Source organism: Pseudochaenichthys georgianus, chromosome 14, assembly GCF_902827115.2.
Source record: "Pseudochaenichthys georgianus chromosome 14, fPseGeo1.2, whole genome shotgun sequence".
Classification (NCBI taxonomy): Eukaryota; Metazoa; Chordata; class Actinopteri; order Perciformes; family Channichthyidae; genus Pseudochaenichthys; species Pseudochaenichthys georgianus.
The window spans coordinates 34,030,086-34,102,174 of NC_047516.1; the positions used below are offsets into that span (position 1 = coordinate 34,030,086).

General features: G+C 41.3%; 3 protein-coding genes across 7 annotated transcripts in view; 2 read left to right on the forward strand and 1 right to left on the reverse strand.

The window, feature by feature from the left end:
• Positions 1-1,135: 1,135 nt before the first annotated feature.
• Positions 1,136-23,040, forward strand: samsn1b (SAM domain, SH3 domain and nuclear localisation signals 1b). Its single transcript, XM_034098303.2, has 15 exons — positions 1,136-1,192; positions 4,381-4,509; positions 5,277-5,317; positions 6,230-6,270; positions 6,377-6,439; positions 6,686-6,759; positions 7,537-7,675; positions 8,487-8,887; positions 10,298-10,375; positions 10,460-10,525; positions 13,164-13,296; positions 13,552-13,703; positions 21,290-21,490; positions 21,588-21,738; positions 22,610-23,040. The coding sequence occupies exons 1-15, from the start codon at positions 1,169-1,171 to the stop codon at positions 22,804-22,806; spliced, it is 1,890 nt and encodes a 629-aa protein (XP_033954194.2). The 5' UTR covers positions 1,136-1,168; the 3' UTR covers positions 22,807-23,040.
• Positions 23,041-23,140: 100 nt separating this feature from the next.
• On the reverse strand, positions 23,141-56,951 carry gdpd5a (glycerophosphodiester phosphodiesterase domain containing 5a). 5 transcript variants are annotated; one of them, XM_034099335.2, is made up of 17 exons: positions 56,675-56,951; positions 49,057-49,218; positions 35,146-35,249; positions 34,935-35,028; positions 34,786-34,845; positions 34,610-34,708; positions 33,537-33,630; positions 31,363-31,508; positions 30,237-30,319; positions 29,822-29,972; positions 29,183-29,404; positions 28,399-28,544; positions 27,167-27,314; positions 26,736-26,818; positions 26,438-26,452; positions 25,425-25,537; positions 23,141-24,477 (listed from the first exon to the last, which is right to left on the reverse strand). In XM_034099335.2, exons 2-17 carry the CDS (start codon positions 49,171-49,173, stop codon positions 24,386-24,388), a joined length of 1,767 nt encoding a protein of 588 aa, XP_033955226.1. In that variant the 5' UTR covers positions 49,174-49,218; positions 56,675-56,951; the 3' UTR covers positions 23,141-24,385. The 5 variants fall into 5 exon arrangements, with proteins under 5 accessions (XP_033955226.1, XP_033955230.1, XP_033955225.1 ...); XM_034099339.2 differs by having other exon boundaries at positions 27,191-27,314; positions 29,174-29,404; XM_034099334.2 differs by having other exon boundaries at positions 29,174-29,404.
• A 12,439-nt stretch (positions 56,952-69,390) lies between these two features.
• The window catches only part of serpinh1a (serpin peptidase inhibitor, clade H (heat shock protein 47), member 1a), a 6,519-nt gene continuing 3,820 nt past the window's right edge, over positions 69,391-72,089 (forward strand). The window contains exons 1-3 of the mRNA XM_034099398.1: positions 69,391-69,568; positions 70,882-71,488; positions 71,567-71,665. Of these exons, the coding sequence (XP_033955289.1) occupies positions 70,891-71,488; positions 71,567-71,665 (697 nt within the window). The 5' untranslated portion in view covers positions 69,391-69,568; positions 70,882-70,890. The remainder of the gene's footprint in view (positions 69,569-70,881; positions 71,489-71,566; positions 71,666-72,089) is intronic.

Sequence of the window (72,089 nt, forward strand, 5' to 3'; positions counted from 1 at the left end):
TTTGTCTGAATGTCTTTCATTTTTGTAAAGCACCTTGAATTGCCTTGTGTTGAAAGCTCTATGGTTGAAAGGTGCTATATAAATAAACTTGCCTTGCCTTGTTCTACAATAGGAATAAATGATCAAGCCAATCTAATTTCAAGGGAAAGATTAACATTCACCCTCACATCTGTAATAATCATAATAATGTTAGTTTAAGTTAGGGAAAGAGTATGTGTGATGTATCACTGAGAGACAGGTACATGTTTCTGTGGAAACACACACTGGTTCAAAAGAATCAGAAACAGATAGTTACTGAGGTTTACTTTATTTTGTATTCATGTATTCATTTAATTAGGGACAGTGCACGTTAATCAACATTTCTGTAAAGTTAACCAAGAAGTAATTTTTCATCTGCAGTCCCTGGACAGATTTTCTAAGTCACCCTAAAGACAAATATCATTTTAAACATGTAAATACAACCAATAAAAACATGCAACATACAGTACTGGAAATGTGATAGTTGCTCATTTTAGAATGTAATAAATAAAACATAAATAAGAAATACAAATATAATACAATTGATATAAGAAGTGTAAGAAGGGAATACAACAATTAAATAACAAAAAATAAAATAGAACAAATATGTATATACACATGAAGAGTAAAATCTCGAAACAGATACAAATGATATACTCACCATAGAAATGATGTAATGCAATGCAATTGGCTCTAACTGTCAAATCCATATGTTTAGAGAACAATGGACAACCCAGGATTAAAATGGTTCCTGGAAAGATGACAAACTGTATTATGTAAACCTTAGCTTTAACACATCAAACACATGTGACAACACGTGACTGACCTGTTCTTCATGATTGATCAGTCAACAGAAGTCTAAAGCTCAGTGATGACTTAATCTCCGTCAGGTCATTATCATAATCATTTCAGACACACGGCAAACAAAGGTGGCCTGTTATTGTTGTTTGGCTCTCTCTGAGGCTGGAGAGAGGGCTCTCTGCTTCTATTGGATTATGGGAGGGATTTGAAAAAAGGATTAGGCCATTGGACTGTGGACAGCATCAGGGCTGCATCACAGGGGTGTGTTAGGGAGTGTGGGTGACCGCCAGTGTGTGAACGTGTGTTTCCAGAGGCCACAGACCATTGTCTTTGGCGCAGACCTTCAAACATGAACCTGTTCTGCTTCTCTCTGGTAAGATTCAGCTTCTTCACAACTAGTGTCAACTCTGGGTGTGTCCGGAGTGTTAGTTTAGTCCCTGCTGCCTTAAGGGAGCAGCAGGGAGGTCAGCGTCCCGCTGTGTGTTTTCTTGTTGACGGGGATCTGGAATGGTCTCTCTTTGCACAGTAGGATTTATTAAGCTCTTCCTCTGCTTTCATACTTGTTGTTGTATGGAGCTACTTACAACACTGTAATATATATGTATTAGTGTCCTTATATAATGCTATAATACTCCTGTCAACATTACATGCAGTATTTTCTGGCCAGTTTCTAACTGCCTAATCCAATCAAAGTCATGCATAAGTCATTATTGAGTTCCTTACGAGTAAAGGTATTAAAGAAAGGAAGAAAATACATCTGCTTTGTTTTAACGTACCAACACTCATTAACATTGTGATAACATAATAAAAATATATGAAACGTGAATTCATGTTCATGGTGGAATGAAGATTTCTTTATTGGATTATTACAGAAGTAATGAGTGTTATTGGAAATGTGTTGGCCATTGGTCACTGTGACTCTGAGGTGTGGTCGTAAGGTTGTGGGTTTGATCCCAGCCTCTCCAGTGCATGTTGATGTATCCTTGGTCAAAATACTTAACTCCAAATTGATGGCATGGCCAACAGTGTGTGTGTGTGTGTGTGTGTGTGTGTGTGTGTGTGTGTGTGTGTGTGTGTGTGTGTGTGTGTGTGTGTGTGTGTGTGTGTGTGTGTGTGTGTGTGTGTGTGTGTGTGTGTGTGTGTGTGTGTGTGTGTGTGTGTGTGTGTGTGTGTGTGTGTGTGTGTGTGTGTGTGTCTGTCTGTCTGTCTGTCTGTCTGTCTGTCTGTCTGTCTGTCTGTCTGTCTGTCTGTCTGTCTGTCTGTCTGTCTGTCTGTCTGTCTGTCTGTCTGTCTGTCTGTCTGTCTGTCTGTCTGTCTGTCTGTCTGTCTGTCTCAGGCTCTTTCCCAGGGTCCTGTTGTTCTCCAACGCCACGCTGAGCCCTCATATCTCTGCGTCCTCGCCCCGGGGCTCGCTGGGCCCTCGTCAGTCTCTGTCCTCTCGTCTCGCTGTGTGGCCGTGTGTGTGCTTGTGTGTTTGTCTCCCTGAGCAGGTGGAAGCTTGCATGGCAACCTGAATGGGTGAAGGTTGACTTGTAAAGAGTTGTTAGTGGTCGTTCATTTTTGTGATCTTGATAGATCAGGTAAGATGAGGCCCCACGCAGTCTGCGTGATCTGCGTGTAAGGAGGGGCGGGCCTGCGCGGACTCCTCTTCTGCTCAAAGCACGACTCAGGGCTTTACTGTCAGGTAAAATCCTGAATTTGGCAACACACACAGCACGGAATATAATCAGCCTCTTGGACTGAAATCTCTGATAACACAACAGCTTTACATAAACACACCATCACAGATTGGGTCTATAGATCACATTGGTGACAACTAAACAACTCTATAAGTTAAAGGTGGGGTAGATAATTTTGGAGAAACCGGCTCGAGTGCGCTAGAATTTGAAAATACACAGCCGGAAGAAATCTGCCACTTCATTACAGAGCCCCTCCTCCATAATTCCATTTGTATGTAAAAATCGGAGAGTAAAAGTTAGCTGCTAATGGTAGCCACCAGAGTTATCGCAGCTTCCGGTTTTGGCTATGTGTCAGTCTCACATGAGTCTCACATGAGTATGAGTATGAGTATGTGGGAGTATGTGGGAGTTCCCCTCGATTCCATTGGCTCTGACGGTTAGAAAGAGATGTCAATCAGCAACATCTAGCAAGGGGGGCCAGAGATAGGTCAAATCCACCCAAATGACCCCAGAAATGTTTTTCTTTTGCTAAATCTCTCTAAAAAGGTCAAATGTCACTTGTTTTGCATCAATCTTGATACAGGGTACTTATTATATGTTGTAGTTTGGATTCCTAAAGCTTTTAGTCTACCATCCCATCATTCAAGGGTGCTTTTCACTATTAGTCATCTTTGTTTTGGACGGACACAATAATTTACATTTTTTTACTGTGTTCAATCTGAATTTATTTTAAAATAAAAAAAAACGATATTGATTCTGACACTTCTACATCCAACTCACAGGTGTAACCTTGCTTTGAGAAAAAAGATTATTAATTTAACCCTTTTAGAAGGGAAGATATGGTCATTTGTTCTGGGAATGTCATTTTCGAGCCTGAGACCTGAAAAACAGGCTCGGGGCCTAACAGGGAAGATCACAAAGTCAAGCATTGCAGTAAACCTTCTAGTGATGAAGATGATAAGATGATTGGCTGACTGAGCTCCTTACCCATAAATCCCACCCTGCTTTGAAAATAATATAGTGGCTGTTGAGACGTCACTGATCCCACAGCTATAAGTCAAATGACAACAACAACCTTTACATCAGGATGTCTTCTATCAATTTAAACGATCAGTATGCATCTATCACAAAGGGTCATGAAATGATGACTTTCTAAGACTTGCCCCATCTCAAGGGGTAAGTTGATCCATCTTGGGGGGTTCAATTTACCCCACAGTCTACGGCCTAGCCTAGCTTAGCCATTCATGCTAATCTTTAGCTGAATGATTCACATCGTTTTACAGCTTGTTCAAATTATACCTGACATATTGAAAATGTGATTGTGAAAGAAAACACATTTACCACTTCACCATGTGCTTCTCTCCTTCACAGCCAAGTAGAAATGATGGGTGCTTCCTTTATTTAGGGTCACCTGACAACACATATGTAGGCTACAGTTCAATAGATAAAAGGTGTTGGTCAACTTACTACCCACCGGCTCATCTTACCCCTCTCCCCTACACGTGAACACATTTAACACTCCACGCCAAATGGTGCTTCGTTCTTTGTTTGATTTGAACCCTTATGAGCATATTTAGGTTTTAAACCTGCACGACCATAAGGCTGAGGAAAGCAAACGTGTGTGTGATGAGTTTTGATTGTATGTGTTTTATTGAGAAGCTAACGATGATTACTCCAGTGTAAATGCCAGACCATTATTTGACAGGACACATCTCTCCCTGATGTAAAGCTTTTCATTGATTTTGTATTATTCAGTCAGACTGATGATTGGTTCCTGACCATGCCTCAACATCTGGATTATCCTTAGTCTCTCTTCAAACGTAACCGTTCAGTGTGCTTCAATCTGGCTGCTGTCACCATGCCGACTGTTTTTATTTCCCAGGAGGGCTCGTCAGATAGCATATACGAAGCACCCTACAGGCAGACACGTAAGGAGGTGCTCCCAAAGCACCAGTGCAGCCCCTCTCTCCAGAGGCCTGAGTGGGGGGGCTCAGATCCATCCATCAGTTCTGTGAGTTATCATCTTTATGTTTTATTCACACCATGACCTGATCAAACAAATGGGTCACAGAGTGGACATTTTCTGAACATTCAAACCAATTAAAAACCACAAAGGAGACTCACTGACTACACACACAAAGAGCGACAGTGATACAGCCCGGTAATCGTCTGGAACCCCAAAGAGCCGCTGGTGATTGGCTCACTGTTGCACAGCTGATGCAGGGTATTGCAAAGGAAAGACTATTAAGAGTCTTAAGGCACTTCCTTATTAGCACTAAATACACAAATCAGTTGACAGCGATGAAAATACCATGAGTATTGTACTATTTGGTCATAATCAAAGTACCAAGCGTATCTAATACATCTAGGTTTTACCCTGATGATGTTACTGGATGAAAAGGGTTTAACCCTAAATCATCTTAACTGAGACTTTGCGATGTAATGGTTATCGATCCAAGTCCCAAATGTGAACCTTGGGGTGTCCCTTAAGGACAGAGAATTACTAAAGTCTTTAGGATTCATTGTCTTGTATTAGTTGAGATATGTCGCAGCATAATTGAAAGTGTTTACCTGCTGGTGATGTCAGGTGATCACCAAATGCTTCCTGTCCATTTCTGTACTAAATGTCATGCCTATAGTTATCCAATAGTTTGAGACAGTTCAGGGTGGACCAAAGTGTTGCAGTTGGCTGAATACCAGTACATTATATGTTATTTCTACATATGTATTGTCTTTCTGATTTACCTAATGTTGTGTCTGTCTGTATTCCACCCCAAGGACCGACCACAGAGTGCAGTCAAAGTAAAGAGGACTAATAGGTACGTGAGTTTTGTAAGCTCTTTTTGCATTTGTATTGTCATTATTTACACACATGCATTTCCAAACATCTGGACTACCTATGTTACAAATGTATTATCTTTTCAATTTACACACGGCATCTATTGCACGTCTGTCCGTCCTGGGAGAGGGATCCCTCCTCTGTTGCTCTCCCCGAGGTTTCTCCCATGTTCCCTTTAAACTGTGGGTTTTCTTTGGAAGTGTTTCCTTGTACGATGTGAGGGACAAAGGGTCTAAGGACAAAGGGTCTAAGGACAGAGGGTCTGAGTACAGAGGGTCTAAGGACAGAGGGTCTAAGGACAGAGGGTCTAAGGACAAAGGGTCTAAGGACAAAGGGTCTAAGGACAGAGGGTCTGAGTACAGAGGGTCTAAGGACAGAGGGTCTAAGGACAGAGGGTCTGAGTACAGAGGGTCTAAGGACAGAGGGTCTAAGGACAGAGGGTCTAAGGACAGAGAGTCTAAGGACAGAGGGTCTAAGGACAAAGGGTCTAAGGACAGAGGGTCTGAGTACAGAGGGTCTAAGGACAGAGGGTCTAAGGACAGAGGGTCTAAGGACAGAGAGTCTAAGGACAGAGGGTCTAAGGACAAAGGGTCTAAGGACAGAGGGTCTGAGTACAGAGGGTCTAAGGACAGAGGGTCTAAGGACAGAGGGACTAAGGACAGAGGGTGTCGTATTGTCATACTGATATTCTGAACACACTGTGAAGTCCACGGAGACAAATGTAACATGTGATATTGGGCTATAAATAAACATTGATTGATTGATTGATATTTTTAAAGGGCATTGCTTGAAAACTAATCCATGATTCCATTGCATTTTCTATAGTTTCATTTTCTATTGAACTCATTTAAATAATTGAGGAAAATAAAATCATTATCATTTGTCATTTCAGGTCACATGTGCCAACATCACACGTGGACAATGAAACATTAGGTTGGTACACATTAACCACTGATGTGCTTGGTTGTCTTTTTCTTAATAGAAATGAAGTTACATTTTATATTTACAATGTCCTCTTTTCCCTGCACCTCGTCTACAGGCATTGACCGTGCCTGCTGGATGTCATCAGGCCACAGACAGGACTTATGTCATCAAAGCAAAGGTGAAGACAGGCTTTACCTGGGCAACTTAAAAGTACTCATACTATTAGAGGAAAGACAAATGAGAGAACTTATCAGTGCATGTCAGCTCAAGGACACCAGATGCAAAACATATAATGTTTACAGTAAGACTAGCCGGCGTTATATACCTCATATCATAGATTCATGCTAATGACATATGTGACAGTACAGTGTGTGAATAAGTGAGATGTTAATCAGTGTGTGGCCTGTGTGCATTGATCCTGCAGAGATGTGTAAAGCTCCGTGTCAGAGCAGCAGGCTGACGAGAGATGACAGGACACGGACAGGTCTACCAGCTCAGGTGAAACCACATGGCTTCCTCCTAAGAGCGGCGTTAACCCTCCAGTAGAGCCCATTATGGGGACTACAGTAGACCACAGGCTCCATGTTGGAGGTAGACCTCCGAGAGCTTCACTTTGTGTTGGAAAGTGTCGGGGATGTCGGGGGTTCAGACATTTGTGTTATGGTTTTCAACATATACACGTTTAGACAATTGAAAGATGATAATTACAGAGATTGGGGGGGAAATAAACTATTTAAAGAAATGCTAAATGTTACTGTTCAGTAAATGCATGATGTTTCGGTCTTTAAGTAATGAGTAACCTCAGGGGGATTTTTCTTTGATGACAATGCACAGTCGTATATTCTATATTTACATTGCATTTTATGTTTTTTCACTTTGCAAATACACCTAATTAACATTTCTTGGTGCAAGCTTTTATTTAGGCAAATTATTATTAATTGTATTGTAAAAAAGTAATATCTTAAAAATCTGCATCTTTCATAAAGTGGTATGGATATGTCCGCAGCGTAATGTAACCCTCTATATATTGCTTTTAATAATAATCACTTTAAGATTGGTGTCACTGCATAAAGAATATATTATATATAAGTACAAAATGATCACCAGCCAAACAAACTTCAAACTCACTCAGCATTAAAATATCCTTTGTGGATTATGTAATAGTATATAATACTATTAGATTGTTATACAGGCTGTTGTTAAGGTGGAGCGAGTTTGAACTCGTATAGGCCCTGAGGATCTTTATCTCTAATATATTCCTGCACTTTATTACAGGGCGCTGAAGGTGCTGACACAGCAGAATCAATATGCTCCACAGGGAGCCTAAAGAGGCTGAAGAAGCTCCACCTGCTGCACACAAAGAAGGGGCGTCAGAGGGGAGCTGCCGCAGAGAAGAGGACCTCAGAGAACAATGGTGAGTGTTTGTGGATGACAACTTGTTCAAGAAGCTGTTATCGTTAACTATCATTTCTGTTCATCTGCAGAGGTGGGAAGTAACTAAGTGTGAGCATTGAGAAAGCATGTACTCAAGTGCTGTACTTAAGTAACATTTTGAGGTACTTGTACTTTACTTGAGACTTCCATTTAACCCGACGTGTTGCTTCTACTCCAATACATTTAAAAGGGAACTAATGTAATTGTACTCCATTACAGCTACAGCTACTTCTAACCAAATGCATCTCGAAACACTTAACTATTGTCCTGACTCAAGTCACAAGAGTCCCATTATTTGCATATTTTACAAAAAGTTAGTAAAATCAGTCAAATGCTACTTGATGCAACAATATTATCTGTCACACATAAATATAATTATACACTGAAAGAACTCAAATGTTGACTTTAATAAATGTATTATGTCAACACATTTCACATAACTGTATTGGTTGGTTGAAAGCAATAATATTAAGTTGCACCTAATGTTTTTTATTTAAACTTAATATTATTGCTTTCAACTACCTAATGTGAAATGTGTTGACATAATACATTTAATTAAAGCCAACGTTTCAGCTTTTTCAGTTTGTATGCACATAAAGGCAAATGTTCTGCACTGTGATTACTTTGACTTTTTATACTTTAAGTACATTTTGCTGATGACACTTTTGTACTCTCTGACTTAAGTAAGATTTTTGAATGCAGGACTTGTACTTTTAATGAAGTATTTTGACATAATGTATTGGTACTTGTACTCAAGTAAAGCATCTGAATACTTGTTCCACCACTGTCAGTTCAATTAGCAGCTGAGCTTGGTAACAACAATCCAGTGCTGAGCTGCATCGGCCTGGGGAGGAGACCAGAGAAGAAGCCTCCTCCGGCTCCGTCGCCACAGCACAACCACACGGCCAAAGACAACCACGTCCATTCAGAGGAGCAAGGAGGTTGGAGCCCACACACTGGGAATGATCTGTGGAACCCCTTTGAGTGCTCTCAGCCCTGGACCCCCCTCCACCACACATGCCACCACCCGGGACACGAGCTGCCGGTCTGCGGGGGCACCCTGACGCCACACGGCTCCACACAATGGGATCGTTTTGAGAGTTTGATACAGGAACTGGACAGCAAACAGTCTGTTCTGTGTCCTCCAGAGATGACCCTCTCCATCACAGACCTGCAGCTCTCACGGGACACAGTAAGAGAAACCATGGTGCTGTCTTCGTCAGACAATAAGATGGGCTTAATGTAACTTTATGTCTAGTGGCAGAGAGAAAACATTGACTTTCATATATGTCTCTCAAAAATGTAGGTTTCTGCAAACCAATACGGATACACTAAAGTACATATAGATATATAAGTGACTTAGTATATTGAAGGAGAGATGTGGGAGTCATTAGTTAGCTATTTAGCACTTCCTGTTCCCTTGTCTTAAAGTTGTGCTTTATGTGTGTGTTTTGGGTATATGCCTGAAATAAGGTCTGTGGTTAACACAAGTGTATGGGAAGTTATAGAGAACAGCAGACTGGACCGAAACATTGAGGGGAAAAGAAACACTAGGATAAGGGCTGAAATGTTAGAAACCAGGAACGAAAGAGCGTCCGCTTTGGTTTCTGACCTGACGCTAACCATGTTATGCCTTCTTGTCTACTCGCTAGTCTGGCTTGTGACAAGGATAGCGAGTGCTCAATCTAGTTATTTGTCCAACATTCTAAAATGCCTTTCAAGGAGCGTAGAGAGAAGAGATTTGCTGCTGAAGCTAAAAGGAACTGTTTCAAAGTGTTTTTTGGCACCCAATATTTGAAAGACGTGTAAAAAGAGCTGGATTCATCTTAAACCACAAGTTATGGACCCTTTTAAAATGATAAAGCCCTCTGCCTTAGTTTCATTATTAAAAAGAGCTGGTTCCAAGCTTTCTTAACCAGGGTGGAGATGTATGATGTCATCACATGAGCATCTCGGCTTGCAAGAGTGTGACATTTTGTTTCTATTTCTCTCGTACTTGTAGTGAAAATATCAAAAATACAAAAGTGAATTGCTGAAGCACAATATTGCATGTTTCACTGAGATACCCATCATTTGTATAAATATGAGTTTTTCACAATTGTCAATAGGAGAAAATACACTTCATAACATGTTTGTAAATTGTATCAAAGGGCAAGGGTAATTTATTTATGCTTATCCAACCTATTAGTGTGTGACAGTGAGGCGTCACTTCACTAACGGTCAGTGCTGGGAATGTGCCAAGAGTCAGTGTAACAGCTGTTCTGAGGACAGCGCTGAATGACCGCTAAACTGTTACAAAAACAACAGTGAACTTCTGCCCACGTGATACTGACATATTGGTTAACATTACAGATTACACAGTACACGATCCACTCAATGTGATCAGTCAAATACAAGACCTAGGAAATAAAAAAGACATATCTAGGAACTGTATGGCTGCCAGGGTTTAACCTAATTCAGAAAACAAATCAGAAACAGGGGATAAAAACAAACCGTTTTTTGTTGTGGGGTTCCAGGGATAATACACACATGAACACACACTCAGACAATGTGCCCATCTGTCCCCAGAGAACACTCATTGTAATCTCTTTCACCCAAACAGTTGAGCAGGTTCGGGAGATGTGCCGCCTTCAGACGGCCCTCTCCTGTAATGAAAGCCCAGGGTAATGAAAGTGCTTTGGTAAGAGAACCATCTTACGCAAAATCTTTGGTTATAAGTAAGATGTGAAGGATCTCTATTTACAGTGTTTTGTTTTGAAAGCAGGGGCAGAGCTCATCAGCCTGGAAGCACGTGAAGAGCTCACCTGAGAAGGAGCTGGCAGCCGTCTCTGTATGTCATGCCATCTACAAAGCTTATGTTAATATAACCACTTTAGAGGCACCCTGCATTCAACACCCAATAGAAAAACATCTGCAGGCAGACACAGCTGTCAGCACAACACCTGCTCTGCCAGACTGCAAACTACCACTCAAGCTATCGTTAGCCATTTTACAGACAGGGTGCTAACATTAGCAAAGACAAGTCCAGCAGCTAGTGACACATTCAACATGCATATGGATGTTGTGCCATCTTATGTGGTTGATAAACAGCTGCTGGAGTGATCGTCCACCAATCGCAGGGTTGGTGGTTCGATCCCCTTCAGAAGGATCCCTGAAATCCAAATTACTCCTTAAATCGGTGAGTGAGTAGGTGTGGATGTTCCCTTCTAATATAGTACCCTCTGCACCTGTATAATAGCCGCGTTCCCACCAAGTACTTTGCCGTACTTAGTTCCCCCATGGAACTAAGAGCAGATCGCGTTCACACTGGAAAAAATTCCCTGAGGGAAGATTACGCAACTGAGCCGCTGACGTCACTTCGTCTTCTTCTGCTTTGGGTTTACTGGCAGGCCGCAAACAACTTCACCGCGTATACTGCCACCCGAAGTCCCCGGCCGGAAGTCCCTGGAGATGGGGGGAGTCCCAGCAGCTTCTACTGAAGCCTTCCGAGTAAATCGCCAGAACGCCGACACCTCCTCATCTCCACCGCTCCCATGTTTTCTTTTGTGTTGCCCTAAATTAGTCTCTCTGCATTTGTGCGCTGGGCTAATGCTAATAATGCTAATGAAAGGATTATAAAATGGCGGCTCTACAAAACATTTCAGAGTTTTACGGGGCGTGGTTTGCAATTCGCCCAGCCAATCAGAACTGGGGCACTTTTTTCCCCCAGGAGAGTACCACCTCTCAGCAGGCACTAAAAATGGGGGTAAAAGTTCCCGGCACTAAGTACTCTTTTTGGTGTGAACGCGACATAAGGGGAAAAGTACGGGGAAGTAAATGTTTGTGAATGATAACTTGTGTAAAAGTCAAAGCACTTTGAGTGGGAGCAAAGACTGACAAGCTTTAAATATGTTAAAAACACAAGCACACAGCCTACAGGGCGACTAAAGAAGAGCCCAGGGACAGTTCAGTGATTCATTTAAAAAGATACAAAAGCTCATGGTGATGGGTAGCTAGTCCAAACGTTAATTGGTAGAATAGTAGAATAGCACGAAAAGAGCAGGGGAAAGTACAGACAGGCTGACAGACAGACAGGTAGCATATGTAGCTTTGATTGTCTGGATCAGGGAATGAAGGAACTTGGGCCATTATATGTGGGTAGGGGATGAGATTGAGGAGGTGGGGTGTGCATGGGCAGCCAGGAAGAGCATATGAGGGTGGGTGTGAAGCTGACAATTGAGCGGCCCAGACCAAGCAAGGAGGCAGAGGCAGAACGTCCAAAATACAACCCGGTGTGGGCATTTATTACTCAAACATATGACATGTCTCAATCTACTGTTCACGTGAGCACAGTCACCAGCCACAAGGATCTCACACACCTCTCAACAAAACAGGAAACACAGAGCCTAAATACCCACACTACAAATTACCCAACAAGACACAGGTGAGGGGAGAGCAATTAGACACAGGTGAGGGGAGAGCAATTAGACACAGGTGAGGGGGAGCGATTAGACACAGGTGAGGGGGGAGGAGACAACACAGGTGAGGGGGGAGGAGACAACACAGGGCACCAGGTGAACACAACCAGGAGCAACAGACAAAACGGGTTTGGGGAACACCCCCAAACCAAACCACATGTGCAATGTTACAAGGCCCGAAGCCGTCAGTCCACAGTGGAAACAGTTGAGATCGGTGGCGCTGCAGGTGATGGGTAAAGGAGTGTGAGTTCGAGGGGCATCTTCTGGATGGATAACAATGGCAATTATGGGCCTAAAGAAAAGGGAATGATGATGCTGCAGAAGAGGGACAGACACACGCACTGAGACAGTACAAACAAAGTTATATAATACCAAGGTATATTTTTGGATAACTTAATGCATATTCAACACTTTTAATGCAAATGTCAATGTTTTAATGTCAATTTGATCCTGTCATCCATGCAATTTATGTATGATGAAACACATGCTTAAGCGATCATAGCTTATACATGATGATGTAAGGATGTTATAGGAATTCTTGTCCCTCAACACAAAGTCCATACAGTACATGCATGCATACATGACATGGCAAGTTAACTGACCACAAGTACAGGTTGTGATATTTGTAGGTTTAAAATACTTTTTTATGGTGGACATGCTTGGCTAGAGATGGAATTGCCATGAATATGTTGCATGTGGTGGAAGTCCCTGTACAGGAAGAGGAAGTTAAAAGCTGAGTCCAGGTCGTTGAGGATTAAGCTCGCTACACACCTCCTCAGCTATAAAAAGAAAGGAAACTCTTGCAGGATTAACTATGTTTGCTTGCCAGAGGAGCTGCTTGTCCCAGTGAACTGAATATAGAACTGTTCCGTCACATGAGGAATCAAACGGCACGTTAGGGTCTTTACTCTGGTTGGTTGCAGTTTGATTATGGTGAAGTAAAACAAATGGCAGGGATCCAAAATGATATCAAGCAGAATAACAATGTGCCTTGGTGTTTTTACTGCACAGACTGGAAACAAACCGAGAGATGAAGCGGAGAAGAGGAAAGTTGGAGTTGGGCGATCCTCTCGTAAAGCACACAGGCGTTCCAGAAGCTCTCTGGAGAGCCTGTGCAGCCTCCACAGTGGACACAGCTCCTCAAGTAAGAGCCTCGAGCACAGAGCGCAATGCACTTCACTACAACCTGATGTATTATGCAACCCTTGCTTGCACTACCGGGTATCCTGTTGCTTCTTTTGGACGCACTCATTTGAGCTACACCTACCTAACAAATATAAAGACACAATTCTCGACTCACCTGTTTTATCAATCCCATCTTTAAGAACTGGAATATAAAACTGTTAAAGCGAATGCAGTGACTACATTGAGCCCTTCTGTTTTCCCTCTTGGTTTCCAGGTGGAGTCACCAGTGGGTCAGACTGCTCCAGTAACAGAGACAGTCTGAGGCTGGAGGACGATCTGTTGTGCACAAGACAGTTCTGTGGGCGAGCTAAAGTCCATACAGACTTTGTTCCAAGCCCATATGACACGGAATCTCTCAAACTCAAGGTAAAGAAGTCTAACAAATAAATGAATGAATATCAATGAAGTTAACCAACTATAGAACTGTATCACTACACTGTAACATTTTTGGCTGTACATTTACAGTAAATTACTGGCTACTAGTTGCATGGATTTCACAGTAATTTACTGTAGATATTTTACAGTAAATTAGAATAAAAGTACAACTACATACTGTGACTTTACAGTTGCCATGCCCATGGAAGTACTGTGATATCGCAGTACAGAGCTGTGGTATTATGGTACCTTGCTGTACATAAATTACAGTAATTACCTGTATTTTCACACTTTTACTGTAGAAGTAATGCAACACAGATGCCAGTCATTTACTGTAAATATAAACATTTAAATAATACTATAATATATTGTAAATGTGACTAGTTAACTGGGATTTTACCATATACAATTGAATCTGCTCAATCAACAAAGAAAAACAAAGAAAATACCCATTTTAACTTTGTATTCCTCCATTCAAGTGCAAAGTACATTTCATATTAAACTTTCTACAGACTGAGTGTCTTACATTAGTCCTGGACATGTCTACATAGACATCCACTCGAAGTCAAGGAGTTTTCTAAAGAATGTGCTGACATGGGGGTTTATAACGCCATGCTTCTTCTTGGCCTTCGAGCCCGTCTCAGGGTGAATGCCCAGGAAGCACCTGAAAACAATAAGCCAAGACAACAACTTTACATTTTACATAGATTTATATGTTGCATCGTTTATTTTTTAAGGCACATGCAGCCGCGCCCCTTTCAATTTAAGTAAAACCTGCACCTTTTTTCTAACAACGTTTACCGCTCTTCTTTGGACGGGGGCAGCCTTTGGTTTTGCATGCATCTCAAATTGGTCGCAACACAGCAATGTGAAACCTGGGATCAGAGAAAAAACACATTAACATATACACATACACATTTCAAATGTTAGAAGAAAAAATATCAGGGACAATAATGTCGCAGTCAGTGCAACAGACAACATCAGCAGAGTTTCCGTTTACAATTTTTTTTTTTGCCGGTCAACATGTCCGTTAAAGTTTAAATCTTCCGGGCAAAATCGGAAAAGTGCCTGTCAAAGGTCATCTTAGTTATTTATGGAGCTTTAAAATAAATTGATAACGACTCTATATTAAACAAACTAATTATAGTAGATTAACTAAATATAATCGATAGATTTATGATTTTAAAATTATAAAAGTAGGGTAGACATGTGGAGATTATCCGATTGAACAAAACGTGATCTGTCTCTTAAATGTGTGTCAACCACAGACCTTATTTTGAGGTATTTTCCAAAATCCTATGGAGAAATTGCATTGGTTTGTTGTCGAGGGAACCGGAAGAAGCTTACTTCCGGGTTTTAGGACGCGTCACTGTGGCACTCTCACTAGTTTAGGTTGTTCCAGAGGTAGATAAAATAGCTAAGTGTGTTGAAGTGTGTGTGTTGCTCCGCTCACCAGTCCGTCACAGTGGACAGAGCTGCATCATGTAGAGCTGCATCATGTAGAGCAGGGGTTCCCAAACTTTTCAGCCCGCGACCCCCAAAATAACAGTGCCAGAGACTGGCGACCCCTTTCAAATTAATTAATTTAAGTTTTCCGCACCGTCGCAGGAATATCTCCGCAATGGAGCGAGCTTAAGTTTCTTTAGATTGCATGATATAGCCCAGCGCAACACCTTCGTCACACATGTAGCCACTTGTTTGTACCGTTTTCTGGCGATTTGTAATCTGTTCTAGAAAAACGATGTGTTTTTTAGGATTTCAAGAAGCATATAGAACACACAATGGACGTATTTTATGAACATTTATCCATGCTGAAAGTAGATTTAGATGTTTTAGGAGTGAGATAGAGATTATAATATATGCATCTGTAGTGCTGAGAGTCGGAGGCGGGGTATCGAAGGTACAAGCTAGACCTGAACACACATGTAAACAGCTTTAAGCCCAGGTGTCACTACCCGATCTGCAGCTCTGCCCGATCTGCAGTGTGCATGTGCGAGATGGTCCGCCATATTGGACAACTCCGGACGGCAACCCATGATGGACACTTGACAGTGGCTTTTAGCAAAGCTCAAAAATAAAACGAGAGAGAGATGAGTTATTGTTATTACAACGTGACTTCACTATTATTTAACAACTCTTTTTATGGGGTTCTTTTATTTGGGGTTAAGTACATTGTCAGAATAAGTAAGAAATAAATGTAACTTCTGCCAAGTTCTTTTGCGCAAAGTAAACGACCGCAGATGTTGTCAGGTCCATGACTCTTATTTATTTTTACTAAACGAATGGCCTTTTCCACTTCCCTCTGATCTATGTTAAAATGCTTATTGTCTTCAAGTTTAAGCTTCAGTTCAGATATATTATTATTACTGAAATCAAATCTGTCAAATCGAGAAAAAAAGTGATATAGGGCATTTGCAAACTCAACATCTGTATTAAATCCATCCAGAGTCACATGGCAGCTATTCTTTGTTTCCCGGAGGCCTGTTATGGTTTTCATGCTACTCCAGACGGAGCCAAGGTTGTTTGCAGCCATTTTGTTTTGTAGTTCAGATTTAAAATTCTGTTTAGCTTTCAGAATTTCTATTTTAAGTTCCCTATTAGCATCATGCAGATCAGAGGCACTTCCCTGTTTGAAAGCTTGTTTCTTTTTCTGAATGCTGGACTTAACCGCCTTGGTCACCCATGGTTTGTTATTAGGGTATATTTTAACTTGCTTACACGAAATAATCATGTCTTTACAAAAGGCTGTATATGAGCATGTTACTTCAACAACTTCATCCAAGTCGGCACCACAAGACTCTTTGAACATATCCCAATCAGTGCAGTCATAACATTCCTGCCAACAGGCTACAGATTCTTCTGTCCAGACATTTATGTCCTTTGTCAATGCTTTCTCTCGCTTCAAAACGGTTTTGTATATGGCCAGTACATGCACACAGTTATGATCAGCAGAGCCCAGTGGGGGTAATGGGACTGACTTATAGGCTTCCTTTACTGACCCATAACACAGGTCTAAGGTTTATCCCGCCTGGTTGGACAGGAGACATATTGATAACAGTTAGTGAGTGTCTTTTTAAGGGTCACATGGTTAAAATCCCCAAGTATAAAGTTTGGTGCGTCAAGTGAAATTGACTGCAGTTTTTGCACCAAATCAAAGATAGTGCTGGAGGCAGAGGTGGCATTTGCCCTGGGATGGATGTACATTATTGTTATAAAAACTTGGGGAAACTCACGGGGCAGGTAGAAGGGATGCAATGAAACAGATAAAAGTTCAACATCTGGGGTGCAAATGCGTTCTCTGACAGTCACAGAGCTACAGTACTGTGTGTTTACGTACAAACATATCATTTCGATCCAGACGAAAGGGAGCTCCAAAAACGTCAATAAACAGATCGTTGTCCTGGTTACAGTCTGTGAGCCATGTCTCAGTGAAGGCCAAAACACAGCAGTCCCTGAAATTCTTCTGAAACCGAACACTACCCTGAAGCTCGTCAACCACACATCCAATGAAGCATTGCATGAAGTCTGTTGATGATCAGAGGCTGTTGTTGGGGCTGCAAAAACGTTTTTTAATTTTAGTTTTGTAGGCAGACCATGCAGGCCAGCCCGATGGTCACCAAGGTTCATGTTTTAATAGCATTTTTACAAAAAAAAGCCCAGGCGAGCCTAACATGTGAATAAATTGCTTGGACCTCAGAGTTAAACTTGGGCCTGCGACCATAGTTTTACTTTATTTTGTTTTGAAAATCCACAGCAGAGGTTTGTGTCGTACCACATGCGGTGTAGTTTGCATTTCTCTCAGTAGTCAACGATCTGTGAGTCTGTTGGCTCGGACATAAACTCCGTAATAAATGTAGTCTACATTTCATAAGAGGTGTAAAACCTGTGAGCATTTGAAATCGCATTTGAACTAAATGCTTATATAATCTGTATTTGTATTGTTGATTTATTGTGTGAACGAGGCGATATAGAGAAGGTTAAGCTGTCATTATTAGGCTGTTATGTACTGCTGGAGTGGTAAGCAGGCCTATTGTTTTTGGATATTTGTGGAGTTAGGTGGTCCGTGAGTGTTTTTGTATTGGTTAAGTGTCCTTGGAATGAAAAGTTTGAGAAACACTGGGCTAGTGGATTATCAACGGGTGGAGACTCGCTGCGGGGAAATTATACAGATGGCCAGTCCGCCCCTGAAACATTTCTATGCACACGTTGTTATGATTAATAATAATTTTTAAAAAATGACTTTGGGAACCCCTGATGTAGAGCTGCTGGTGATCATAGAGCTGCATCATGTAGAGCTGCAGGTGATCATGCAGAGCTGCGTGTCTCCGTCAGCAGCAGCTGATCTGATCTCTGATCTCTCTCTCCCGTCCGATTAGACTTCACTCACGTTTATGTCCATATCGATCAGATCTAGCTAGTTCTAGCTAATGATACCAGTACAGCTTATCAAAGGACACCAAACAATAAGCGTTGCTTGGCAACGGGGTGTCGCGGCAAAGTATAGCGCAGCATTATGCATTTGTTTACATGAGGGGTCAAAATGTCCCCTTCAGGTGGATACATCTCTTTATCCACATTAGATGTTAGACATTAGAATGTACTGTTCTTGTCTGTCACATAAGTGGCGCAACTGATGCGATATTGCGCTAAGGGGAAATTATTTTGACCGGAGAGATTTAGATTTGCCGGTCTTCAGCATATTTTACCGGACTATGGCCGTTACCGGCTAACAGGAACTCTGAACACCAGGTATTTCAGACTGTCTGCAATCACATTAAACACAACTGGAGCAAGTCTAAATAAAAGCACACATTTTCATTTAAAGGTGGGGTAGGTAAGTTTGAGAAACCGGCTCGAGATACACTTTTTGTTATATTCCATGGAATGCTCTTAACATCCTGATAGCAATGAATATCTGAAGTGCTTTGACAAAAAATCCATAAAACAATATCATCCGTGGAAGCCGTAGCGCTGTAAAAAGCACGACCAATCATCTGAGCCGGCCCGGCTAAAGTAACTGGACGGCCTACCTGCCTGTCAGCCTTCCATCTGTGCACAAACCTACCTCGTGCCCTCATTGGTCATGTGCGCGTTCGTGTGTGTTGGAGGAGGGGCTCTGTAAGGAAGTGGCAGATTTGTTCCGGCTGTGTATATTTCTAGCACACTCGAGCTGCTTTCTCCAAAATTAGTAAAGGGGAACAAAATGCGTTGCATTACCTATCAGAGTAGTGACGGGTGCTTCTTCTCGTCTTTGATTGGCGCCGAGTGACTCAGTTACTTGCCGTTCGAAATCTTTTGCGATCCCACAATGCAGCCCGGTTCATGTAATTTGTTGTGTTATCACCTTTATATACAGTCTATGGTTATCACCTTATCACGGAGGATGGAATACAGTATTTTACTATGAAATGATACAGTAACATGTTGTGAAATCCTGGTAATAATGTATCCTGTACATTCACAGTAATGAACTGTGCCTGCATTGATTTCACTGTGAAATAAAAAATTACAGCATTAGTGAACATTACAGGTAAAGTGGTAAAACAGTAATTACATTTATTGTAACATATTACAGCTAAATATTGTGAAATCATGGTAATATTTTACAGTGTACAATTTTGTATCAGCGGGCTATAGCTGCTGTTGTTAGAATTACATTTAGGCTAAAACAAACACTGTATAATAGAACCACTGATTTTTAGATCGTCTAATGCTAGTTTGCAATTTGTCCATTTCCATCTCATGTGTACGGTAGCGAGCACCTTGGGCTAAAGGTGAACTAAATCATGCTCGATCTTGGTTTGCATGGTGTAGCTGTAATTCACCTTAAAGGTCCCATGACATGGCCATTTCTACTGATCATAATTCCATTGTTGAGGTCTACTAGAATAGATTTACATTGTTCAATGTTCCAAACTCACATTGGTTTCTCAAACAGCATCTCTGTATAGTGTGTGTCAGGGACGTGCACAGGTACGGGCTAATGTTGCCCGGGCAACGGCCCGTTTTGACCTGCCCCTCGGATTTTGGAAACTTGATTTTGAGTTGTCTCATGGCAGTTAAGAGTATCACAAACCAGGGTACTTTACTTCCTCTTGATACCTTCGGTCATTTACAAAAAAACACCTAAATATAGCGTACTTTCCATCTGTAAACTCCCTCAACGGGGCCGCTCGCTCTCTTTTCTTGATCGCCCTCTCACGGGTGAACAGTTCAATGTCCCGCTTCATTGTAGGATTTCTGTCACTTTAGTTTGACCAGCACTGTTATTAAGTTATGGAATACTAAATAAATAAGTAATTAGATACCTTACCGTTACTGCGTTCATAAAGAATGATAAGAATAAGAATAATGCGTATTGAACTGGTTTAATTAATTAGTGAGTTTATTTAAGGTAATTAGTTAGAGGCCCTATTTTATCAGTATGTCCTGCACAGCAGTTACAATGGTCAAACTACATTAGAACATAATTGTCCCCATTTTGTCTTTAATAGTTAACCTACTAACATTAGATATGTTAATGAGATATGGACCGCAAAACATTTTTAAAATCAAGTCACCGAATGCAAGTAGGCGCCTTAGCTTATTTTGTTATGAGATGTGAATTACTGTTCAAATCGTTTGGTTTCTTTTCCATTAAAAACAAGTTACAATTTTCAACAGGTCTTATGTTTTTTTTCGGGGGGAGGCCCTTTTCCAGTTTAGAGCAATAGCCCCTCCAAATGTCTGTGAACGTCCCTGGCATGTGTATTCACTCTCTGTCCTAAACGGCTTGTTGGAGCCCCGCGCGGAGCCGTTACGTCACTTTACTCAGGAAGAACCAATGGAAAAAGAAAAATCTCCAACGAGGCGTTCTGGGGCAGCACAGACAGGTCTTTTCTGTGTTAGAGTTGTACTCGCTACACGGTGTACTTTGAGGGTTTGTGACTCTGCAGACCGTTTACATGCAGAAAAACCTTCATAACACACAAGGTGACGGGTAATAACCGGAAAAGCATGACATGGGATCTTTAGCTGTGATCTAAATTTGGATTCTAATTTTGAATAGCGATACCATTAACAGCCAACTTCCTTAAGTGTCTTTCAGTACAAGCAAATGCTGAGATAGCGCTTTCACACCGGAGTACTTTTCCCGTACTTTTCCAAATAGTTCCTGGGATGTTGCGTTCACACCAAAAATATCTCTTTTTTCACTTTGGGTTAAGTGCTTACAAGTAAATGTTAAGATGCTAATACACTGAACTAATATGGTGATAATACAAGCTAATCATCAGCATGTTAGCATTGTCCTTATGAGCAAGTCAATATGCTGATGTTAGCATTTAGCTCAAAGCACCACTGTGCCTCTGTGAGTCTGTATCTTAATAATGAATAGACATCTTCTTCATCATATCAGTTTTACTTAACTTTTTCCAAGTTGCTGCTATCTGCTCAGCAATCTAGCTGCTCATTGAACACATGTGGACAGTAGCTAAAGCTAATCTGGTACAAAGCATCTCTTCTCTGTCTATGTGATGTATGTGTTTTGTAGATGCTCAAATAAATGTCATGAAACTAAATTACAATTTCATCTTTAGGAGGGAGATGTGATTGACATAATCGCCAAGCCCCCCATGGGAATATGGACAGGCATGCTGAATGGCAGATTTGGAAATTTCAAGTTCATTTATGTGGAAGTGCTAACAGAGGACAGTCCTGATGCACATAAGGAAACCCAAACCCACGAATTGAGACAGAACTCAACTGTCCAGGAAGTGTTAAAGTGCCTCAACATGGAGGTATTTGTCTTTTAGATTTTCTGAACTAACCATCATCTTCCATTTAATAGGCAGATACTTCAGCTTCTGCGTGGTGTCTTCTCCTTTGCCTCCCCAGGTGTATTCCTCGTCTTTTCAGCAGCACGGTTACAAAACAGTGGATGACTTGTTGAGGTTCAGGGAGCATCACCTGACGGAGCTGAATGTGACGGATCCAGAGCTCAGGCATCGTCTGCTGGCCGCTGTCCGCTCCCTGCGGCAGCCATGCTGTGAGTATTGTGACACACAGAAAAGGTCATCCAAAGATGGTGTCATAACACACATTTAGTGACGTGATAAATCCAGAAAAATCTCAGAGGTTTAAGATTCACAAAGTAAAAAGGGACAGGTGACACTGCTCCTCGAGAGAACACTGGGAGATATGCAGGCCACAGGTAAAGAGGTTAAAGATAACAGGTAGATAACCCTAAAGAGTGTTACTGAGAATAGAGCAGGACACACAGGGATATTAGCTGCTGACAGATGAGCTGTTGAGCCTCAATGCAATGGAGTACTATAGTTGTGCAGGAATGAGTCCCAGACCTGACAATGAATTAGCATTTTAGCATTTCTGGGTTCCCTAATCAAGTCGATTGATTTTTGAGCATGTTTTTGGCTAGATCCATGTAGTAAGGTCTGTGTTCACATTTTCTTCTACCGCGTGAAATGTGTCAGTAAATACCCCACTAGTGCATTTCAAAGGCTTCTGCGTGTCTTAAAAAGATGGTCGCTAACAAATGACTAGAAAGGAACATGCCAAACATTAGCTACCTTTAGCTTAGCCGCTTTGACCCGAAGTCATGCGAACATGATATAGATCGTTTGGCATAATATTTGCTATTTACTTCCAGCATTTGCATTTACTTTTTAACTATTATAAAATTGGTAATTAGACAAAAGGTCTAAGTTTCATAAACACCTTGTTTTTTGCAATATTCCAAAATCCAATACCAAATACCATTGGTTTTTGTCAAGGTAGCCATTGCCATGCTAGCTTCCGGATCAGACAAAACATATTTCAGCACAGCATCACTCTATAACTGCTCATCTATTAAACTATGGGACAGTTCATCCAACAAACCTGTCTTCTCTGCTTCACAGATGATCATTTGGCGGATGAGTCCAATCAGGAGGCTGGAACCTCCGGCGAGAACACGAAGGAAGATTTGAACAACTGCCCAAGAGATTCGGGCTGCCACATGCCCTCTGACAGCACCAACAACATCACCGAGGAGCCAGACCTGGAGTTTGTCTCTGACTCTGAGGACCCTCGACCAGCTGAGCAGACGGCTTCATAACAATAATCTATAATGTCCCTGTGCTGTCTGTCTCACTTATAATGCTGCTTTTAAGATCACTTGAGAATAAAACACAGTTTTTTATTCAGGCAATTGTTAGTTGTCATTATGTAAAATAAATTGCCCAACCTTTACCACTGCTAATCCCAATAGAAATGTACATTTATATTTCATGTATTAGCCTGCTTAGTTAGCATACTGGGAGAATGCATGGAAACCAAAAGTTAGGGTATGAAGGTGAATGGAGCTCAGTTTTCTGACCTATTGGAGGAGAATGATATTGTAAGTATAGTACAATATATGTAATTAAATAATCCTCACAAACCACATCACATTTTTTAAAGAAAATTGACAACTTTTATTGTACAGTCAACATGTCTGCCACTAAAGCTGTAGTTGTAACTTGAAATGTGTACCATTATTACTATTAAACCAAAACACGAAAAATATTCTACACCAGTCCATTAATGAAACGAAAAGGCAGCCATGTGAAAGTTGTAATAGCTAATAGACTACACAGTACACAGCAATCATGGCATGACAGAGAACAGGCAGAAGAAAAGATTAGAAAATGTTCCGCAATATTCTTTTAACCCCCCCATAACTACTCATGAAACTCCAGGAAGTACAGTAGTAATGATTACACATGAAAACAGAAAATACACAGTTAATGTCCGAACCATACAAAAGAAAATTATATTTACATCAGTGTATAATACAGAGCACTATAGGGTCAAGTTCCTCAAATACAAAACAAGAGAGGAACATAATGTGGATCAATACAACATTAGCCTTATGAGCTCAAATGTTACTTTTGAGAAGCTCATTCAAGCAAACTGACTGAATGTACTCCATGTCTGTATTACGTTCAATCAACACACCAATATTGGTTGGTACTGTTGTTGGATGAGTGGATGTCATGATTCGACATTAAAATGTGACATGTTATTTCGAATGGTCAGCAGGAACATTATTGGTCAGCTGACCACTTAAAGGTGGGGTAGGTCATTTGAGAAACCAGCTCGAGTGCGCTAACATTTGAAAATACAGAGCCGGAAAAAATCTGCCACTTCCTCACAGAGCCCCGCCTCCAACACACAGGAACACGCACATGACCAATGAGGGCACGAGATAAGTTTGTGCACAGATGGAAGGCTGACAGGCAGGTAGGCCATCCAGTTACTTTAGCCGGGCCGGCTCAGATGATTGGTCGTGCTTTTTACAGTACTACGGCTTCCACAGATGACATTTTTTTATGGATTTTTTGTCAAATGTCAATGTGTTCCCAGTAAAGCCTTTTTAAAACTTTTGTGCTCCCATTTATAACAAAAACAGCAAGAAACAAAACTTCTTACAGCAACTTCAAAGGAAAAAGGAGATTTCCTTTGAGAAATCTTGCAACAACTCGTCTGTATATTAAGGTAAAAATTCACAATCAATTTATATTCACACATATATTACACATAACTTGCACTCAAGTGTGTATACGTTAATTGTCCATATTTTAGAAACAATTTGATTTCCATGATGCGTTCACTGATATCAGTTCTGTAGTCCAGGGCTGGAGCTGCAGTGTGGTTCAGTCCCCGAGGCCTCCATGAGAGTATATGGCATAACCGTTCTCAGGAAACAGAGAGACGTCCTCTGTGCTGCTCAGCCCGTTGTTGAGTTCTGAAAAAGATGAAAGGGAAAAGATTAGTGATGCCACTTTTTCTTTAATAAACGTAACACAACAGTTTTCTCTCCTGCACTGAATACGGAAATGTGGACCTTCATTAAATGTATCATGTCAAAAGATTTCACATAACTGTATTAGGTTAGTTGAAAGCAATAATATTGAGTCAAACTTAATATTTCATCTTAATATTCTTGCTTTCAGCTAACTTAATACAGTTGTGTGAAATCTGTTGGCATAATACATTTAATTAAAGTCCACATTTCCGTTTTTTCAGTGTGGCTTCAAACAGTGGCTCCCCATGACATCAGGAGAGACTGAAAACCTGTTTCTATTGTTAGGCTTATTAACAGCCCTTGTTGTTGCAGGATACATGTAATGAAACAGCTGTTGTCCAAAGTCCATATGTGAAGAACATGTATCTCTGTCTGTTCTTTCCAAAGATGTATACAACTCTTAGTTTATTAAACACATACTTCTTTGTCACAACAAATGATATTCATGCATCTTGATTTTTTACTAAATGTATTAAAGATCTTTTGAAAATATGATAATTTAGCTTTTGGGCATGGCCTTTTAATCAGAATCCAAATCAATAACTTTTAGAACTTTTAGAATAAAATAAAAGATTCATAAATAAAAAACTAAATGCAAATATTCATACAAACGTGACAAGTTTAAGTAAGAATGTGCTGATAAAATAAAATAAGAAATCATAAAGGTAAATGTTGAATAAAAGATAAACTAAATAATAATGTGAATATTGTACTAAAATAAATAACATCAATACTACAATGTATACAGTGATGTATAAGTATTCATGTATATTAATGCTGAATTGCAAGTCTATGGACTCGGAGTGCCTGGGGCTTCTCTGAGGACATTTAAAGCCTCATTCCATCACTCAGACTGTTTCAGGGTATGAATGGAATCAAATCTGCACCTGAGAATATGAGCTTCTCCTTCATGACGTTGAGGTCCCGATTAGTCCGATTGGCCACAGCGCTGAGCACGATCTGTTCCGGGTTATAGTTCTGCATCCCGCTCATCTTCCACCTGGCACAGCACACACACACAGCATTACATGGAGGCAACGAGTGTGCCATTAACACTAGAACCGCCAACGGGTACATTTTACCCGCCGTTTTTTTTATTAACTTTTTTTCAATAAAATATTAACGTCTCCCAGTTTGTGACTTTTCCTGAAAGTGTGTTATGTAACACCCTGTGTTGTTGAAAATTGTCTATATGAAGTCAGATTGAATAAATCGCCCAAAAAATTGCTATTTATACCTATTTCCGCCAGCGGGTACTATTTACCTCATAGAAATGCAGCGCTCCTCGCGCTATTGATTTTGCGCGTAAACATAAACATGACATGTTGCTATAGCAACACCTTTTTGTCTACTGCTGTTCCTAGAGAGAGAGAGAGAGAGATAGATAGATAGAGAGAGAGATAGAGATATATACATAAACAAAACACAAGTCTAACACCAAGCATTTAAATCAGCACTGTAGTGATATTTTATACTTCATGCTATCTGTACAAACTATATAATATGAAAAGCTGAGAGTCCACAGATTATATTGGTATACATTTCATCCCTGTGCGATCAAAACTCACTGTTCTGTATGGTACATTGTACCTTGGAAATCAATAGCGGGTAAACTTTACCCGTTGGCGGATATAGGTGTATATATATATATATATATATATATATATATATATATATATATATATATAGGTATACAGCGACCTCTGGCGGTTCTAGTGTTAAAACTATAACATGTATTACTTCTGGGATACATATAACATTATCTAACCAATACATTGAATGTCCTTTGATAAACAAGAGGTAGACAAGTAGAGAGACAGAAAGGAACAAGTCGGCCTTGAGCTGTCTGGCATGAAACACACAGAGGGACTGAGGAGGCCGAGAGAAGGGCAGAAGGTACCTGATCATATGATAGCTGACAGACGCCGGGGGGCAGGAGCAAGGTTGCATGCAGATCAGGCAGAGCACAGGACAAATGTTAAAGGACAAGAGAAAGAGAGGACAAAGAGAGGTTATAGCATGGAGGACACGTATGGAAACATTGAGATTAGGAAAAAAAGGGAGTCAGTGTAGAGGCTGAGCTCAGGTCCAATCAGGTCAGAGGATGGTGTTCCTCAGTACAGTCACTCTACATGTATCGTGTTGTGTTGTCAGTGTACATCTGTTCCACTCAACATGATCACAGAACAACTACTTACTTCTGAAAACAGAAAATCCCTATGACTAAGGCGACGGACACCAGATCTGACGAGAGCCAGATGAAGCGGTAAGCGCTCCGACTCTGCAAGAGAAGAAAAAAGAAGAGCAGTTTTCAGTCAGCGCCACTGGAGGTCAGCATCATCACGCATTTCTCCTGAAGCTTACACGACACAAAGTCTATTCAGCGCAGAGCGACTGGGCAGCTGTACTCTGTCTCTGATTGGCTCAGGCTCTTTCCCAGGGTCCTGTTATTCTCCAGCGCCACGCTGAGCCCTCGTATCTCTGCGTCCTCGCCTCGGGGCTCGCCGGGCCCTCGTCAGTCTCTGTCCTCTCTCTCCTGCTGTCCTCTCGTCTCGCTGTGTGACCCTGTGTGTGACCCTGTGTGTGTGTGTGTGATGTCAGATGAGAGACAGAGAGCAGAGCTGTTTACCATGAGCCAGATGGGGTAAGGCACCTTTCGGAGGACTTGTGGGGCATCAGAGGACACAGAAGACACCCCACTGCACCACAGGACGGAGTAGAGCCAGGGCGTGTTGACTGCGGACACCGTCACACTCACATTATGGGCCAGGTACTCCCTGCGGAAAGGAAAATTAAAATGAGGAAAAGAATCCTCTCGTTTTCACTCTCGTTTAACTTCAGGCTAAATAATATTATCACTTTAGATGTTGTCACTCAACAATGGCCACAGACACAGATTCTTATATCCTCCAACAGACACCATGTGAGCCCTTCCTCATGTGAAACCTGCACACTCCTCTGCATATGTTGTACAATGCTATGAATTAAAAAATGTACCCCTTTACATTTCCATATACTACTTATATTTTAATTTTCAGAGTAACTACTATTATTGTTGTACTTAATTTTTATTATATTCGTTGTATATTTATATTTCTTGTAAACATTTATTTTCGTAATTTTATAATTTGCTAAATTACCTGTAATAGTTTCATATTTGCTTCTCTTTCACACATTTTGTTTTTCACAAATTATTGTACCTGTGTAAATGTACTTGGCATGAACCTGATTCTGGTTTGGTTGATCAGACATCTATGCATTGTGACATGGTGACACATGCAGTACAACCTACAGTATTTCACCTAAATATGCTAGAACGTTTTTTGTTCCTGAAATCATGAAAGTGGATTACACTGTTGACATTTAGTATGATGGTTATGCATATAACGATATATATATATATATATATATATATATATATATATATATATATATATATATAAGGCACTAAAAAAGTTAATTTTGTTCAATAAACTTAAATGATGTTGCATATTTCCATACAACAATCACCAACATCATATAAATGAAAAGCTGGTGATAAGTTATGGGGTTGTTTGCTGCATCAGAAACAACTTCTTTAAGTGGGTAGTTACAAACATTTAATGCTGAGTCAAGTGAATCACTTGAGGACATTTATCACGTTCCTCTGGAGACACTTAAGGCTTCACTTCTGCAGTACTCTTCAACACGAGAAAACAGATTCATGTCTAAAAGCATTCTCTTTAATATTACATTTCCAATGCTTAGTGGGAGACTTCTCTTGATTTAGTTCCCATTTTTAGTATGCAGTTGCAAGGGAACATGGAAGACAACAATAAAAAATAATCAATACAATGGTTGCCTCCAGCAGTGGATGCTCACTGTATGTCTGTGTGGCTGGCCTTGCTGTAGTGCAGGGTGAGGCTTGTTATCCCCCTCTGCCGTATCTCTTCCAGTGACAGCTTCTCATTGGCGCTCTGCGGCAGCCCTCGCACCCTACCCCTGTCCGTGTCGGGGGTCCACGTCACCTGGCACACACACATATGACATGGACAGACCCTGGTCAGGAAGATTGCACTGCTCCATATCTAGAAATGTTACACTTTTATAGAAGAAGGCGTTGCTTGTGGAATATATTTTAAATATAATTTGATATACAGGAATAACTTTATTACATCTTACCACCCATTTCTTTTTGATGGTCATTAAGTTGGAAAATATATTTATTTTGGGTAACCCTAACCCCACTTCATTGGAAAATATAGTTATTTCTTTCAGTCCTGAAAGCACTCTGCAACTGATTTCAACTAAAGGAAGAGTAAATGTGGAAAAAAGCAATCCTTTATATGTCCGACTCCCACAGTATTCTGACAATTACCACACTACATGGACAATACTAGCAGCCACTCTCATAGCACTGAAAAAACTGAAACGTTGACCTTAATTAGTTGAAAGCAATAATATTAAGTTTAAATAAAACATTTAGGTTCAACTTAATATTATTGCTTTCAACTAACCTAATACAGTAAAGTGAAATCTGTTGACATGAAACATTTAATTAAAGTCAACATTTCAGTTTTTCAGTGTGGCAGCTGTTTACTGGGGTTCCTACAAGCAGCACCTTTTAGTAATGGAAGGATATTATGGAGGGACCTACAGTCCTCACCCTCTTGGGGGAAATCCCAGCTTTCTGCACGGCCCACAGCGTGTCCATGAACCAGCTGCGGTGGCGCGGATGCTCCGGTGGAGGCCGGCGGATGTCGAGCAGAGCGGAGCCATTGGCCCTGGCTGCCAGACGCAGCATGTCCACCAGACTGCAGACCGTCTGGTTGCCTATCCTGAGGCGGTCTCTGGCAGTCAGGGTCTCTACGGTCCAGTAGGGGTCGCTCTGGGAGCAGATGTCAGAAGAGAGTCAGACACAGAGATAGAACGTACACTATTTTCTTCGGTAGACAATTAGCATATATAATATTTGAAACATGCTTGGTTTATCTTAAGATTTTGGACTAGATTTAGACTCGTTGTCTTTGTATCGTCCTGTCCTGTCTGAAAGTTCTAATGCCATTTGTTGGATAACTTCAAATCAAAGAAAGTGACAAAAAAGTATTTATTTATATAACACCTCAAACATGTTGTAAGTTTTACTACATGGTCAATTCCTTTGACCACCAACTACAATTTCACAATACAAAAAGGGAGTTATTTGTAGCAGCAGAATATGGGAGTAATGTTGGGTCACTGATGGGAATTTGCCCAAACAAATCAAACAAAATAATATGAGTTGAGGTGAAGTGGATTCCAGTACCTTCAGAAACCACTGGCCTGCGTTTAGAGAGTGAATCTCTGTCCAGTTGAAGAGAGAAGCATCCTCAAACTGCCGGGCTGGGAACACCTTCCCAACGTCTGTGGTTCGTCTCAACGTGCGGTCCCGCATCAGGAAAGGAACACCGTCTACACTGGAATGACAAAATGGTCAGAAATGATGTATTTTAGAAAACAAATTATGTTTAAGTATTTATCAAAGTAAAATGAAACGTTTTCCTAACAATAAAAACAGCAGCTCATTGAAACATTCAAGACGAAAGGCAAAATGTGACTATATATAGCATCTCTCTCATTAAATATAAATGCTTCTATTTCTCAACTGTGGAACTTCAGAGCACTCTAAATTCATGAAATTAAATAATCCATGATTAAAATGTTAAAGTGTGATTAATAACCTGATGGTGACGTCTGCCTCCAGGGAGCTGGCTCCATTCTGCAGAGCTCGGTTAAAGGACACAATGGTGTTTTCTGGGGCCAGCTGGAGCAAAGGGGGGGGGCTATTGTTAGTCACTGGGGGTTGAAAACACATCAGGAGGACGGGATATAAAGGCACATTTAAAAACCCAAGCATCATTTTTTTTAAGAAACAAAACTTTGCGGCATATCATTAAAGTAAAGCCTAAAAGGTACAGTAACTAGTTGCATCATGCATATTTACACACCACAAATCAAGTACTATATGCTATAAGTACTATATAATTCTCTATAAACATCAAGAAGAGAATACAGAGAGAGAATGAAACTAAGACAAACAGCCAAGAAGCCAACTAGAGTAATGAAAGCTAGCTGGTAAGATGGCCATGCCTTGCTAAAACTAAAACTATATTTACCGGTACTTCTCTATTGTTTTTTTGCGAGCCAACATTTTTGTTAGTTTGTTTCTTATTTAACTTGACTAATCCTATGATATTTTGTAGGCCAACCCAGACATTAGCATTGCAAGGGCCACAAGATCCGTGACAAACACATGTTTATGGTAATTGCACATTTTTGTCTCAAAATATAAACCCCACTTTTAGAATTGTTGAAGTGTAGCCCAAATGCAATGAGCAGAAGTGAAAGTTAACGTAATGCTTTAAACCAACTACATGGCGGGTGCATGACTTCACGCTACCACCACTAAGCTAAAAGTGGCTAATTTTCTGCTTGATGGTGTTTACCTGTCTAACATAGACGTGTACAATCTTCGAACATTCACAAGCGGGGCGCTACGTTTTAATTTGATGTCGTAAAACAGAAGGTATTAATCTAAGCTTGTGTTCAACACATACCTTATTTTGGAAATCTAACCAAAAACATACTTTCCAAAAACCAGTGACTTTAGGCAGCCTAAAACTCCTTTTCCAGGTTCAGGACTCATTCTTGCAAGACTCTATGGAATCAAATTACCCTATGATATTGTTTCAAAATGAAAGAAAATAGAACAATATTCAGTAGAATACATATAAAGCAACTGATCCATCAGAAGATCAAGTAAACAACATCTGACGGTGACACGTTCACACAGAACAATGAACTCACCATAGGAGCTCCCCGTCGACCAATGATGTCTGGCTGGGGTCGGAGTGTGTGCCGGTCCATAATGCAGGGGCAGCTGAATGTGAGTGGTGCCAAATAGACAGCCAGAAGGATGATGATGTAGATCACCAACACCGTCACCTGAAAATCTAGGAGGGAGGCGTAAGAGACTTTTAGGTTCACTTCCTTTATCTTCTGCATGTCTCATCTACTCATTAAGTTAAGAAATGTTTTTGTTGAAAGTATTTAAGTGCGGGAGTGGCCTGCGGTGGCCTGTCGCATGCTTGGCTGTCTTATCACTGGACCGTCTTCCTTAACGCACGTGAGCAGATGCCTAAAAGTCTTCCTGTTCGCCAGCACTGCTAACAAAAGCAAGCATTTATTGATGTATTGTCTCTCCACAGTCGACTTAAAGGACACCTATTATGCAAATTGCACTTTTTGATGTCTTTTATACATAAATATGTGTCCCCGATGTGTAAAGAGACTCACAAAGTGTCAGAAAATACAACCCTTTCTTTTCCTCCTTACCCACATCTCTAAAACCGGGGGTACAACGGAGCTGATCCAGATTTGCTGAGAACTTGACGTCATTACTGAAATGTGGGATGGCTTTACATTGAACTCATGGCAACGTCCAGGAGTTCAATGTTCAATGTAGGGACGATAGGTTGGGCCATGGCAGTCAGCTAGCTGAATCCCCTCCCGCAGCTTTGTGTCTGTGTATTCAACAGGATGTCTAAGACAGTGGCGGTTCTAGACCAATTTGACTGGGGGGGCCAGTTATTTTCTGAGGGGGGCACAATAAATGCAGGATGAAAAAGAGAACTAGACAGTTTGAATTAATTGCGCATAAGAAAACAATGCAATACAGTTATTGGTATTCGTTTCAGTACACTTGTTTATTTCAGATATATCTTATAGTTATTACTGTTAGCTTCAGCTTAAGTTATAGTAGCCTACCATTTTTGCACTAACACCATATCATATTTATATAAAAATAAAGGCAATGAACAGTTACATCTCTACTTTACATCTACAATTACACGGATACAGTAGTTTAAATCACCTTCAATTATCGTGGTAGTCTCTCGAAACGTAGGTTTCAATCAGTCTTTCTTGGATACAACAGCCTCTGATGATCCGAGATGAAAAGTGTTTGTTTTTTGCGCGCTTCAGCCGGACAGTGAAATTTGAGTGCACCGCTCTAATGGGTCCTGAGTGCACCACTCTAATGGGTCCGACTAGAATGACGAATAACATTAGTTCCGTCTATTCTGTCATTCAATAAATTGTGTAATAAATCCTACATTTTTCATTTTTTTCACTTTTCATTTTTAGGGGGGCCACATAGGGGTCAGAGGTCAGTGTTAGGGGGGCACTGGCTCCCCCCTGTCCTCCCTAGAACCGCCCCTGGTCTAAGAGAGATTTTATCACGTTTAGCTGAGTTTCTGGTGGTAGACAGAGTTCTCTTCACAGAGCTCACCGCTTGCATGCGGATAGGTGATCTTTAACTTCACAATTGCAGCAACAAGTTAGATCAGAACCAATGGCATACTGCAAGGTAAAAAACAAAGTGACAACTATCCTCAGCCTAGCCACAGCTTACTGACCTGTAACAACTACAATTTGACGGGCAGCAACCCCATTAACACAGACAGCTAAGAAGCTATCAGCTAAGTAGCATTTGCATTCACGGATTGAACATCTCCTGGGCATAGCACATTTTTAAGTACATTATCTTTTCACAGCTAAGTAAGCATAGCACCGCCTATCTTATGTTATGTTTCTAATATTTGTACATGTGTTGTTTGGTTTTATTCACTGAGCTTTAATGTATGATCTGTGTGTTGAGCTAACATGGTTGGTTATCCAGTTGATGTTAGTATTGTATTCATAGACAATACTGCATGCAAACTAACAATCATCTTAACCCGGCACCATTATAATACCTATAGAACATTAATAATCATAACATTAAAGAATAAATAATTACTTTTGATCATTTTTTATTATTCTGATTTTGGTATTTGTGTGCTAATGCAACTACCTGACAACTAAACAAAATCATGATTTCATTATTAAAAAGAGCTTCTTCAGTCCTGATTACCATTATATATTCCAAAGAACTCTGAATCTGTAATGTGCCTGGTTAAAGACAGGGAGTGAACACTTACTGGATCTGTCTCTGCGGACCACATATCCAGCCACCAACCAGCTGATAGCTGTGACTGTTGCAAGGGCTCCAATGTGCAGGAAAGGTGCTGTTGACTGGGAGGAACACACATATAGAACACTGGTGTTAATTGGTCGGAACTTATTATTAGAGAGAACAACAGAGTAGAAGATCTCATATGTTCACCTGAACCCTAGGACCCAAGACCCAACCAGGGAACTCAATACGTTTGAGTCAACGGTTTATAAAGTCGGTGGGTCAGTCTCTGTTTTGCATTAAATGTTGTACCCTAAAGGATCTGAGCAGACCCAGGCGACGGCGGAGCTGACCATGATGGGTGAGCTGTGCGGGTCAGAGGTCAGACTCACAGATGATAACAAATTACCAATGCTAAAGATAGAAGTCATCTACATGCTAGATACCAAAAACAGCAAAGATTTGTCTTAACAGGTGTCCTTTGTCATCCGTTATTGTGACAATTATTGTGACATTTTATCTGAAAGTTAAATAGCAGGGCTGTTTCAGGTCCTTGTCAAGGCTAGATTAAATGCATCATGCCCAAGAAGAAAATTAGAGGACGTTACATTAAGAAAGACTTGTTTTGACAATTATACTCTAACTGTGAAAGCTGTTAAAACTGTGCCGACTGGGTCTGCCTCTACTTGGGAAGTTTGTTGGTCTTCATGGATAACAGCTTTCAAATAATAGACATGTTCGGTTTGGGTCTGGAAACTCATTTTTGGACCCGTGACTTTTACAACAGAATAGAACATGTAGATAATGAATACATGTGCCGAATATAGGTAACACTTTGATAATGAGACAGGATCATTGGGGTAATAAAGATGTTGTCTGTTTCTTCAAACAAAAAAAAATAGAGACCATCTTGCGACGGCATCACACTGACAGCAATGTCAAATGAAGCTCTTGGCTTCTTGATTCCTCAATGCTATTAAACCTCTTTTTCACTATTATATACTCTATGTAGTTCTAGTCTAAAAGTGAAGAATAAAACACGTAAAATACATCGGCAAAAGAACATCTCAAGGATTATTATTAGTGTTCTAGACCAACCTGCAGTGATACAAGCAGGATGTCCCACTCATCTCCCCATATGTCATCAACAGAGACGACACCAGAAATAGTGGTGAACAACGTCGCCAACACTCCAATCTGTGGAGAAAGACATTATTATAATAGTGTGTTTGGAGCCAATCAAGAGCAAAAATGTGCGATGTAAATCACAGCACCTTGTGAACCCAGTAGAGGTTGAGCTGCTGGCCCAAGGATATATGGAAAAGTGCTAAGATCTGAAAAAAGTTGAAATATTTAGTCAGTTATGTTATAACCTTGCAATTAGCATGTTTGCTAACATCTAGGGGTTAAACAAGAGTGTTACCATTAAGAATGTGATGTAGCTGAATCCCACAGTGGTGGGTGCGAGGATGGGGATGGTCTCGTCGCTCCATGCTCCAGAGCGGTTGTATACTGACCTGCCGTGTGAACAGGGAAGGTCAGTCTGGTTGATGCTGATGGTTAAACTAAAAGGAGAACTTGGACCAGATGCAGCCATCAAATATTCTCATCACATATAGCGAAGACTGACTCACCAGTTGAACTCGTTGAAATCATTTTGAGCCACCAACCAGAAGTACGCCCAGAAGAGAACCAGTAGGAAAGAACTGCACAAGATGATGAACCATGTACACTCCCACTGTAAAGCAAAGTACAAGCAACAGATGACCTTTTCCAGTTGTATAATGACACCGTTTCACACATACTCTATACGCAGGAATATGAATCTTCATAATCTGAGCTCAAGGGGGCAGAAGATTGGATTGACATTCCAAATGAATGCTAAAGATGCTTATAAGTACTGCGGACTGTGCCAACAAGCCGAAGCACTGTGGAAACTCTACCTAACAAAAGAAAAATAGCTGTGTAGATAGAATGATAACAACTAGTGAAAACAAGAGTAAACCTTGGACAGATATTCCCTTGATGAAAAAGCGCCAAACCATCATTGAGCGGGCATACTTTCTACAACATCAGTTAGACATAATCATAAAGAAGGAAAACACAGAAAGACATCTGGCTGTCATTGTGACAGCAACACTAAGAATAATGTGTGTGAGAGAAACTCCCTCTGGAAGGAACACAATGATTTTAGCCTTTGCAGACCATTTACATGTACACAAACCTATAGAACACACGAGAGGAGAGGGAAAGCCCTAAATGCATAATAGGGCTTCTTGAATATTATGTTGGTTGAGCCATCTGTTCATAAATGCCTGCAGTTATCCCTGAAGTTAACATCTACTATTTTCTCAAAGCGATCAGCTCATGATACATTCCTGTTTCCAAAACATTGCCATAATCACATTTCTATAAGTACTCATGTACAAAAATGACTTATACATGTTTTCTCCTCCTCAGTCCTCTGTCTGTGTGACAAAGGTACAGAGGAGAGCCCGTGCTGCACTCAAGGACTTTTCCCTCCAGCAACTAACATGATTAGGAGCTAAAACCATGTGAGGGGAGGTGTAGTTGACACATCTTGCCTGGACTTAAGGTTTCCAGCGGCTTATGCAAGAGGCTGGGAGCTAATTAAGATAATTAGTGTTTACAGGTAAAGAGAAAATAGCAGCAGTATCAAGCAGTTTTGAAAGTGTTACTAGCCCCTAAATGAAGAGGACATGAAAATGAATTAAGCAATTTATTCTGACATGTTGCAGCCTGTAACAAGACAGTAGAGGTGGAGACATGTCATTTTATTGGTATAACAGCTACCTGAATACAAGGGATTTACCAAATGTAGTGGATTTTTAAGCCAAGTCATTCATTTTTTATTGTTTGTAGCCTTTATTTAACCAGGTGAAGCCCCTTGAGATCAAAAGATCTCTTTTTCAAGGGTGACCTGCAGGACATACACATGTAACATAAAAACAACAGAACAACAATAAGGATGACATACAACATAATGTAGCCTACAGGGTACAGTTTACAAACTCTATTTACAGTGACAGGTACCATGAGTATCAAACAGCATGTCACCCAGCCGAGTTTTAAAATGATGCAGGGGAACCAAAGTGCTCAGTTTTAAACATGTTTGCAGACTGTTCCAATTTAGTGAAGCTGCACATCTAAAAGCTTTCTTCCCTAAGACAGTCCTAGCACTTGGCACATTTAATAAAACCACATCATGAGATCTCAGGCAATACGTACTTTCAATTCGTCGAGAGATCAGAGAGCAGATATAAAAAGGTAGTTTACCCAGCATGGCTTTATAAATGAACATGTACCAGTGACTGAGCCTCCGTACAGTTAGTGAAGGCAGACAGGGGACAGTGATGAGTAAGTGCTTTACAGTTGGTAACAAATCTCAGAGCACTGTGAGGCGGCATCTAACTTTTCCAGGCAATGGGCAGGTGCATTCATATAGATCAAATCACCAGAGTCCAGCACAGGTAAAAAGGTCACAGTGACTAGCCTTTTCCTGGCTTCAAATGAGAAACAGGACTTGTTCCTGTAAGGCAAGGCAAGGCAAGGCAAGTTTATTTATATAGCACTTTTCAACACAAGGCCATTCAAAGTGCTTTACAAAAAATGTAAGACATTAAGAAAATGGCATTTAAAATCAGTCATTAAAAATAAAAGCTAATAAAATAAACATAAAAAGAAAAAATACATGGATAAAAGTTAAAGTGCAGTCTAAGATATGAATAGTTCAATTAAAAGCAGCGACAAAAAGAAAAGTCTTCAGCCTGGATTTAAAAGTAGTCAGAGTTGCAGCGGACCTGCAGGTTTCTTGGAGTTTGTTCCAGATATTTGGAGCATAATAACTAAACGCTGCTTTACCATGTTTAGTTCTGGACTCTGGGGACAGAAAGCTGACCAGTCCCTGAAGACCTGAGAGATCTGGATGGTTCATAATTTAGCAGGAGGTCAGAAATGTATTTTGGGCCTAAACCATTCAGTGCTTTATAAACCAGCAGCAGTATTTTTGAAATCTATTCTTTGACACACAGGAAGCCAGTGTAAAGACTTCCGAACAGGAGTGATGTGATCCACTTTCTTAGTGTTAGTGAGGACTCGAGCAGCGGCGTTCTGAATCAGCTGCAGCTTTCTAATAGATTTTTTAGTGAGACCTGTGAAGACACCATTGCAGTAGTCCAGTCTACTGAAGATAAAAGCATGGACAAGTGTTTCCAAATCCTGCTGTGACATTAGTCTTTTAATCCTAGATATGTTCTTTAGGTGATTTAGTAACTGTTTTAATGTGACTGTTGAAACTCAGGTCAGAGTCCATGACTACACCTAGATTTCTGGCTTTATCTGTTGTTTTGAACATTGCAGACTGAAGCTCAGTGCTAACTTTCAAACGTTCTGCCTTGGCTCCAAAAACCATTACCTCAGTTGTATCTTTGTTTAATTGGAGAATGTTCTGACACATACAGTCATTGATTTGTTCAATGCACTTACTCAGTGTTTGAATTGGAGCATAGTCTCCTGGTGAAATTATTACGTAAATTTGTGTGTCGTTCGCATACTGTAGCTATGGTAACTTATTTTGTTGTTTTTCATTATCTGAGCCAGTGGTAGCATGTAGACATTAAAGAGAAGAGGCCCCAAGATGGAGCCTTGAGGTACCCCACATGTCATATTTGTCAACTCAGATGTGTATTTTTACCTATAGAAACAAAGTTGTTTCTGTGCTTTAAGTAGGATTCAAACCAATTTAGAACTGTTTCCGAAAGTCCCACCCAGTTTTCCAGTCGGTCTAATAATATGCTGTGGTCAACAGTGTCAAACGCAACACTGAGATCTAATAATACTAACACTGAAGTTCTGCCACTGTCTGTGTTTAAGTGGATGTCATTAAAGACCTTTACAAGAGCAGTCTCAGTGCTGTGGTTTGGACGAAAGCCTGACTGGAACACATCAAAACAGTCATTTAAATGCAAGAAATTACTCAACTGTTGAAAAACTACTTTTTCAATGATTTTACCTAGAAATGGCAGGTTTGATATGGGCCTGTAATTGTTCATTACTGAAGCATCTAGATTATTCTTTTTTAAGAGTGGTTTAATGACTGCAGTTTTCAGGGCCTGTGGAAAAATACCTGAGTGAAGAGATTTGTTTACTATATGAAGTAGATCTGAGGACATGCAAGGCAAAACATCTGTTGGAATAATATCAAGGCAGCAGGAGGAGGACTTCAGAAGTTGTATAATGTCCTCTAGGTTTTTATCATTAATCTGATGGAATTGTGTCATGGTGTTTGACTTGATGTGAAGTGGACACAGAGACAACACATTTGCTGTACCTGATGCAGAGGCACGGACTGCTTGTCTGATTTTCTGAATGTTGTCAGTGAAGAAGGCAAAATCATTGCACACCCTGGTGGATAGAAATTCAGAGGCTACTGACACTGGGGGGTTAGTTAGTCTGTCGACGGTAGCAAACAAGGCACGTGCATTGTTTTTGTTATTGGTAATGATGTCAGAGAAGAACGATTGTCGTGCGTTTTTCAATTCCAAATTATAAAGGCCAAGTCTCTCTTTATAGATTTCAAAGTGAACCTGGAGATTTGTTTTTCGCCACCTGCGTTCCGCTTTTCGACATTCTCTTTTTTCTGTTTTCACGGTCATGGCCTTTCTCCATGGAGATATTTTCTTGCCAGACACTTCCTTTACCTTAGTTGGAGCAATAGCATCTATAACATTTTTAATTTTTGAATTAAAATGATCTACTAGCTCATTTACTGAGATGTTAGCAGGGGCAAGTGTGGAAGAAAAATTCTGAGTAAACATTTCCCTAGTATTTTCAGTTAAATATCGCTTTGTGGTTATCTCTTTTTGAACATTTTTGTGAACAGAAATAGAGCTCTCAAAGAAAACACAGGAATGGTCAGAGAGTGCAACATCAGTCACCACAACCATAGACATATTCAGACCCTTTGAGATAATTAAGTCCAAGTAGAAGAAACCTAGCCTAACCCTCAGCTTTTTAAGCAGATTAGTGACTTGAAGTTTAAAAGTATTATTTTACGTTATCTATATGCAACAAGCTGTTTGGAAGAATATAAGATTCAAGTTTGAGGCATGGTCACAGGTGGGGTCAGAGAGAGGTTGAGACTAACAGGTAAAGTAATCCCTTTCTGAGGAAATCTCCTTCGAGGAGAAAGTAATGATGAGTTGAATAATTGAAGGAACTACTGTCACTGCTCCAGTGGGAGTAAAGATGTTTGTGGGTTAATCTTAGTGTCTTCGCATTTACTGCATTTCAGCCATTCATCCAAATGGTGGTAGTAATCTTGATATCGTACTTTTTGAACTTTACCAGGACATTCAAGGGAGCTGTGAGATATTTACTGTCGAGTGCATGGCCTTCAAAGGTCTCTCCATTTATCTTCCCTTCTGACAGTGCTCATAAATCCTGATCTCTGTGCTGACTTCACTATCCCTCCTTCTTTCCTCTCTAAACATAGACTCTAATAAGGCACATGGGTTCATGCAGTATGCAGATTGCAGGTATGCAAATATAAAGTATGAATATGTTATATTTTAATGGACATGTGCCATGGAAAAACAAAGTACCTGACTAATTATATCCTTGATTATACTGATTGCATTTTAGTCTAATGTGTGCCAGAACAGAAAGAAACAGAGACAATGAGGTTTTAATAGTTGGAAATAACTAATAAAAAGTTGGCCCCTTGGGTGCTGGACAACAAACGACTGTATAAATACAACCTATATATTCTGACTAAACAATTTGGACATTCAGTAGTCTGCCCTTTCTTTATATCAGATCTTGGCTACACTCTTATCAAGGGACCATGTGCATATTATCATATCAATCTGCAGAAATATTTTGAATGTTGATTTTTATATTTGTGGAGAGCAAGCAACTTTGGATTCATGATGGCCAAAATGTCCCAAGTAAAGAAAGAAAAAGATAAATCAAACTAAGAAATAAGCACAAGAGAAGGAAAGAAGTTAAAAGACAGAACTGGACTAAAAAACAGTAGGACAGCAGACAGGAAGTATACACTAAAGAGAACAACAGAAGAATACAGACAGGAAGTAAACACTAAAGAGAACAACAGAAGAATACAGGCAGGAAGTAAACACTAAAGGGAACAGCAGAAGAAGACGGACAGGAAGTAAACACTAAAGAGAACAGCAGAAGAATACATACAGGAAATAAACACTAAAGGGAACAGCAGAAGAATACATACAGGAAATAAACACTAAAGGGAACAGCAGAAGAATACAGACAGGAAGTAAACACTAAAGGGAACAGCAGAAGAAGACAGACAGGAAGTAAACACTAAAGGGAACAGCAGAAGAAGACGGACAGGAAGTAAACACTAAAGGGAACAGCAGAAGAATACATACAGGAAGTAAACACTAAAGGGAACAGCAGAAGAATACATACAGGAAGTAAACACTAAAGGGAACAGCAGAAGAATACAGACAGGAAGTAAACACTAAAGGGAACAGCAGAAGAATACATACAGGAAATAAACACTAAAGGGAACAGCAGAAGAATACAGACAGGAAGTAAACACTAAAGGGAACAGCAGAAGAAGACAGACAGGAAGTAAACACTAAAGGGAACAGCAGAAGAATACGGACAGGAAGTAAACACTAAAGGGAACAGCAGAAGAAGACAGACAGGAAGTAAACACTAAAGGGAACAGCAGAAGAATACAGACAGGAAATAAACATGAAAGGGAACAGCAGAAGAATACAGACAGGAAGTAAACACTAAAGGGAACAGCAGAAGAAGACGGACATTAATTAAACACTAAAGGGAACAGCAGAAGAAGACGGACAGGAAGTAAACACTACAGGGAACAGCAGAATAATACAGACAGGAAGTAAACACTAAAGGGAACAGCAGTAGAATACAGACAGGAAGTAAACACTAAAGAGAGCACTGTATGGGCTCTGTCAACATGTGTAGACTGATTCATGGAAAATGTCAATAAACTTGGATAGTAACAAGGCAGAAGACCTCAATCAGTGCTGCCGTCATTTTAAATGATGTTGCTATGGCCGCAGTTCAACCTTTGCTTTACAGTGGAACTGAACGTTAATTTAGAAGCGGAAGATATACTGTGTTTAAATCAATATGTTGTGTCAAATTATTTATTCATTTAGTAAGTAACTAATGTAACAGGATGATATGCAGTGAGTTGGTCATCAGCGAAAGAAACCTTGACAGGGTGAGCAGGACACAGACTGTGGGTGTTTCTCAATCGCGAGTACGCTTGCTTGGTAGCACATGTCTTCCGAGCGTCTTGCTTCAGAAGCGAGGCAAGAATACTTCCTGGCATTTGGAAAACAAAGATTGGAACAGGCTAGCAAGTATGCAGGTGTGCTTCATATGAGAGGCCCCGCCTTACATTTTCCGCCACAGATTTGGGGAAATTGGTCCGTGCGCAAAGCATTGTGGGGATTTTAAGACCGCGGAGTCTACACATGCGCAGCGTCGAAATTTCTCCAAACAAAGTACGCCGGGCTCGGTAGATTTCCAACTATGCTGGACATTGGAACAGTACTTCGGCGGCACTCAGGATTGAGAAACACCCTGAATATATAAAGACAGGACGCCAATGCGAAGTAGGAACCTTACATACTGTAAAGCTAATGTGGCTAACGTGTTGCAAGACAGTAGCACTTCCATCAAACACAGAGCATTATTTGCGTTCATCCTGGAGTCCTGTTAGTTACTTACTTTGTTTGTAGGTTACGTGTTGCTGGACAAGCAGTGGTTTATCAGAATGTTCTCATGTTGTACTATGACTTCTAATATGTCAGGAAATACCCCACTCCTAAATGTGTGAAGCTTTTATGTGTCATAAAAACAGGCGGAAGCTAACAAATGTCCAAACGAGACAACTGAATGTCAAAACAATGAACACCAGTCTACCTTTAGCTTAGCAGTGTTGATGCGCAGCCATGCGACGTGATGTTCTTTGTTTATACGTTAGCTTTTTACTTCGATCTATTGCATTTATGCTTCAAAATAAAGTTAATATGGGGAGATTATCCTGCTGAACAAAAGGTGTTGTTACCATAGATGTGAGTTTGCAAAAGATTCTACAATACTCAAATTCTATGGACAATCCGCGAGGGAGTCCGTGCGATGCTAACCTCTGAGCTGGCCCACAATGCACCACCCTATTCTGTACACAACCTCTATTTTCTTGTAGTAACTGTGTGATGCTCTTTTGGGCCACGATGTTTTAGTGCAATGTTTCCATTACCCCTCACTGACTGAGTGGAATAAGCAGAAATTCAGAGTCCCGATGATGTATAAGAGAAGTAGTAATTTACTAAAAAAGGACTGTGCTTAATAATAAAGTTACACATCACTGCACATGTTGCTAAGCTCTCTGCTTATGTGCTAGCACTTTGACCACAGACAGCTTTGTAAATAGAGACAGGGGGGAAAGATGCAGCTGTGTCCCTGCATTTTTCCTCTTGGTCAGCACATCATCAGTGCCAGCCTCACACATTCAGTTAATGGACAGATTCACTGCAGAGCCCGGGCTCTTGTGATAAAGAAGACATCCAGCAGCAGTGTCTGTAGCTGCCCAGCATGCAGCCTGGTTACACACACTGTGTCTGTTACTTGCTTTATTGTGAGGGATCTTTCCCCCAGTTACTATGGCCTGCTCTAAGAGTCACTTAGGAATTCAAAACTTCTGTCGCATCAATAAATACTCTAATTTCTAAAATACCCAAAGATGTACTAAAGTGAAACTCCAATGAATGAAGCTCAACATGTATTGGATACTCTACAAACACTGTACACAAACGTCTACGATATCATTATCAGATTTAAGTGTTTTAAAATAAATGTTTTGAATACTGCTCAACATCTTACTGAACTCTTAATGAAAGACCGTTCATAAACCATAGGCTCTTCTTTTCAAGGCTGGTTGAGATCCCTATGTTTGTACAGTATGTTATGTCCATAGAGTGGTGTACAATACAAGGCATGCTACTTGAGGAAAAGACTATGGTAACAATGTATTGAGCAAATGCAATGCCATATTAAAGGGAACGTGCACTGCACTTTGAGTTACTGTTGTGTCATTTTTTTGTTTCATACGAACCCTGACCTACTTCTGGCCTGCAGAACAACAACAAGGAAAACAGTTCACTTACTCCTGAGGTGCGATCAGGTTTCAGTGCAGTGTCAGCAGGATTGTGTCGTCTCATTAGCAGCCTCTGTGTTGTCCTGCTGCACACTATGTACAGTTAGCTGAAGGCCATACACACTTACCCAATATATTTGTTAAGATTGCTATTAGGCCTTTATCATACAATCAACTAAATGTATTCACACTCTTTTCAATCTTTTTTTGTTTGTTCTCGTCAATTTGACCTACAAGACCTAATTTCACATTTTATGCTGTGACTCAATTTGGATACCTCCCTTCGTACACTGCATGTTGTGCACCGGTACAACGTGCACAGTGTGACTTCAACCATGTACGGTTGCCTCATATTGCTGACTGCTGCTGTCTCCGCATCGGAAGTGACATTGCTGCTGTTAGCTATCTAGCAAGCAATGCTATCGTTTGCATGAATGAACGGTGGCTTCTTTTTCAACCCTACGTTGAAAGCCCTCGATCCTGGGAAATCTAGAAACAGCTTTAAAATCCAGATTCAGGGAATCAAAAAACAGCTTTAAATATCCTAGGTTATGGGTATCTAAAAACAATAGGTTTAAAATCCAGATGTAGGTGATTGCTTGGAAACTTAAAAAGATCTTGAGGAGTAATTCATAGAAAGCTCTATTTCTTAATAATAATATTTTTTTTTTGTTAGCGCTTTTACAGGTGCTCAAAGTCGCTTTACAAAGATAGTGAAAAGAAAAGAACAACCAATACATATAGTTAAAGTCAAATTAAAATCAAGCAATACAAAAACAATCACACATTAAAAGCCAGATTGAAGAGGTGAGTTTTTGTGAGTGTTTTGAAGGTGGTGAGGTCAGGGCAGTCTCTGGTGGGTTGGGGGAGTGAGTTCCAGAGGGAGGGGGCAGCCACGGAGAAGGCTCTGTCCCCCCAGGTCCGGTGCTTGATGCCGGTGGGGATGGATAGGAGGTTGGCTTCTGATGAGCGGGGGCAGCGGGAAGGGGTGTGGAGGTGCAGCAGGTCTGTGAGGTAGGGGAAGGGGTGTGGTGGTGCTGCAGGTCTGTGAGGTAGGGGGAAGGGGCGTGGTGGTGCTGCAGGTCTGTGAGGTAGGGGGAAGGGGTGTGGAGGTGCAGCAGGTCTGTGAGGTAGGGGGAAGGGGCGTGGTGGTGCAGCAGGTCTGTGAGGTAGGGGGAAGGGGTGTGGTGGTGCAGCAGGTCTGTGAGGTAGGGGGAAGGGGTGTGGTGGTGCAGCAGGTCTGTGAGGTAGGGGGAAGGGGTGTGGTGGTGCAGCAGGTCTGTGAGGTAGGGGGGAAGGGGTGTGGTGGTGCTGCAGGTCTGTGAGGTAGGGGGAAGGGGTGTGGAGGTGCAGCAGGTCTGTGAGGTAGGGGGAAGGGGTGTGGAGGTGCAGCAGGTCTGTGAGGTAGGGGGAAGGGGTGTGGTGGTGCAGCAGGTCTGTGAGGTAGGGGGAAGGGGTGTGGTGGTGCAGCAGGTCTGTGAGGTAGGGGGAAGGGGTGTGGTGGTGCTGCAGGTCTGTGAGGTAGGGGGAAGGGGTGTGGAGGTGCAGCAGGTCTGTGAGGTAGGGGGAAGGGGTGTGGTGGTGCAGCAGGTCTGTGAGGTAGGGGGAAGGGGTGTGGTGGTGCAGCAGGTCTGTGAGGTAGGGGGAAGGGGTGTGGTGGTGCTGCAGGTCTGTGAGGTAGGGGGAAGGGGTGTGGAGGTGCAGCAGGTCTGTGAGGTAGGGGGAAGGGGCGTGGTGGTGCAGCAGGTCTGTGAGGTAGGGGGAAGGGGTGTGGTGGTGCAGCAGGTCTGTGAGGTAGGGGGAAGGGGTGTGGTGGTGCAGCAGGTCTGTGAGGTAGGGGGAAGGGGTGTGGTGGTGCAGCAGGTCTGTGAGGTAGGGGGAAGGGGTGTGGTGGTGCAGCAGGTCTGTGAGGTAGGGGGAAGGGGTGTGGAGGTGCAGCAGGTCTGTGAGGTAGGGGGAAGGGGTGTGGTGGTGCAGCAGGTCTGTGAGGTAGGGGGGGCTGGTTGTTGAGGGCTTTGTGAGTAATCAGGAGGACTTTGAAGTCGATTCTTTGACGGACGGGGAGCCAGTGGAGGTTCTGGAGGACGGGAGCGATGTGGTCTCGGGAGCGATGTGGTCTCGGGAGCGGGTGTGGGTGAGGGCAGCAGAGTTCTGGTTATGTTGGAGTTTATTGAGGAGGTGGGATGGTATGCCGTAAAGCAGGGGTTCTCAACCTTTTTACACCAAGTACCACCTGAGGAAATAGTTGGCTCTCCAAGTACCACCATATGACCAATATGCAACAACCCACAACGTAACAGAAAATGTCCTCTTGGGAATTCAGTTCCACAATAATAATGAAAGCCTCCAGGAGCAGATGGGCCTAAGGGCTAATAGCTCATCTTCAGTCTGCTGATGTGTGCTATTGCCATTTCTGTGGTGGCAAAAAAGAAAAGAAAAAAAATAACAATTAAGGACAAGTGTGTGCTTTTTCAGCTTTTGACCTCGGTCACAGCCTTCTCTCCATTCTTTGTGCAAATGCCTTCTTCCTGAGTCACTTCTCTCCTCCATCACAGCGGCTGTGCATATCACTTTTGCGTTGCTGGCGGAGCCTGCGCTTGTGCTCGGTTGATGACTGTCCTCCTCCTCATTCACTTGTTCACTTTCGCTGGTAATATTCTCCTCTGTACCTCTCTTCTGAATACCTCCCGTTTTGAGCCACGTTTTTAACATCATTCAGCTTTCTTCTTTCTTTAGCTTGCTTGCAACGTTCGATAATCGTTCGCGGTCGTCATTAGCAACGCCAGAAATACATTTGAAAAAATGTGTAGCATTTTGATAGTATGATTTATTTTTTAATTAATGTTATTCAATCAAGCCTCAAACTGATGGCGCTTGTCCCTATAGCCTGTTTTAAATTGAAGTTGTCTGAGGTCCTTACCACCAGCTGCTCTTGCAGTAATAAGTAGTGCACCTTTCTTACTGTCCCAAATGTGCACCATGTAGTGACTGCTTTTCGTCTTTTTGTTTACTTAGATGTGTTTTCTGTATTTGTTATGTCTGTGTTATGTGTAAGAACCGTTGCTGCCTTCTTGGCCAGGTCAGCATTGTAAATGAGATGTTGTCTCAATGTTTTCATATTTTTAAATAAAATGTAAAAATAAAAAATATATTTTTACAAAATATATTTTTTATATATAGGCTATATATTTATTATTTTTAAATAAAATGTAAAATGTTTTAAAAAACATTTTCTATATTTCAGATTCCTCCGCGTACCACTACCTGTAGCTGGCGTACCATCAGTGGTACGCGTACCACAGGTTGAGAACCACTGCCGTAGAGGATGCTATTGCAGTAGTCGTGATGTGATGAATGCATGAATCAGGGTTTCAGCAGCAGAGGAGGAGAGTGATGGGCGGAGACGGGCAATGTTTTTGAGGTGGAAAAATGCAGTCCTGGTGTGGTGATTGATGTGGTGATTGATGTGGTGATTGATGTGGTGATTGAATTTGAGCTGACTGTCGAAGATGACTCCGAGGTTGCGGATGTGGGGGGGGGGGGATAGAGTGTTACCGTCAATGGTGAAGTTGAAATTCTGGATGTCTTTGGTACGGGATGGGGGGCCGATGATGACGATGTCTGATTTGGCACTGTTCAGTTGGAGATAGTTTGTTTGCATCCGTGCTTTTATTTCTGAGAGACAGTTGGTGAGAGTGGAGTGTGTTGTGGGGGTGATGGTTTTTGTTGAGATATAAAGTTGGATGTCATCGGCGTAGGTTGTGGCGACAAATGATTTTGCCAAGGGGGAGCATGTAGAGGATGAAGAGGAGGGGCCAAGCACCTCTTAATGTCTTTTATTTTTGTAAAGCACTTTGCATTGCCTTGTGTTGAAAGTTGTTATATGTATTTTATTTATTTATTTATAGAAGGACCATGCATACAAAAACATTAATCTCAGCAGAGAAGAGATGCAATATGCCAGATTATAGCTAATTTCCATCTGTGTACATAAACTTGCCTTGCCAGTATAGTTGTAGGCCTATGTGTTGTGTTTTAAATAGTTAAAGTATAACTTTTATTGGTGTAATGTTGTGTTTTTTGGCGCAACCGTATTATGGTGGTCACGTATTTTCAAGATGGCGGTCATTAAGAGAAAGAAGTGGCCAGCATTCCACACATCTGTTTGACTGTTATGAGTGCACCTTCGGGGTTATCATAGTGCACTGTCCTACATTGCATCGGAACTCAAATATGCACTCAAATCTGCACAGGTAAGTACAGAGGAACACGGATTGAAACAGAGACAAACATTTCTGCTGCAACTCTCCAGAGATCCGTTGACTGAGATGTAAGACAGCCCTAGCATTCAGCACAGGCACTGTAAATACTATGGCTTAAGCACCTGTGATTACCATAATAACCATTGTTCTTCACAACAATTACTACAGTTGAAGTGTAATAAGCAGTTTGGATGTTTGTCTATTTCATGACTTAAGTAAGGCTTGAACTGACTTGGTGGAGCCCGGGGTAGACTTTGGGGGTTGGGGCTAGCTACTACCAATGAGATGTTTAAGGTTTAAGACCTTAAGCTTCTTTTGTTCAATGAAAAGACTTTCACAGAAACTCATGCTCAGCATTCTAAAAAGTAAGTAGTCAAAAAATTATTGCATTGGTCACAAAATATTAGTAAATTAAATATGACAATCCATCGACAACTGCATACACTAATAGTAATACAATAAGGTTGTGGCAGTAACAGAACAGTGTTGCTATGTTTTGTTACATTACATTGCATTTAGCGGACGCTTTTATCCAAAGCGACTTACAATCAGTGCATTCGACCAGCAAGACACAACCTTGAAGAAAACAGAATCATAAAGTACATCAGGTTTCATAGAGCCAATCACTTGGCTTGGCAACTGGAAGGTCACCAGTTCAAGTCTTGGCAACTGGAAGGTCACCAGTTCAAGTCCCGGCAAGACCAAGTGCTACCGAGGTGTCCCTGAGCAAGGCACGGTTCCCTACACCCCGGGCGCTGTTCAAAATGGCAGCCCACTGCTCCTAACACTAGGATGGGTCAAATGCAGAGAAACAATTTCCCCACGGGGATTAATAAAGTATATCAAATCAAATCAAATCAAATTTCAAGTGCCACTCAACTGGCTATAGATAAGTCCTTTATTAGTATAGAAGTGCTCTGTTAGCAGTTCTTTGTTAGTCATTCTATCGCTCGAGGTGGAGTCGAAAGAGATGAGTTTTCAGTCTGCGCCGGAAGGTGTGTATACACAACTAGTCATATATTTAACTACATATTAGCATATTATCATGATAACCATACATATTGATCAGAAATAATTCTTACCCTTGAGCTGTCTTCTTGGGAACGCTGGTAGCGTTTCCAGCGGCAACCATAGATCCCAGTGACGAAGGACACAAAGAGCTGCTTCTCATAGACCTGTAATGGTTGGTGTTTCACCATGCTCCTGCAGCCAGTCTCTTAACATCCCACACAGGACTGGGAACCCTGAAGAAAACACAACATACTTTCAGAAAATTAACTAGCTTTTCATACATACAATTATATATTCCATCAACATACCATGTCACGTCATGTTGCTCAGGTGTTTTTCACTAAACAAAATGAATATGTTGACAGTCCTGTGCCTTGTTTGGAGTCACAACACCTGGGAGGCCGTGAACACACTGTTCAATAGTGACTCACATCAGGGACAGACATAATAATATGGTATATGCTTTACAGTCAACCTTCAGGTAGGCAGCTTTATGGGAACGTCTTGATCCTTTAACAAGAAGATCATCGGAGAGAGGGAAAGAGTGAGATGAAGTCAGTGTGTTGCTCCCATACTCCCCGCTGCCTCAGAGAAAAGCTTGTTGCCTTGGTGGCAGGTAAAAATGTCTTTCAGTATTCAAACGACTTAATTCATCCCAAGTAGGGCAAGTTTATTCCAGCTTTACCCAGTCCATACACAACATCCACACTCACAAGCACGGCATTTGTCGTAGTCAACAGTAAATACTAAAACGTTTTAATAAACTTCAAATAACCAAGTTGGTTTTGTGCCATGTCTTTTTTTGGAGTGATCCTTGTTGCTCCTTTTTCCTTGTTTTTAAAAAGCATTTTCGACCCATTTCTTAGAAGCTTGTATGAAATGCATGATTGTAGCAAATGTAACATACAGTACACTGTGTGGTAGCTACACGATGTCTTTCAAAAGCTGGTTACAGAGAACAAAGCATGTGGCCTTGAGGGCCTTTCTGTTCTGGGTGAGTGACACTTAAAGATAATGTTGATTTGCAAATAATTACCACAATATAAATCTTAAAAACTCATTGAGTATTGTGTGGATTTAAACATTTGTGTACAGACATTCATGGTCCTTCGAGGATGAATCCTTGTCATGGTTTTTATATTCTTTTTATTTTGAATAGTTTGCTTGTTTGTGTGATTCTTCTTCACTCCCATTTGCCTGCTCTCGTCAGTACATCCTCCTCACCTACCCGTCACCTGCTCTATTCCTAATCAGCTGGTACGTATCCACACACCGATCAGACACTGAGCAGATCGTCTTGGTGCCACTTGCCAAAGCTTTCCAACGTTTGCTGTGTCTTGCCAGTATCTGCTCACCGTTGCATGTTTTTTCCCGGACTCAGATTTGACCTAGTCCTAAACTTGTGTTTGCCTGATTGGATTTATGTATCTTTGCTCTACTTTTTATAAGTAAAGACTTTGTGGTTTGCACCTGCCTTTGCTTGAATCGTGCTTTGGGGTTTTGGTCCTTCAGTTGGGAACATTCTCATGACTTCTCTCTGGTACCATAATAAAATACATTTTTAGTTCCAATTAAAAAAAATTGGTTTGAAACCAAATCCCCATCAGTATGAGGGTACTAGGTAGGTGTCCTCAGTGATTTGAATGAGGCCACTGCTTTGGTACAGCACATATGACTGTGATGAGGGCCTGGCATTGTCACCAACAGAACCATGTTCCTGTGGGCTCCTCTGGTCCGGACAGATAGAGGGAGATCAACGTGAGTTTACGGGTCAACAGACCTCACCAACAACCAACTGCTCCTCTGTATTTATCACTTGTCTTTAAGCACTTGACAAATCGCACCACGACAGTGTGACCGAGCTAATTGTGTTTCTGGCTCGCGCTGTTCAGTTTACAAGCAGATCCAAAGAGAAACCAGACCTGGTTCTCCAGCCCTGGAGCAGCTCAGTGAGGCTGCACTCAGACCTAGCAGAGCTTTGAGCTACATGCTAAGATGCAAACACAGTAAATAGCATGTGTAACTATTCTAGTTTTCAAACACACTAAATACTCTGGATCCAGCACTTTCATCAACACGTGACAGAAAATACAAATGTGTGCACCGTGTCTTTGAGGGAAAGTCTTTAACAGTAAAACCACTGTGACACGAAACACTCGACTTCATTTGTGTTTCGATCAACATGCATTTACCTAGGCCTAATTAAAATATGCATTAATGATATCATATAAATGTTTAAGTATTTTTAGCAATTTAGTAATATGCTTGTCATTTTCTTAATGTATTTGTTATGGTTTCTTTTTAAATGACTGCATGTAGCACTTTCCCAGTCTTTACCACTATTAGGGTCTTGTTCACCTGCTGAGGGAGACCACTATTCACACTCAGTCCAGCAACATTGGCCATGCCATCAGGAGCAATTTAGAGTTACACCTTGCCAACAGACACGTCAACATGTTGACTGCAGGAGCTGGAACAACTGACGTTCCAATTGGAGGATGACCATCTACTTCCTCAGCCTAAACCGACCATAACATAGTCCTGTTAGAACGGTATAATCTCTGCATCAGGACAAGCGTAGAAAATGTACTTTGTTGAATTGTATAGATGTCCAATAATTCCTCAGCCAGGTTAGCTCAATTGACAACAAAGCTCTTCGAGCTGGCCTTAGACCAGAGGCCTGTACTACGAAGCCGGTTCAACCTAACCTGGATATGTTTGAGTTAGCCGGTTGGCCTAATCCAAAACATACGCGCTCTCGCTAAACTGTACTACGACGCTGGTTATCAAGTGGATCGCTCAAGCCAGCCGTGTCCTATCTAGCTAGGTGCACGTTCACATGAAAGGGGTGGTATCTGGAGCATTCGACCAATCACAAACATGGACAAGCGTACTGACAGCGCAGCGTCATACTTCCTGAATGAAAAGTGAACTTTAATACTAGTCAAAAATGAAGAAGTTAAACTTTAAACATCCATGACTTAAACACTTTATCCAGGATCAAAGCCACAGAGCTGCACCTGCAAGGTGAATACAGCTGGTAAAATAAAAAGTGTTTGAATGCGTACATTAACAGGTTCATGATATCACTGCCCCGTCTAAAACACGATCTGACTTTCATTACATTTGACTCGAGTATTTCGTCAACTTAATGTGTTGCTTAAAATAATACTTCTGCATACAGTATGTGACACTGTGAGTGTTGCACAGCCAGATACGGCTCAGCTGACTCAGATAAGGAGATATATGATACATTATGATGTGATATGAATGATAATGGGACACATTGATGTCTGCACTCACAGTGCCGCGGACTGTAGGCTACGTAATGTTACTTTGATCCGGTTACTTATGTTGTGGCAGATATTTAATTAAGCTTTCTTAACATAATAGTATAATAATAGTATAATAGTTATAATAGTCAGATTGCTCTGAAGATGGAGGTGATATTCTATTCATTTTCACGTTCACACAGTCGGTGATTTTTGCCGGCCGTCTTTCCTGCAAAGGCAGTTTAAACTGTATTTCCTCCGCACACTGAGCTCTAACGGCCCGTCTACACAGCGGTGTGCGTTGAAGCTTGCCGGCGGGCGTGTCTGAAACTCGACCAACAACCAATCACATGAATCTCCCGCCCCTGACACACAAGCAGCGGTTTGATTGGCTAGAGCTTGTACTGGCTTATGATTCGATTGGCTGGCGCTTGCCACGCCAGCAAACCTCTGCGTCGCTTCCCACAATGCAGTTCGGCGAAAAGTGACGTCACCCCATTCAAAGTGAATGGTGAAGCTTTCAACGCACGCCGCTGTGTAGACGGGCCGTGATTGGTCAGCAGGCGGTGCTTTCACTGAATGTATCTCTTATCCTGGAACCTATCCTGCTCCGGAGCAGGCTAGCCGCTCAGCATAAGTTATCTAGCCCGCTACAAAGTGAACCAGCTTCGTAGGACTGGAAATCCCTGAAGTTAGCTTGCTAAACGAAAATCCTGATTCGTAGTATAGGCCCCAGGTTAGCCGCTCAGCATAAGTTACCGTGGAGATGTAGCCCGCTAAAAAGAGAACCAGCGTCGTAGGACCGGACACCCCGAGTTTTCCCTGAAGTTAGCCCGCTAAGCAAAAATCCGGCTTCGTAGTATAGGCCTCAGTTCCCTCTCATGAACCTGAGAGGATTTTACGACTCTCCTTTCCTCCCTGCCAGCTTCCAGAAGTTCCCTGGTGAGTGTCAGCACGCCTCCAAGGCTGAGGAACCTTACTGTGTCATAGCTGTCATTAAGTAAGATGTATGTTCTCATTGAATGATAATACAATAATCCACCGAGTCTCAGCCAACCAATTGCCACAGAGCCTCTGACAAACGAGTCTATTATTAGGCTTGTATCTCGGTCACTGTCGCCTCATTACAGGCTCCCATCTTTCACTCCTTCATGAAATGTATATATCCATGCATTAAAAGTATCCTTAATCTTTCTGTGGATTAAGCCACAAATAGAGTTTCCATTAGTGCCACTAGCTGATTAATCATGTGGCGTATGAGGGCCAGAACCCTGTGCTAACCTGCGTCCATCTACTCGTCACAAGCTGCTGCTGGTTAGAGTGAGAGTCTGTCGTCCTGCCCTGCACGTCAACAGCCAGGTCTGTGGAAACCTCAGACTTATTAAAGATGGTTCATTCTAACGGGTGCAGCAGGTGGCCCGCAGGGAGCCAACCACTGAGCGGGATGCCTAAATATTAGTGGTGCACGATAATTATCGGTCCGATATTAGGAATTATGACGTCATCCCGATAAACCCGATAAAAGTATTAATAGCCCCGATAATATACAATATATTTTTTGGGTAAAAAAAACAAAACAAGTACTGTGGTGTGGGTGGATTGGGATGAGGGGCGCTTGTTTTTCACTCGGCTCCTCCCGTTTTCCCAGTACTGTGGTATTAGTGATTTAGGAAGAGGGGAGTTCTTCACAAATCCAGCGCTCCCTAACTCATGCCTGGCTGTGACGTAAATGGCGTGCGCCCGTGAAGCCAGGACAGTAAACAAACATGTCGTCGGTAGTATGGGACTATTTCAAAGTTTCAGAGTTCGATAGTTCGCTTGCTATTTGTATTAACAAATGCAATGCAGAAGTTCCACGAGGAGGGAAGAAGGCAACGAGCTATAATACTTCCAACCTGATGAGTCACTTGAAACATCGCCATCGCTACGATGGTGTGTTCAAAACGTACGAAGACGCCTGCGCTGCTAAACTAGCGGCGAATCCAAAGCCAGCTGCAAAGGCACCGGGGCTTTTACCTATCGACGAGGCTTTGGAAAAAGGCAAGAACTTTATTTGAGAAAATAAATATGGTCACTTTGAAGAGTCAAAAGTCTTGGCTTTGTTTTGTTCATAGTAGTAATGCTCATGTCATTTGCTCACTACTAGTCTTTTTTTTACCACCAGGTGTGCAAAAACTACAGGTACATTTAATATATATATATATATATTATATTATTATCGGTTATCGGTATCGGTCTTGAGAAGCAGGAAGTTATCGGTATCGGTTTCAAAAAAACAATATTGTGCATCCCTACTAAATATGGATGCAGGAATGAGTCCTAAAACCCAGGAATTAGTTATCTTTTTACCACTTCCGGTTCCCTCGTCTCAAAGTCAAGGTTTTAAGCTAGATGCCTGGAATAAGAAGTATGGTCAATCTTAACGAGATGTCAACATCAGTAAATATCCCTCTGCTAAATGTACAACGTTTCTGTGTTTTAAAAACAGCAGTTGGTAACAAGTGACTAAATGAGAACACTAATTGTCATCAACAATATAAACAGTGGTGACGCGCAGTCATGGGACTACTTTGTTTATATGCTAATGTGAGCTATTTACTTCTGACAATTTTATTTACGCTTCAGAAACCAACAGATGGTGTTAATATAGATTGTCTTGCTTAGCAAAATGTGCAAGTATCACAAACATGTGTTTGGCAAAGGTCCTATTTTCCTATCAAAATCCAAGGTAAAAATCCCATTGCTTTTTGTTGCGTTGTCACGTCTGCATTTACCTACAAATATACAGTACGTCATCACGGTACCCCTCTATTGGAAGTCAAATATGTATTCTACTAACCACATGTAAAAGCACATGAAGACACACACATTAAAGCTCGGTTCATTGGCTTATCAAATACTTGACAACTGGATATTTGCAGAGCAAATGGATTACATCATATGTTCAGTAATGAACCAAAAGCCTCGGTGTTTACCATGCCATAAGATGCATGATGGGACATGGAGTCGGATGCAAACCAGTAATGGAAAGCAACTAAGTACATTTACTCAGGTACTGTACTTAAGTACAATTATTGACGTACTGGTACTTAAGTATGATCACTTTATGATACTTATACACCCCTACATTTCAAAGAGTAATAATGCATTTACTGGACTTCAGTTATCAGACAGCTTAAGTTACTTTTCAGAATAAGATTTTGCTTTGTTAAATAAAAAATACAGGACAGACTTTTAATATTATGCATCTCTAACGACTTAAACCGGTAGAATAACTGTTACAAAACGGTAAAATATTCAGACATATTACAAAAAAGTTAGAAAGAAAGTCCTACAGTAGATATGAAACCGTTGAGTATCGTATAAAATGTTACAAAAGCAAACCTTTACTTGATACTGCAATGTCAACAATCAATGTCATTCCATAATATTTTCTCAAATGGAGGACTTCTACAGCAGGAGGAGTACTTGTACTTGTGCTACTTCAAGTAAATTATTCTGACAGTACATTTTGAATACTGTAATTTGACATTGATATATTGGTACTTTTACTTAAGTAGAGGAAATGACTACTTCTTTAACTACTGATGAAAACAATCCAGCCCAAAGTGAATTAATGTAACCATTTCTTACTGTTGTGTACTTCCAAACATTGACATTGCTTATTTCCCCAGGGTAACCTACACTGTATTAATTAACTGTTAATACTACAGGAGAACACATGGGGACTGATGATGATCCGTTTGGTCCCTGTAATATCTATCATAATGAATAATAATAAGATGACCCTAATGCTGCTGAAATTGCCAATAAGAGCACAAAGGGTTTCACATTTGATCAAGGGCATCACTTTGTGTTAAAAAGTAGTGGGACATAGGTGACGATTTAGAAATAGTCTTCAATATACAATGTTAGGCAATGCAATGTTAGGGAACAATTTGACTAAAATTGGGAGAAAAAAACAAGGAACTTTGTCAAGACATTTTCAAAGTGACCAATCCCAGCATGCATGATTTTGGTCATTTTATAGTAAAATAGGGTAGGATATTCTGTTTAGTTGATGACGTTGAACATTAATTCATTATATATTAACATTGCATTTTGTGTTTTCATACTATGTAAACAAACCTTTCTAAAAGCATTTGTCATTTGTTAATTATCATTTCTTGGTGCAAGTTTTTTTTTACGTGCTTACAATATTATACTGTTAAAAAGTAATAGGGACGAAATCACAAAAGGGTTTGGGACCCGTCCCAATAGTCCTCACTGTAAATGACAAATATGCAACAGATTGAAAAAATAATAAAAAACTTTAACACCAGTGAGCACAGAGCACTGGTCACAGTGACAGCCGCTCAGATTACAATTTAAATGGAGATAATCCGATAAAGTGCGCACAACACGCAGCCTGCTTTACCTTCACGACAGCCTTTTATCCCGGACAGAGTTGGAGCTCTTGGTTACTCAGTTATCTCCATGGTGGACATCATGTCTCCCTCACAGTTGGACTTTAAGGACGCATGCAGGTCTTCAGAGAGACTTCCTGCGGCCGCATGAGGCAGGTCGGCGGCGCACATCGAGAAACTGCAGGACTTCAAAACTCTCCCATAGTTTGTCCTTGGACAGAGACACACACAAAAACACACACGCACACACACTCACACAAACACACACTTCAATTTCACACTGCAACAGAGCTGTAATCCTTTGACACTCTGTGGGTGGAGCTGTGCGGCACACTGCAAATAATACTGCATCTATTCGGATTAACACCGAGCACAGGGCTCAGAGGAAGACACTTTTTACAGTGTGCATCATATCAGTGACCAGGGGAACGCACCTGAGCAGAGGGACTGCTACTGGAGGAGGGAGGTTCACTTCTGATGCCACGAAATGCGTTTTACTGTATCTTCAAGACAAATGATTTAAATATCTTAAATTACTATAGGGCAACATACAGTATAAGAACAACTATTTTGTTCAGGTCTCAATAGTACGGTGGCACTGAAGTGCAAATCAAAACAGCATTTCAGGAAACACCGCAGCATTTCATAAAACGCTACAGCATTTCAGAAAAACACCACAGCATTTCAATTTATACGGAAAGGGTATTCCTTTTAGGAGAACACTTCTTGTTTGTGATTGGACAGAGCCAGCCAGAGAAGCACTGCTGTGATTGGTTATTTTTGCTGCCAGTCAAGAAATGAGGCTTTGTGATTGGTCTGCTCCCTCTGCACCCGACAGCGCAACATGCCCCGAAACATCAGCCGTTAGCTGTTAGCACACAGAGCTCACAGCTCCTATCTGTTCAGAAACAGGACAAAAGTTAAACATGAACAAACCACAGACTGTCTATGTCATGGTGAATACAGTCGCTGCTTTATGTATGTCTGTATGCCGTTGTTGTGAGTTTGGAGGGAGCTACAGGTCTTTTATCCTGATCGATCTGATCTTCATTCAGAAAACACGCATTTTAAAAGGTTTTTCGCCTGCCGTCTTATCTGCATCAAATGCTGGGGTGTTTTTTGTTGTTGTTTTTTTTACACTTGATGTGAACTTGATTTCTATTTTATTAATCTAGGGTTTAATAAAGGATTTATCATTCTGATTATGAGGAAGTCCTACTCAGATCATGTACTTGAGTAAATACCACAGTCTAGACATACTCTGTTACAATAATAATAATAATAATACATTTATTTTGTTAGCGCTTTTACAGGTGCTCAAAGATGCTTTACAGATATAGTGAAAAGAAAAGAAAGGAACAACAAATAAATATATAGTTAAAGTTAAAGTCAAATAATACAAAAACAATCACACATTAAAAACCAGATTTAAGATTATACAACTATAAAGTAAAATTGTTTCTTGGCTAAAAGTACCAAAGTCTAGGCATCAAAATATACTTTAGGATCAGGAGCCTCATTTATAAAGGGATATACGCTCAAAAAATGGCGTACGCCAGTTTCTACGCAATGTTTGCGATTTATAAAACACTAACTTGACGGGAAAAGGTGCGGTCCTCCACGCAAACTCTGACCCATGCGTACGCACTACGCACAAAAACGGGAGATACGAGGAACTGCGACACCGTTGGCAGAAGGAAGAATGGAGAGAAATATACGCAAATGTTATTGATCACCCTCGATTATGTTCTCTTGTTAAGAAATGTATTCTCATAAATGATGCGGTAACCAGAAGGACAGAATTACTTTCAACTGACGCCCTTTTGCATTTCTATAGGTTGTATAGATACGAGCATGGTTTTATACTATCATGTTTAATCGTGTTTTATGCCGTTCGCCAATAGCCTACTTGATAAGTCGCTCGTAAAACACAGGAGGTATGGAAGCTAAGAACACCATATGTGGTCAATTGTACAGCTAATATAACACAACACATTAGTTGTATTTCCTCTAACTGGTGGATTATGGATATATAGTTGCTGATCGACAGCTGGAACACAAACCACCAAATACAAACAAATAATTCAGATCCAGTCATCATGACTCCACTCCGGAGAGATTCCCCGATCACTTCTTACAGTCTCTCATCAAGGGGGGGGGGTCTCCTGTCCCCGGTACAAACACACTTTGTGCTGAGGAAGGTTAGGCTATGTGTATTTCTTTTGTCATTAACCTTTTTCGGACCACTTATCTATTTATTTTGGTGACGATCCGACCTCCATGCTGCTACTCTGGTTCAAACTGCATCCACCAAACAATGATTTATCTCAACCTCCCCAAAATAACCTAAATCTGACACGGTGTGAGATGTATTGTCTGTTCTGTCGTCATTTCCTGCGATCTTCTTCATAAAGTCAGTCAAAATGAATATTAATACGGGGCGTTTCTTTGACTATTTATAGGCAAATATGGGCGTTACGTGAAGCCTGCAAAAGCTGCGCCGCATCTCGAGTTAATTTTGATTTATAAAGGGAAACCGGCGTAGGATGTGCCGTACGCAGTCTTTTATGAATCGGAAAGTGTCGGTGCGTATTTATTTGCTTTGTCCTACGTAAGCAACCTTCCCACGCCAATCCTATGCAAGGCTTTATAAATGAGGCCCCTGGACTTAAAGGTGGGGTAGGTAAGTTTGAGAAACCGGCTCGAGATACAATTTTTGTTATATTCCATGGAATGCTCTTAACATCCCGATAGCAATGAATATCTGAAGTGCTTTGACAAGAATTCCATTAAAAAATGTCATCTGTGGAAGCCGTGGTACTGTAAAAAGCACGACCAATCATCTGAGCCGGCCCGGCTAAAATAACTGGATGGCCTACCTGCCTGTCAGCTTTCCATCTGTGCACACACTTATCTCGTGCCCTCATTGGTCATGTGCGCGTTCGTGTGTGTTGGAGGAGGGGCTCTGTAAGGAAGTGGCAGATTTTTTCCGGTTGTGTATTTTCAAATTCTAGCGCACTCGAGCTGGTTTCTCCAAAATGACCTACCTCACCTTTAAAACCATTAGCATGCATACACATCTCCATTGCTTCACCGATCTGCCATTTGTTCCCTTGAATGCCTTTTTAAAAGATTGATAAAGAATAAATAAATGTGTTACTAATTATTACTGACACCATAACTTTGAATGCATAGAATACATCCTTTCTAAAGTGTACTTTATTATTTATTTTTGTATAAGTGTATTCAGCTGTAAAAGTTAATCAATTCAATATTGATTTATTTCAAATGCAAAACATAGCAATAGTACTCTGAAAAGTGAATTGTTCACAGCACATTTCTTTTCAACGCTACTTCATTTACCGTCAAAGCTTTAAGAAACAAATAAGACCTACTAGTTTGAGACAACGTGACAAAATGTGCACCTCTTTCTGTTGGCGGTCTCCGACCTTGTTTATTACATTTTTGACCTACATGTTCTCACATGCTGCAGGCGAGAGGTGTTTTGAGAGAGTTAAACCAAGTATGTTACCAGTTCAAAGTGTCAGGACATGCCGGGGAGAAATCAAAGGGGGATAATATTGAACAATGTACTCAACCTCACCAGGCATCTTGAGGAAATGTTAGCGTTTCCTGGAATCTACCAAGCAGAACTGCATTAGTGAAAGAGTGGACAGGCTTCATGGAGTCAAAACGTTCCATGAGCCTATAGGTGATCAGAGAATACTCTCAACATCAAGTCTCAGTGTTCTAAGTCCTAATTGGATAAGAACATGCAGTGATCTACACGGCTCTCCTTTTGGTGCCACTAAACTATTGAGATGTTGTTTTGTTGTGTTTGTAGCTCACTTAACACGACACAGGAGGCATATTACCAACACCTGCAGGGAGAAGATGTAGAGCAACGAGTAACGTCTTCTAACAGATCTATTCCAGGCCCAGCAATCAGAGATTAACCCTTGGCCTGGGATAATTATGTCACATCCCTTTAATCCCAAACAATTTAGCAGCAGCATTAGTCAAAAGACAAACTTCAGCAGTGGACATGTGGAAACATGTCAGGAGAGGAATTCTAGCAGTACCAAATGCATGCCAAATGTGCTTCCGATGTATAAAAGTGTGATTTAATTCAAATGACCACTGAAGTGAAATAATGTCTTGTTGTTTTGTAAAAGTACGAGTAAAGTATGATGATAAAGGTGGCAGTTACAGTACCAGGAACCGCTCAGTTGCACAATAGCAACAATAGTAAAATAGTGTTTTAATGTTAGCTCTATGTCGACCTCTAGTGGTCATAAAGGGAACTCACACTCTAAACTGAATGTCAGTATTTATCAGTTATATCCAGCCACGGAAATAATGTGAAATTAATTAAACCAGCAATCTGGGTATTGTAGTTTTTTTGTAATTGTCAAATACACATGACTTAAGGAAATAATAAGTGCTAAACTTAACTATCTTTAATATTGCAAAAGTGGTTACTTAAAGGTGGGGTAGGTAAGTTTGAGAAACTGGCTCGAGATACACTTTTTGTTATATTCCATGGAATGCTCTTAACATCCCGATAGCAATAGGCGCATTCACACTGCAGTACTTTTCCCACAAAGGTTCATGCGAACTTAGTTCATGATCGCGTTCACACCAAAAAGAGCCGGTACTATAATTAGGTCATGCGAACCTTTTTACCCCCTCGAAAGTCCCTGCTAGAGAGCGGCTCTTTTGTGAGAAAAGAGCTATATTTCTGATTGGCTGGGCGGATTGCAAACCACGCCCCGTAAAACTCCCAAAAAGTTTTGTGAAGCCGCCATTTTATTATCCTCGCATTAGCATTATTAGCATTAGCATTAGCCCAGTGCAGAAACGCAGAGAGACTAACTTATGGCAACACAAAATAAAACATGGGAGCGGTGGAGATGAGGAGGTGTCGGCGTTCTGGCGATTTACTCAGAAGGCTTCAGTAGAAGCTGCTGGGACCCAATTCCTCTTGGGCGGCAGTATACGCCGTGAAGTGGCAGTGTTGGGAAAGTTCACTTTCTACATGAACTAGTTCAGTTCACAGTTCACACATTTTAAAATGAACTAGTTCAGTTCATAGTTCATAATTCAAAATGTTGAACTAAAGTTCATGGTTTCAAAAATGAACTAATTTATAGTTCATAGTTCTTTTTTCAATACGTTGCTGCGAGCTATTATTTGTCTCCTGTACGATGTTAATGGGCCATTTCAATGTTTACAATATCCTCAGAGGGCCGTACAAGTTATTGACCTCTGCTTAAAAAAACTAAAATCACAGCCCATTCATTTCATTCTGTGCAAAGAAAAAGCAACCTCCTAATCCAGATATCTCACCATGACTCGCGTATGCATGCACGTGCAGGGTGTGGCGTGACCACCAACACAGAAAGATATGGACACAAGATGTGTGCAAATGTATTTAGTTTCCTATCCATGTGAACATGGTTTAAGTGGGTGGGGGGGACCTAACCTCCTCTAGAGGGGTCCGGGGGGCATGCTCCCCTGGGAAGATTTGTTGCACTTTGAGAGCAACATTAGGAGATCTATGGACACATCTCTCAACACCCAAACACAACTGTAAGCAGATTTTCTTTTAATTTATGGATATTTGACAATTCACTACCCTTTCAAACTGTATTCTTCTTTATTAATAACTGTCATATAGTATTTTATACCTGTTTACTTTATTCTCTTGTTTTTTTTATAACTATAATGGTCATATAAAGATGTGCCTTTACCTCACTGGTTGTAGAAAAAGCTTCTTATATTTGTTAGCATAGCTAGCTAACCAGATGCTAATGATAACAACACAGTTATTGACTGTCTGATCAGTATGACAGATGAGCAGATCGCCACTGGGCTTTCAACTAAAGACACAGACACGCAGAAACTGCGGCATGTGTATGGACTTATCGGTACTGCAATTTCTGAAGTGCTGGAGTGGCGTTCTGGTGCTCTCCGTCAGAACTGCACCCTGTCAGTCGAGACATATACCACGTGATGACACGTTAGGCTCGTGTTGTGTTCAAGGACCCTGACTTTGGCCAGGAAAAACAGGCACTCGCTTGTTTAATTTTTTTGCTGTCTAGATTTCTTTCATTTTTTTATTTTTTGCGTGTGTTTATAAATTACCTCGAGGGCCGTACCACATTGTCTCGCGGGCCGTATACGGCCGGAGGCCTAAGGTTCCCCACCCCTGCCGTAGAGTCTCACTCTGAGCGAGTGCTGCTGCAGCTGCTCTCGGCTTCGTCCATACTAATTCATTCATTCATTCAATGCTCGCCGGTTCCGCGGTTCCACATTGTTTGTTGTGAGGAGTCTGATATATTTAGTATATTTATATTTTAGTGCGACAGCCAGGGGTGACAGGCGCGTACGCGTCACAGGCAGCTTGCTGTTGCCAGATTGGGTGGTTTTCCGCATTATTTTGAAGCCTGTTTACGGTGTGTTTTAACTGGGTTTTCGGCTGAAAGGCATATGAAATCTGGCACACGTTTGAACGCCGTTATAATACAGTGCTGAGAATGAACGCACTTTTGAACGCCGTTATACAGCGCTGAGAATGAACGCGTTCTCAATTACGTTCATCTAGCGGAAATACAGTACGTTCAGTTCACGTTCGCCCAAAATATGAACGCGTTCATGAACGATCGTTCATTGAACGCGTTCAGGTACATCACTGTGAAGTGGTTTGCGGCCTGCCAGTAAACCCAAAGCAGAAGAAGAAGAAGAAGTGACGTCAGCGGCTTCATTTGCCTAATCCACCCCCAGGGAACTTTTCCGGTGTGAACGCGATCTGTACTTAGTTCATGAGAACTAAAGAGTTCGCATGAACTAAGTTCGCATGAACCTTTGTGGGAAAAGTACCGCAGTGTGAATGCGCCTAAAGAATATCTTAAGTGCTTTGACAAAACATCCATAAAAAAATGTCATCTTTGGAAGCCGTGGCGCTGTAAAAAGCACGACCAATCATCTGAGCCGGCCCGGCTAAAGTAACTGGATGGCCTACCTGCCTGTCAGCCTTCCATCTGTGCACAAACTTATCTCGTGCCCTCATTGGTCATGTGCGCGTTCGTGTGTGTTGGAGGAGGGGCTCTGTGAGGAAGTAGCAGATTTCTTCTACTGTGTATTTTCACTCGAGCTGGTTTCTCCAAAATGACATACATATTACACAATCATTATTTAGGACATTTTATGAAATGTACCCTTTTTTTTATTAAAACATAATTGCTTTTCAGTAAAAGTGCCAACATCCAAAGTTAAAGTATAGCTCAAAGCAATGTATGATCAGAATATATAATCTTGTGTTTTGTTTAGTTACCACTTCCGAATTGGTCAGAATATTCTTCTATTTTTCAGACAGCTGGGTCCTGGCTTTTTCTTTCTTTCTTTGCTTTCAGTGTGTTTTTGTTTTTGTTTTATGATGTTTTGTAATATTTGTACATATGAATATGTGCTTTTGTGCAGTTTGTTGGGGTCTGAGGCCTCACAGTTAGTGTGTCCCCACTTTTACATTACATATAATTTAGCTGACGCTTTAATCCAAAGCGACAATAAATCAGATAGACATTGTAGGATTACTGTAATCTAATAGTGGAGTGAAGCCTCTGTGAACCATTACCCTAATGATGTACAGAGCTGTAGAAGCTGTGCAACTTGTGTTTGTATTTTTTACCAACATAGTCTCTAAAAGGGAGTTCAGGAAGAGGATAGCAGGTCCTCTCTCTTGTATCTCAATGCAATTCAATATGCTTTTTTGGGAACAGCAGGGGCCTATACTGCGAACCTGGTTCAACCTATCCTGGATATGTTTGAGTTAGCCGGTTGGCCTAATCCAAAACATACGCGCTCTCGCTAAACTGTACTACGACGCGGGTTATCAAGTGGATCGCTCAAGCCAGCCGTGTCCTATCTAGTTAGGTGCGCGTTCACATGAAAGGGGTGGTATTTGGAGCATTCGACCAATCACAAACATGGAGAAGCATACTGACAGCGCAGCGTCATACTTCCTGAATGAAAAGTGAACTTTAATACTAGTCAAAAATGAAGAAGTTAAACTTTAAACATCCATGACTTAAACACTTTATCCAGGATAAAAGCCACAGAGCTGCACCTGCAAGGTGAATAGAGCTGGGAACAGAAAAAGTGTTTGAATGCGTACATTAACAGGTTTATGATATCACTGCCCGTCTAAAACACGATCTGACTTCAATTACATTTGTCTCGAGTGTTTCGTCAACTTATGTGTTGCTTAAAATAATACTTCTGCATACAGTATGTGACACTGTGAGTGTTGCACGGCCAGATACGGCTCAGCTGACTCAGATAAGGAGATATATGATACAATATGAAGTGATATGCCGCGGACTGTACTTAATGTACTCTGATCCGGTTACTTATGTTGTGGCCGATATTTAAGTAAGCTTTCTTAACGCTAATGTTATAATAGTCAGATTGCTCTGAAGATGGAGGTGATATTCTATTAATGTTCACGTTCACACAGTCGGTGATTTTTGCCGGCCGTCTTTCCTGCGACGGCAGTTTTTCAATATTTCCTTTCTCCTGTAATATGACTTGATCGCTTTAAACTCCGCACACTGAGCTCTGATTGGTCAGCAGGCAGTGCTTTCACTGAGTTGAGCTCTTAAGGCCCTGACACACCAAGCAGTCACCAGAGGACTAGCCGACGCTGAAGTCGGCTGTTGCCTGGCCGTGTTCTCCTGCGTTTTGGCAATAACTCTCCTTACCAGCAGGCGGCGGTAGTGTGTATTCGTCATTCAAAAGAGGCAACAACCGAAAGACAGAGAAGAAGAAGAGTATCTTTTCTCCGTAATATCATACAGAGCTGGCCTCTCCTGGATCAAGGTGATGAGCAGGTCTTCGTTTGCATCATTCCAGATCGCCATGATGAGATGAAAATGAATAGCAGTCTGTGTGTGCCTTCTTAAATCGTTTGTTTACGTCCCTCACTTCCGCTTCGCTTCTCATGCACTGATTTGCTAGCTGAACAGCCAATCAGAGTGATTATTTGGTCCGACTGCCAGACCCGATGCATGGCCGATTCAACATGTTGAATCGGCCATGCATCGGGTCTGGCAGTCCAAATAAGGCGTGTCACGGTCGACGGTGCGGGACACACCAACCTGACTACGGCGCCGCGAATGCCCGACAGCCTCTGACGGCCTCTGACTCCCAAAATCGGGTTGGTGTGTCAGGGCCTTTAGCCTGCAACCTAACCTGGTCCCGACCAGGTTAGCTGCTTAGCATATTACCATGGAGATCTAGCTTGCTAAAAAGAGAACCAGCTTCGTAGGACCGGAAAGCCGGAGTTTTCCCTGAATTTAGCCGGCTAAGCGAAAATCCTGCTTCGCAGTATACCCCCCAGGTGTCATATTCTGTACAGATTGCTAAACCCCCTTGGAGCACATTTGTAATCTGTGATGTTGGACTATAAAAATAAAATAGACTTGATTTAACAGGTGTTAGAGGGGACATTTATCCGCTTCTTCTGGAACTTCCTGCTGCCTGATCCTCTTTGAAACACACACACACACACACACACACACACACACACACACACACACACACACACACACACACACACACACACACACACACACACACACACACACACACACACACACACACACACACACACACACACACACACACACACACACACACACACACACACACACACACACACACACACACACACACACATATCCCCAAGCAGGGGGAGGATAAGCATAACATCTAATAACACCAGGAAGAAGAGCAGGAAGCATTCATGGGAAAGAATGCAACCATGGTGTTCCGTTGCCAAATCCCTTCCCACATCTATATCAGGCTGCACTGATGTATAACCAGGGGTGCACATCACTTTGTTGCCCTGGTTCTCAAAGGAGCACCTGGAGATGTTGCTTGGTGCTCATCCTTAAAATGAAATACACCGGAACTTTTGAGGGGGTCTTGACTTTATTTGCCAGACACACGGCACTGAACACACATGCAGAGGTGAACACAGAACACACATGCAGAGGTGAACACAGAACACACATGCAGAGGTGAACACAGAACACACATGCAGGTGAACACAGAACACACATGCAGAGGTAAACACAGAACACACATGCAGAGGTGAACACAGAACACACATGCAGAGGTGAACACAGAACACACATGCAGAGGTGAACACAGAACACACATGCAGAGGTAAACACAGAACACACATGCAGGTGAACACAGGACACACACACAGAGGTGAACACAGAACACACATGCAGGTGAACACAGGACACACATGCAGAGGTGAACACAGGACACACATGCAGAGGTGAACACAGAACACACACACAGAGGTGAACACAGAACACACATGCAGAGGTGAACACAGGACAACATTAGCACGGCCAGTAATCCTACAAGCTGTCATCACTACCCTCCTGACTGTTCTCCTGACTGTTCTCCTCACTGTCTTCCTCTCTGTCAGACATGGTAGCTGATGATGTAGGCCTACTACTTTCTCTCTGGTTGAGTCTGCGACTAGATGCTTGCATCCACAAGTCAACAGCTGGTTGTGGGTCGAAAGTCTCTGTTGTCATCTTAGTGGATGTAATCAAATAAGTATGAACATAACCAATAACCTACCATAGCCAATAACAAATTAATGTAACTTATTTTATTTGTGTTGTTCATGCATATCTTATTTTACTTTAACATTTATTTATGCTTTTTTTTTTATCTCTCCAGTTTTAAAGGATATTTGTGGTTACTGTCCTATAGTATACATTGGAATGATTTAAAACCTGTTTATCCCAATAACTAGATTAACTGGAAATAGTTGTTCTTAGACATAATAATTGATTGGCAGGTGTTGAAACATTACAGTAAGATATTAAGTGACTCACCTTTCTAAATATGAAGGTTTGGTTAATTCACTTAATTAATTAGGCTTAATTCATTCACAACTTTAGACACAGTTTCTGACCCATTCACTCATGGATCAACACCACAGTCGAACACATACTTTAGCAGTGCATACTCAAGTGTGGCCTTGGTCAAATGTATAGACCTGGTGGCAGTGGCGGCGCCAGAGATTTTCTCTAGGGGGTGCTGTGGGGTAGCTTGACGTTTCATAGAGGGTGCTCAAACATTAAGGGTTTCCCATTAATGCACCAGCGCTCCCCACATGCACACACAGTGTACCCGCGACTGTTACAATGAAGGCTCGATAATCAACTCACGGCATATAGGTGTATGCAGGGGTAAAGTGCTATTTTTACAAGTGGGGGGTGGACCTTACCTCCTCTAGGGGGCATGCTTCTCTGGGAAGATTTTTTTTAAATATTGAAGTTAAAAGTATCAATCTGGTGCACTTTGAGAGCAACATTAAGAGATCTATGGATACATCTCTCAACTCTCTTTCTATTTCTTTATAGATATTTTACAAATAACTCCCCTTTTTAAAACAAACCGTTTGAGACCCACTGAGATAACTAGACTAAAGTTAACTATCTAAACACTGAGAGTCCTTTACTTCACCTGAGCTGAGGTTACCTGAGACTCTCCGTCTGACAGGAGAGAGTTCTCCCTCCACCTTGTTGTGAAAAAGCTCCTTATATCCGTTAGCTTGGCTAGCTAGCACCAGATGCTAACCACAACGATCTCCAGTAGATACCCACCGGTGCGCGAGCTCTCTCTCTCGCTCGAGCACGCACACAAAATGGCTCGTGCCACCACACACAGAGCAGAGCTTGAATGAAACACAGAGACCCAGAAGTGCTACTTGTATTCACTAGGCTATGCTATTATGTGCAGAATCCCTCTCGCTTTCAGGTGGTTTTGATTGAGTGTCCACACGTGGACGCTTTAAGGACTAAAAAACGATCAATTTTTCACTTTGCTGTTAGCAAATAATTTGGCGCTCTAGCTAACAGGAAGTCACTCAAGTGTCACAAAGTAATTTAGCCTATGGGTAGGTCAAAAATCGAATGGATGCTGGCCATTGGCCTAATCATATCACCTGTGTTGGCTTTATGTTTTTGGTCAAAAATATGTTTGTTTCACATTTGCATTGATGTAATCAATAATTTTTCTAATTTAATTTAATAAAAATAATAATAATAATTTTCGGGGAAAAAAAACACATATTTCTTGGGGGTGCTTAGGGGGTGCTTTGGCAATCCTGGGGGGCGCCGCCCCTGCCTGGTGGCAGAGTCGGAGAAGGACAATTACGAGTGGGGGGTGAGGAGGAAATGGCTGTAAAAGCACTTTGACAACAACAAAGGTCCTTAACTCTCACTGTAAGTGTCAACATTTTCTTCATGACCCAACAAGTTTGTATTTTGGCAATTACATGAGTTCAGAAATGAAGCCGTCACTAAAACAATAAGATAGAAGTATGCATTGTAATGTTCACACCAATATACTACTATTGTTAAGCTATATTTTATGTCAATAGAAAAAAGATAGTTCTACCATATTTACTTTGTGTATAACAAACACAACTTTATTAATTGGATGAGTAAACAGTGATGAAAGTGTTTAAGATTCTAACAAGAACACTAATATTTGGGTGCAATCATAATCAATGCGTAATACAGGGTAACTTTATTATAGGTCACAGAGGGGTGGGTGGCTTCAACACCTTCAGGCTTTAGGACCTGGGGGTTGCAGATTCTTCTCCCACTGCCCCTCACTATGGGCGGAGGAAGATTCCTGAGCAGAGATTTTAATGCTCTGTGAACCAGGCAGAGCAATTCCTGCAATTGTCTCGTACAATTCTATGTTTGACTGCCATTTACATTATCCTCACATACAGCAGATCAGGGGATCTTTTTGCAGAAGCTTCAGGACAACCTGCTGAACTGTTGAAAGAGCCCAATAAGGTAAGATAAAAGTTCTGGAAGTAAGGGGGGGAGGGAAAGTATGCAGTGTGTTCAACTTGTGGGAAATGCCCAGGCATGTAAAGAGGCCACAAACTCAGATCTGGGATAAGGAGTCAAATATTCCATTGCAGTCCTAAACTGTGTGATTCTTGCAAGTTGTTTTAAAACATTTACAAAACGTGAAAGTATGTTGCTTGCAAGTAGACATTAGGAGGTGGCTGTAGAACATGTAGAAAACAACATAAAAACCAAATGGATTTTCATTAAAAGAAACATAGTATGATTATCACATGCAGTGTTACCTTAGCATGCTATTCAGATCATATCATCAGCAGTTGATGAATCTATTCATCCTTGATCTTTCTGTTTTCAAGTTGCAGCACAATAAAAAAACGTATCTTCCAACACTAATCATTTCAAATAACTGGTTATACAGACAATAAACTCTAAAACGTAGCCATTTGCCATTGATCTCTTTAATGCACATTGAAGTAAGCCCATCTCTAACTCTAACCCTGGCATTGGTTGAGTGTGTGGGATCACTTTTTCCACGTCATGGGAAACTGATCAGCATCAACCAGACTCTTTCCTCTCGAGATTATATTAGAAAACTTAAATCGTGTGTGTTGCCAAGACATGAAGAACTCGTAGCTGGCCGCATGTGTTTCTTCTTGACATCCTGTAGCTGCCTACGTGTCTGTGGTGTAGGTCCAGCCCATAGGTCTAGCCTCAAGGTTTATTTGGGAGAGACGTTTTTGAATGTCAAGGCTTAAAGGTGGGGTAGGTAAATTTGAGAAACCGGCTCGAGATACACTTTTTGTTATATTCCATAGAATGCTCTTAACATCCCGATAGCAATGAATATCTGAAGTGCTTTGACAAAAAGTCATCTGTGGAAGCTGTAGTACTGTAAAAAGCACGACCAATCATTTTAGCCGGCCCGGCAAAAATAACTGGATGTCAGCCTTCCATCGGGGCACAAACTGTGCCCTCATTGGTCATGTGCGCGTTCGTGTGTGTTGGAGGAGGGGCTCTGTGAGGAAGTGGCAGATATCTTCCGGTTGTGTATGTTCAAATTCGAGCGCACTCGAGCTGGTTTCTCCAAAATTACCTACCCCACCTTTAACCCAACTCGCCTTGCTATTATCCTAAAAAATGCAGATGAGGTGCCCCAATAAAAGGCTTCGAATTTGGAAAAATAAGTTAAGATATGCGAAACTAAAACAGAACAAATTAGCCAAGATAAGAGTTTGGCTCGCTTAAATCAGTACATTAATAAGATTTGCTTTATATCTTTCTTTATCTTTGATTAGCATTCCAACATGTGGGTGCAAAGCCTGATGGCCCTGGTCCTCCTGGCTACTTCTGCTTCAGCTGCTACCTCGGCTTCACCAAAGAAAGTCCTGAGCAAACATGCCACCATCCTGGCTGACAACAGTGCAAAGTTTGCCTTCAGTCTCTACCAAAAAATGGCTAAGGAAAAGGGCGTAGAAAACATCCTGATCTCCCCTGTAGTGGTGGCCTCCTCTCTGGGTCTGGTTGCTCTTGGGGGCAAAGCCTCCACTGCCTCTCAGGTGAAAAACATTCTGAATGCAGCTAAAGTCAAAGATGATCAACTGCACTCTGGTCTGGCTGAGCTCCTGTCTGAGGTGAGCGACCCAAAAACCCGCAATGTCACCTGGAAGATCAGCAACCGTCTCTATGGACCCAGCTCTGTCACCTTTGTAGATGAGTTTGTCAAGAGCAGCCAGAAGCACTATAACTTTGATCACTCCAAGATAAACTTCAGTGATAAGAAGAGCGCCGTGAACTCCATCAACGAGTGGGCGTCCAAGTCTACTGACGGCAAACTGTCCGAAGTTACCAAGGATGTGGAGAAGGCTGATGGGGCGATGATCATCAATGCTATGTTTTTCAAACGTGAGTATTAAACCTGCAGATTTGCAATATAATTCCTTTTAAATGCTCTTAAAACTAACTGATTTGTATTCCACACAGCTCATTGGGACGAGCAATTCCATCATAAAATGGTGGACAACCGTGGATTTGTGGTATCCCGTGGCTACACTGTTTCATTACAGATGATGCACCGTACCGGTAGGTTGGGACAGTCCAAGTATATATTCAGAAACAAAATTCGTTAAAATCTTTTAGGGATTATTCTCAAAGGTTCTCAATACAACATATAGAGCAGCTAAAAACGATTTAATATGTAAAGATATAGCGGGGTAATGTCTACCTGACTAGTAACTAATGAAGTCATTCTCCCCAAGTGTGTGTCGTAATCCCAGATTCTCAGTGCTTTAGTTAAAGGGGACCTATCATGCAAAATGCACTTTGTGATGTCTTTTATACATAAATATGTGTCCCCGGTGCGTCGGGGAACTCACGCAGCGTCAGAAAATAAAACCGTCTCTCTTTTCCTCCGTACCCAAATATTTTAAAAACGGGGCTACAACGAGCGCATACAGATTCCATCCGAGCTGACGTCAGCCCGGAATAGTGTCCGTTCACACGAGAC

What these genes read in the sequence shown, in the direction of transcription:
- samsn1b (XM_034098303.2), top strand. Translation starts at nt 1,169, where the DNA reads ATGAACCTGTTCTGCTTCTCTCTG. An exon ending in CTTATGTCATCAAAGCAAAG is followed by an intron (nt 6,440 to 6,685) that starts GTGAAGACAGGC and finishes TTGATCCTGCAG; the next exon opens with AGATGTGTAAAGCTCCGTGT. An exon ending in CTCCCTGCGGCAGCCATGCT is followed by an intron (nt 21,739 to 22,609) that starts GTGAGTATTGTG and finishes TCTGCTTCACAG; the next exon opens with ATGATCATTTGGCGGATGAG.
- gdpd5a (XM_034099334.2), bottom strand. Translation starts at nt 49,173, where the DNA reads ATGGTGAAACACCAACCATTACAGGTCTATGAGAAGCAGCTCTTTGTG. An exon ending in CCCAAGAAGACAGCTCAAGG is followed by an intron (nt 35,250 to 49,056) that starts GTAAGAATTATT and finishes TTTGCTTTACAG; the next exon opens with TGGGAGTGTACATGGTTCAT. An exon ending in GGAGAAGCTCATATTCTCAG is followed by an intron (nt 24,478 to 25,424) that starts GTGCAGATTTGA and finishes CATCTTTTTCAG; the next exon opens with AACTCAACAACGGGCTGAGC.